Below are 72,089 nucleotides of genomic sequence, written 5' to 3'. Positions count from 1 at the left end.
AAAAAGGTACCCATATACAAGAATGCCAACACTTCTAGGAGACATATTTCTTCTGAACCTGAAATATCAAGCTGGTATATTTAAGGCTGTGACATCTAAAAACTAGTGAATAAAGTAAAAAATTTTCCTCTTCCAAGATTACATTTTTGTGTGTGTGCAGCAATATGTATACTTAGTACCATTCTGTTGATTCTGCCCTTGGAAATATTATATGGATTCTGGGAACTAAGTAAACTCTGGTTGATTTTTTAAAAATATATTTTTTATTGATTTCAGAGAGGAAGGGAGAGGGAGAGTGAGATAGAAACATCAATGTTGAGAGAGAATCATTGATCAGCTACCTCCTGCACGCCCTACACTGGAGATTGAGCCTGCAACCTGGGCATGTGCTCTGACCGGGAATTGAACCGTGACCTCCTAGTTCAGTGATGGCGAACCTTTTGAGCTCGGCGTGTCTGCATTTTGAAAAACCCTAACTTAACTCTGGTGCCATGTCACATATAGAAATTTTCTGATATTTGCAACCATAGTAAAACAAAGACTTATATTTTTGATATTTATTTTATATATTTAAATGCCATTTAACAAAGAAAAATCAAGCAAAAAAATGAGTTGTCATAGGTTCGCCATCACTGTCCTAGTTCATAGGTCGATGCTCAGCTGCTGAGCCACACCAGCCGGGCAACTCTGGTTGGTTTTAAATTTTGAAGACTGGATTTTTGGAATTGAATTTTAAATTTGGGTTAGATATGGGCTGCTTATGTGAAATGGATACATTCTGATTCTCTAACATTTCCAGATCACTGGTGATACATAAGTAGAGGAAATGGGGACAATTCTTGAAAGACTTTCCTTTATATATTTACTAGAGGCCTGGTGCCCAAAAATTTGTGCACTGGAGGGGGGGGAGTCCCTCAGCCCAGCTTGCCCCCTATCACATACTGGGAGCCCTAGGGGATGTCCTACTACCTGCTCCCTGCTCCCCTTGGGGAGCAGGCCTAAGCCACAGTCTGGCCTCCCTTCGTAGGAGTCGACCGGGCTGATCAGGGGAAGTCACCAGCCCCATCACCGCACTGTTGCAGCCACTGCCAGTCACCACAGCCACCAAGGTGTTTTCATCAACATGGACTCTAGTCCCTTTACCATGAAAAAATGACAATTTTCTTTAGGCATTTTCAAGAAGTGTCTTTCATAGGATATGACCTGCCTTTCTTCCTTCTTTTATCTCTCTCTCTCTCTCTCTCTCTCTCTCTCTCTCTCTCTCTCTCTCTTTCTCCTCACCTGAGGATATGTTTCCATTGATTTTTAGAGAATGTGGAAAGGGAAAGACAGAGAGAAACATCCAAGTGAGAGGAACACTTTGATTGGTTGCCTCCTGCATGAGCCCTGACCTGGGCCCGGGCCAGGGAGGAGCCTGCAACCTAAGTACATGCCCTTGGTCAGAATTGAACCCAGAATCTGCGTTGGGCAGGCCAAGGCATTATCCACTGAGCCAAACCGGCTAGGGCAGGATATGACATTTCTTAGCCCTTAAGCAGCGGACCTGTTTTTTTCTCCAGGAGTGTGGTGAAAAACCCCTAGATCACCTATTTGGACTCTTATTACCCAAGTTACTAAGAATATTACCAGTGGCATACAGGGAGCTTAACCAATCAGCAGTCAGAAAAGGTGTTTCCTCTGTAGTTCATACCAATTGCCGGTTTGGCACCTGCCCAGGTCTAACGCTTCTGGCGAGTCATTAGCCCTGGGCCGGGGCACCCCCAGCTCCCTGCCGCCGCCGCCATCAACGACCGACCCAGGCCTAAAGCCTCTGGCCGAGGCTTTAGGCCTGGGCCAGGGCACCCCCAGCTCCCCGCCGCCGCCATCAACAATCGCTGGCTGGCTCCTCCCCGGCCCAAGCCTAAACCACTGGCCGAGGCTTTAGGCCTGGGCCAGGGCACCCCCAGCTCCCAGCCGCTGCCGCCATCAACCATCGCTGGCTCAACGATCGCTGGCTGGCTCCTCCCTGACCCAGGCCTAAAGCCTCAGTCTGTGGCTTGGCACCTACGTATGCAAATTAACCGCCATCTTGGTTGACAGTTAATTTGCATATCACCCTGATTAGCCAATGGGAAGCGTGTCGGAGGTACGGTTAATTACCCTGTTTGTCTTTTATTAGATTAAATGCTAGAGCAGTTCTGTCTCCAAGTGAAGAGTATATGTTCATCTACTGTAAACCTTGCAAATTAACATACTTATAACTGGTGTATCAAATCACTCAATAGTTACCAGTGATCAGTCAAATAAATATGACTAAAATTTCAAAGTGACCCTACATTTTCTAGGAAGTTTAAGAACATATATTAAAAGGTAACTCAGTATAACCATGGATTCTATTACACAGAAGTGAAAGCAAAGTTTATGGCTAGTGTCTCTTTATCATTTCTACTAATAATATGGTTATTGGTATTTTAAATTTCATCCCTGTGGTCACATCATAGCTTTGCAAAGGTCTGAATCCAATCATCACTTTTTTTTTCATCACATTTTGAATTAAGTTTAGCACCACATTAGCTTGGGAAATAAACATCTAAACCTGGTTATAGCCTTTATGCAGGTCAGCAGGTATCAGCATGTGAACTGGTATCAGCATGTTCTACTGCTTTCTGAGTCCAAATTAGATTTCCTTCTGCTCTGCTCTGTATCCTCAATGATCATTGGCATTGACAAGTTACTTACGAATAGATCTTCATATTTTGGTTAAGAGAATATTACCCACTTTTCTAGCTGACAGTATCCCAAATGAAAACTAATTTTTTTAGCCAAGATTAGTCATAGTGCTAAGATTAGAAGCTGTAAATTTATTAAATATTTTGTCATTATAGATTAGGGAATAATCTAAGTTCAGAAACACCACTACATAAACTTTTAATAATTTTGCATTTTCTTTTGAAAAGAATGAAGCTGTTATAATCATTCCATATACATCCTATCTAATAAAAGCGTAATATGCAAATTGACCATCACTCCAACACACAAGATGGCCGCCCCCATGTGGTCAAAGATGGTGGCCACAAGCCATGTGTTGGGGGGGACCAGCTCTGCAGGGGAGGGCAGTTGGGGGAGACCAGCCCTGCAGGGGAGGGAAGTTAGGCTGGCCAGCAGGGGAGGGCAGTTGCGGGCGATTAGGCCTGAAAGGGAGGACAGTTGGGGGCAATCAGGCCTGCAGGGGAGGGCAGTTGGGGGAGACCAGCCCTGCAGGGGAGGGCAGTTGCGGCAGTTAGGCCTAAAAGGGAGGACAGTTGGGGTCAATCAGGCCTGCAGGGGAGGCCGTTGGGGGATACCAGCTCTGCAGGGGAGGGCAGTTGGGGGGGACCAGCTCTGCAGGGGAGGGCAGTTGGGGGAGACCAGCCCTGCAGGTGAAGGCAGTTGGGGGAGACCAGCCCTGCAGGGGATGGCAGTTGGGGGAGACCAACTCTGTAGGGGAGGGCAGTTGGGGGAGACCAGCTCTGCAGAGGAGGGCAGTTGGGGGGGGGGACCAGCTCTGCAGGGGAGGGCAGTTGGGGGGGACCAGCTCTGCAGGGGAGGGCAGTTGGGGGAGACCAGCCCTTCAGGGGAGGGCAGTTGGGGGAGACCAGCCCTTCAGGGGAGGGCAGTTGGGGGAGACCAGCTCTGCAGGGGAGGGCAGTTGGGGGGGCCCAGGCCTACAGGGGAGGGCAGTTGGGGGAGACCAGCCCTGCAGGGGAGGACAGTTGGGGGGGACCAGGCCTTCAGGGGAGAGCAGTTGGCAGGGACCAGGCCAGCAGGGGAGGGAAGTTAGGGACAACAAGGCTGGCAAGGGAGGGAAGTTAGGGATGACTGGGCCAGCAGGGGAGGGCAGTTGGGGGCAACCAGCCAGCAGGGGAGCAGTTAGGCATTGATCAGGATGGCAGGGGAGTGGTTACGGGGTGATCAGGTTGGCAAGCAGAAGCGGTTAGGGGCAATCAGGCAGGCAGGCAGGCGAGCGATTGGGAGCCAGCAGTCCTGGATTATGAGAGGGGTCCCAGATTGAAGAGGGTGCAGGCTGGGCTGAGGGACACACACACCCCTCATGCACGAATTTTGTGCACTGGGCCTCTAGTGTACTATAAAAAGATTCCATGTTTTTACATAGCACATTAGCAATTGACAACTTAACTCTCTTCCCACTATATTGTGAGCACTTTCTCCCAAAACATCTCCAATAGGCAAATAAAATTTCATAATACAGTTATGCAATAATTAACTTTTCTTAATTTGTTAGATGTTTACGTTTTTCCCAATTTTTAACAATATAAGTAATGTTAAATAGAACAGCCCAGCCAATTCCTTTCATCTTTCTACTTTAAACAGTTTCTTTATCAGAAAGACAAACTTAATTTTATATTTTTAACTAAAAGTTATTATGTATTTATTTGGAAGAATATGAACTTACTGTATCATTTGTAAAAGCAGGTCTAATGGGAACTCTTTAATTTAGCTATTATACGTCAATTTACAAAATCTGTTTTAATAGCTTTAATACGCTGTCTATAGGTGAAGCTCAGAGTAGACAGGAAATCTGATAAATATGAGAGAGGCACAAAGTTGGTAACACATTCTGCCAAAAGTTTAATCTCCTCTTGCTTCTTTGGGCCATATTTATATAGAATATTATAGACTGATGATGTGAGCAGTGCTTTATCCAGTTCCCTCAAGCTCATTTCACTGTTAATATTCATATCTCTACTAGAGAATAGGGAATAAAAAATGGTGGATTATTCAACAGTTTGTTTTCTGCCCCTGTAATGTTGGTTCCTTAGGTAAGTAAAAAGTAGTATCTAAAATTAAATTTCTTGAAATATCTACATATTTCATTAAATTTCTCTGTAATTTAACATTGCTCAGTGAAAAGCATGCACATAATCAAACCACATTTAAAAAATAAATATCAGTTTCTCTACTTCTTTTGAATTAAAACAGAAGATACAGCTTTGTTCAAGGTGCCTGCTGGTGCTTAGTGTGTGTTCACAGTGGGTAAGAGCACAAGGTGCCTGGTTAGTGTGTGTTTACGGTGGGTGAGAGATTGGACTACTCCTGTTGAACTGCAGAGCTGAGACCCTAGATCCCAAGGGAAGAGGCTCTTCTGATGTGGGTAGTGGAGTGGATTTCCTTCCAAGGACTACTTTGCTTTTCAGAAAAGCTTGATGAAGGTCAGTGAGATTGAATATCAAATTAAAATATTGAGAGGAGTAGTGAAGCCATCGACATATATATGACTAAAAACTGAGTGGACACAATAAAACTCATGTCAAAATGGAAGGAGGCTTTACTTGGGGTGACGAATACACAATACAATATACAGGTGATGTATTATAGAATTGAAACCCATATAATTTTATTAACCAATATCACCCCAATACATTTAATAGAATTTTTTAAATAACGTTTTTTTTTTTTTTTTTTTTTTTTTTAAATATATTTTATTGATTTTTTACAGAGAGGAAGGGAGAGAGATAGTTAGAAACATCGATGAGAGAGAAACATCGATCAGCTGCCTCCTGCACATCTCCTACCGGGGATGTGCCCGCAACCCAGGCACATGCCCCTGACCGGAATCAAACCTGGGACCCTTCAGTCCGCAGGCCGACGCTCTATCCACTGAGCCAAACCGGTTTTGGCAATAACGTTTTTTAAAATTGCAAATATGCCTTTGTTTTTCTGTGGACGTTATTAATAAGAAGGTGCAGGAACTCCTTTCAGGCTGGTCCTTTGAAACATCTCACAGTAGGAACATATTGAATTAAGCCATCTCAATATCCTCTGCCTGTTCCAAACTGTGAATGTATGAATAGGTTACAAAAAAAGTTATAAAATGCTTTTAGCGCCCAGCCAGCATGGCTCAGTAGTTGAGCGTCAATCTATGAACCAGGAGGTCATGGTTGGATTATTAAACACAGCTTTATGGTGACATATAACATAGGTTCAGAGTATTGATCATGTTCAACAAGCACTATGACACATTTAAAGTTAAAGTGGTATGCTGATTGTTGTTGTTGTGGGGATTTTTGGTGGTTGTTAACTAATACATTATTGATCTGTTCCAATGAATTGAAAATAAACAAAAGCCAGAATGCTTATTGTGTGTCTTAGTTTATACAGGTTCTCATTTTCATTTTGCTTCTATATTTTACTTGAAAGAGAACTCTCTAATTATAATAATTTTTAGATCATAGATAGAAAAGCAAAATATATATTTTCTTACTACTTAACACACTTTTTGCTCATAATCCATCATAAAAATACTGATATTTTTATAATTAATTATTGTGTTTTTCTTCTTCCATAACTAATATAAGAATATTATTTTAACTTTTATTATTAGCAACTGGTTAATAAAATAACTCTGTGATATAATAAAAGAGATTAGTAAATTTATCATTGCAAAATAATTGTAATTGCTGAAGTGGCATATTTAATCCTGTTTATCTAATCTTCATTTTGTTTAGAGGTACTTTGTATATACAGGATGACACATATTTACATGAGGAAGATTGTAGTTCCTGTTGTGTCTGCTTATACATCAGATCATGATACTGTAGGTAAATGCAGGTTTTCTTCTATGTAAATAAGTGAGACTAGGGGTCTTTTTACTAATCCATATTTACATGCACTATCTGGATTTTTATTGGTGGACAAGGAATCTACAGTTACTAGTTGTAGTACTTTATGGAAATGTACATTGAAAAGTTAAAAATACCATATAAACAGAGGAAAATATTATTATAGGTGAGTTAACTCTTTATTATCATTAGGTTGCCCTCATATTATAAACATATGATCATAATTTAAATGCATTATTAAGCTTATTAGTCCAATACAACAAAATACTGAAATAATCTTTGGTATTAAAAGAGAGCTACTTAGCTGAGCAAATATTCATGAAGCTGCGTGGATGCCTTGTGCCACACAGCTCTGTCTATGTCTATGAAGAGTCATCAACGTTGAGGGAGAAATTCCAGAAAACTAGCTTATGGTAAAACAAAATATAACTCTCCAGGCTGAGTTGAATTTACCAGGAAGCTAATCGAGCACAAGCTTCAGAGCCTTTTACTACCCAAGGCCATTTACTTCCAAGTAAATGGCCTCGTAAGTGGCCCTAGCAATGCTTGTGAGTGTATACTTTTGTGACATTTGTAAAAATAAAATATCTGAAAGCAGCTAAGACTGTTCTCTCTTCACTTTGCCTTCTTTATACTTTCCTTGTGGCAAGTGAGGTTGAAGTGATTGCAGAAAATTTTTTAAATAATATATATTTTTAATATATATTTATTGATTTCAGAGAGGAAGGGAGAGGGAGAGAGAGATGGAAACATCAATGATAAGAGAGAATCATTGATTGACTGCTTCCTGCATGCCCCGCACTGGGGATGGAGCCCACAACCCGGGCATATGCCCTGATTGGGAATTGGACCATGACCTCCTGGTTCATAAGTTGATGCTCAACCACTGAGCCAGGCATAACTGCAGGAATTTTTGAGATCCATCTAAAGGAAGTTGAGTTGGGATACAATGAGACTGAATTTCATATGATGCAGTTATGTGGTTCACAGTTTCTTGAATGGATAGCTACATCATTGCTATCTTTCGCTCTGCAGGAATGGCTTTCTATCATTCATCATGCCAAGTCAATGGTGTCATGTCACAAAGGTGTTAATTTAAGCACTTGAATAAATGGCATATTACTCTACAAAAATGTCCAACAACAATCTGACACTAGAAGTGTAGAAATGGAGAAAAAAAAATGGTCTTGAAATCTATATGTTCAAAACTAAAACTTGACAAAATAGCCCTATTGGTGAGTAGTCTCTGCATGTGGGCTCCTCCTCCAGAGAACTTCTTAAAGCGCAGAGTAACCTTTCCCAGCCCAACAAGCAGGATCTAGCATTCCTTCCTGCAGGTTTCCACAGTATGTGTTACTGTACTCTGGTTTGAAAATCTTACATGTCTTCCTGATTAGACTCCTGACTTCATTTTATGTTTCCTATTCTGTTTTCCTCTGTCCCAATTCTTTCCCTTAAAAATATTGACATTAATTTGTTTTATTACTACCCAAACAATATATGTGTGCTCTACTAGTTTGAGGTCTATAAAAAATTAAAATTACCTTCCCTACTCCAATCCCAACACCTTAAGATATCAATTATAACAATTTGATAAGTATCCCGACAGATATTTTTTAAGCTAATACAGACACAAACATTTTCATTTACAACAATTAAGATATATCCATATCTATATATACAGATTACTGTGAAGGTCATCTCTAATATCAACATAGTAGATCCAATTCATTCCATTGCAGAATATTCCATAGCATGGCTTTCCCATAATACTTTCAAATATTCTATGAAAATTACATGAGATAAGAGATATAGATATACTTGCAATTACATGGAGCAAAGCAAGTTCTCAGTAATTTTAGCATAAAGAACAACATTTCAGAATTTTACCTCTAAAGTGTCTCTAAATCTGTTTCCTTTTGGGCATTCCTACTATGATACTCAATTTAACTGGGGAAGTAGGCAGTCTTCATACATGGTGGCTGGCTAGTATTCCAAGAGAACTACATAAAAGCCCCCACGGCCTTTTCTGACCTAGTTTGGAAGTCACATAGAGATCATAAAGATTGCCTGGACAGCATGGCTCAGTGGCTGAGCATCAACCTTATGAACCAGGAGGTCATGGTTCAATTCCCAGTCAGGGCACATGTCCGGGTTGCAGGCTCCATCCTCAGTGTGGGGCGTGCAGGAGGCAGCTGATCAATAATTCTCTCTCATCATTGACGTTTCTATCTCTCTCTCCCTCTCCCTTCCTCTCTAAAATCAATAAAAAATATTTTTAAAAAAGATCATAAAGATTTAAATTCTCATGTATTAAAAATAAAGGTATCATATGAGCTCTTTTAGTGGAATGTGATGAGAAATAGCTCAGACATTTCTATTGTAGAAATGTCTATAGGTCCTTTTATTAAAATAATGCCAGTTATGATTTTGATTTTTACTCATGCCTTACTCTATAGTAGTGGTGGTTTTAAAATGTAGACTAAAATTCTTTGACTCTTCCCACTAGAATTGGAGTTTGTGCCCATCTCTAGAATCTGGGCAGGCTAATGATTGATTCTACCAATAGAATATAGTAAAAGTAATGTTGTGTGTAATAAGCCAATAAAATAAGGGGGCAATAAATAACATTATTCTAGGTCAATTTAAATCTTATTTTGTTACTTAAAAGTGCTTTCCTTTGCTGTTTGTGAAACAAAGATATTAACTAAAAATAAAGCAAAATTTAAAAGATTGAAGATAGATGAACATGCTTATCATTTCTATCTAAAGAATGAACAGATTAAAATTACTTGTTGAAACGATGGCATGTTTGTGGGGCCTATTGACTAAACTGAATTTTTAAAAATTCCTTTTTCTGCCCTAGCCAGTTTTGCTCAGTGGATAGAGCATCATCCTATGGACCAAAGGGTCCCAGGTTTGATTCTGGTCAAGGGCACATACTTTGGTTGCAGGCTTCTCTCCTGCCTGGGCCCTGGTCAAGGAGCCTGCAGGAGGCAACCAATTGATGTGTTTCTTTCACATGGGTGTTTCTCTCTGTCTTTCCTTCTCTTCCACTCTCTCTAAAAATCAATGGAAAAATATCCTCAGATGAGGATTAACAACAACAAAAAGAAATAATTTTTTTCTTTAAAAAAAATATATTTTATTGATTTTTTTTAAAATAGAGAGTAAGGAAGAGGGATAGAGAGTTAGAAACATCAATGAGAAACATTGATCAGCTGCCTCCTGCACACCCCCCACTGGGGATGTGCCCACATCCAAGGTACATGCCCTTGACCGGAATTGAACCTGGGACCCTTCAGTGCACAGGCTGACGCACTGAGCCAAACCAGTTAGGGCTTCTTTTTCTTTTTAAAATTAAATTTATTGGGTTGCATTGGTTAACAACATTGTGTAAGTTTCTGGAATATGTTTAAATGAATGAGGGATTGCTGAGCTACAAGTAATATAATAAACAAATGTGATTTATAGCATGTCAAAATTGAAAGTATGGTAGAATAAGCCATATGGCATAAAATGAATCAGAGTAGATCGTGTGAGGTCAGATACCAGGTCTGTAAGTTAACATGCTTTATCTTTTTATGAAGTATTTACAGGTGTGTACTGACACCTGCACACACAAACATAAACTTATTTTCTTTTTACTTCATTCCATCTAATTGAAATGTTCCTGGACTTCACTGTATTTTTTTCTTCAGGAATAATTTACTTTTATTTTATGGTTTAAGCAATAATAATGCAATCATGTCATTAAAAAATAAAATTATGACTATTCAAATTGTAAATGCAAACCAGTGAAAGATGATATTACTGCATTAAGTATTTCATAAGACAATGATTGTCAATGTTAACTCACTAACATATCATAAACAAGAGTCTAATGCTGGCCTGACCGGTGTGGTTCAGTAGTTGAGCATCGACCTATGAATCAGGAGGTCACAGTTAGATTCTAGTCAGGGCAGATGCCCGGGTTGTGGGAACAAACCCCAGTGTGGGGCATGCAGAAGGCAGACGATCAATGATTCTCTCTCATCTTTGATGTTTCTATCTCTCTCTCTTCATCTCCCTTCTTCTTTGAAATCAATATATATGTGTGTGTGTGTGTGTGTGTGTGTGTGTGTGTGTGTTTAAAAAGTAACAATACACTACTTACTTGTGTGACTTGATTGAACAAAAATTTAATTCCACAAATTATTAACAGGTAGCTTTGCCAGCAACAATGTTATTGAATTAATTCGAAACAGCGCCTGACTGTTGGTAAAACAATTCTGTGGAATATGCCTCAATAAAGAGTAGCATCTTGCTTTTGGTGATGGGATCAGGTCTTGGGACTATGGAGAAAAGAATGATCCTCAGGGGCTGAGTGAGATAATTGCACTGAACATGACATTTAGCTGGATTACACATAAAGACCTAACTCAAACATTTTGCTTTCAACTATAACTATACACTACAGTAGGATGCCCTAAAGCACTCAAATACATGGTCAAGGAGAGATCAATAATAATGCTTTCATCACCAGTCAAATCCAAAAGACAGCCTGGACCACAAAAATGCATTGACTTCAGTGAAAGGAGTATAAGATTAGGGAAATGGGCTACTGATACTACAAGCTCCTCCTTTTTCATTGCACTGAAAATATACCTGTACCTGTACTTATCCATAACATATAAACTACACTATATCATCTGTATCTATCTATCTATCTATCTATCTATCTATCTATCTAATGTTTTCTTTTTGTGAAACTATTAAGAATATTCTTAACTTCTATCTATAGCTATATGGAGTAAATATGCTTTGACATTTAAAGGTTGAGTTTCAAAACATAAATGAATGAATAAGTTGGTTTGGCTCAGTGGCTAGAGTGTCGGCCTGTGGACTGAAGGGCCCAGGGTTCCAATCAAGGGCACGTACCTCAGTTGCAGGCTTGATCCTGACCCCTGGTAAGGGCTCAGGTGGGAGGCAGCCAATTGATATGTCTCTCTCACATCCATGTTTCTCTCTCTGTGTCTCTCCCCTTCCCTTCCACTTTCACTAAAAAAAAAAAAATTAAAAAAATGGAAAAATATCCTTGGATGAGGCTTAACAACAACAACTAACTAACTAACTAACTAACTAAATAAATAAATAAAACTCATTTGAATCTTTTATTTACTTTTTTTCTCTAGTTGTTCTGGCTAGAGCTACCAGTAAAATGGTGAATAGCAGTTGTGAAAGTAGACATTTTGTATTGTTCCTGGTCTCAGGGAAAAAGTTTTTCACCATTGAGAATAATGTTAGCTGTGGGTTTTTAAAAAATACTCTCTATTGTGCTGGTGGGAATAAATTATTGCTTTTCAGTTATAACAATAAAATTAACAATAAGAATACTTTGGAGCTCCAGTTTGTATATGATTTCTACAAAGACAAAAGGACCATTGCTAAGGGTAAATTGTAAAATATCTGTATGGCAGTACTTTAAGAGAAAGGACTATCAAAAGCTGATATCAATGTGGTTATCCATAAAGAGTAGAATACTGAATAGATATTGGACACACACTGTGGAATATTTGGTATTTTTACATATTTTTAAAATAATAAGTTAGGTCTATACATATCGACCTAGAGGAATGTAAACTATCTATTTTAGAGTGGAAAATATTTTAAGTAAATTAATACAACATAAACTAATTTTTGTAAAAACAAAACCACCCCCAATGTGTGTGTGTGTGTGTGTGTGTGTGTGCTTTCTATGAGTGCAAATGTGGAAAAGGATACAGCCTGTGGTAATAATTAGCTACCTAAAAAGTAAGAGGGTAGAAAGCACATGGTAATTTCTGTTACTAAATTAAACATTATCTTGTATTATGGTACAAATCCTTCAGAAGATTTAATTAATACTTTATTAAAAATTAATTGATAAATATTTCAGAAGACTGATGAAAAAGTGATACAAACTTGTGGAATAGCTGGAGAAAGGTTCTTTGTCAAGGGGAAAAAAACAAAAATGTGGAGGCCAGCATGACAGACAGCCACTACACAGAACAGACTGGGAGCAGTGAGACAAGGAGGCTTTGTAGGTGACTGGAGATACTAACTTATCCAGACAGAAAAGCACTCACTTCAAGGAGCTCCCAGTTTAACAGGTTGTGTTCTATTCCCCTGAGTGTTTCTGGGAAATGACAACTTATGTAGTTTTTTTCAGGTAAAGCCTCAAATATCAATTCGAATGTATCATTTTAACCTTTGTGATTAATTATAGCTATGTACAGACCATTTCCCCCCTAATTTTAGAGTATTGCTACCACCTGGGGGTAATAATAGAGTATTACATACAGTTTGCACCAGTGAATTATGGAGTAGTGAATGCCAGACGTAGCTTGAGTTTCATACAGTTTAGATCAGTTCGATTCAGTTCAAATATTTATTATCAATATTAAGCACTGAATTAGGCACTGGACATTTAGAGGTAAATAAGCAAGGCTTTGATCTTTTAATTAGCCTCTCAAGGTTTAAGTTGAGAACCTGAAGAATGAATAAAATACCTTTGGGAGAAAGATGACAAAGACAGTCACAAAGACACATGGGTACACTCCAACTAGCCTCTTCTAGATTTGGAAAAGGAAGAGAGAGAGGTAGGGCAGAATCTTTAACAGAGTGGCTCAGGGCAGATCTATGCAGAAAGACCAGGTCACCCCAAAGGAAGTTTCCAAATGGCTGTGAAGGGGCAGCAAGCTGAGAGAGCCTAAGGATCCATGATGACCAAGGCAACATCTGCTGCAGGGGAAAAGCAGAAGAGCAGCACCCCGCCCCCCAAGAGCCTCGCCACCATGTAGGACCCCTATCACCTTGATCATACCAAGGCATTGTATCCATAGAAAACAAGCACTCGCCTGGCTTCCCCAACCCCCTACGTCAAACACACACATCTTAACAACCACTCTGTTATAATGATGGTAAGTTTCCTCATTCAGCCTTACCACACACACCATCATTCAATGACTTATTAGAAATTTGGTGAGAATAATATATTGACTCTTCAGTTGCTGCTGTTTATTTTTACTGAATTCTGTGGACTGTTCAAAATTTAGTTATGTGTATTATTTCAGAATTTGCCATTTATTTGTTCTGTATTTTACTCAATTTGGGATGTATGTTTTGTAGGTTGATATTCAGGAATGAGGTTATTTGTGAGTTAGGTTTTTTCAATGTTGTGCATTTTTAATGTCAGTTTATAAAAGTAAGTAAACCAAAAGTCTACAGCGACAATATGAGTACAAAGTGATTTCTGTCATAGCACCTCGGTCAAGAGGAAGATACTGGCAGCAGTCCTCAAACCCCTCACCCCTGGCAAAGCTGGAAAGCTTGACCACAGATACGATTTTGGTGTACGGGTATGAGTCACCCATGTGGCTGCTTCCTAATTCCTTTTTCTTTCTCCTTTTAAAATAACATCATTTCCATTCACTAAATATACCCTCTTTGTGTACAGTTCTGAGAGTTTTCATAACCACCTACCTCTTTAAGCAAGATAAAGAACAGATATCTCCCCTCAAATGTACCTCCTTGTCCATTTGAAATCAACAACTGTCTCACATGCAGCCCCCGGCAACTACTTCTCTTCTCTCTGACCAGATAGTATTGCCTTGCAATAATGTCATATAAATGGAATCATACAACATGTAGCCTTTAAGTGTATCTACTTTCACAAAGCATAGTGCAACTGAGATTAATTCTTATAAAAATGGCACATTTAATCCTTATAAAAATGGCACATTTACAGCTCAAGGATGGCCTGTTCAGCAACATTTGTTTGCCAAACACAGCCTGCCAATGTCACTTATTGACAAGAAATATATCATATTTAACACTGAGGAGAGACATATAAAGTTTATTAAAACAGCTTGACAATTACTATGTAGGTATAACTGAAGATTAATGGGTGCAACGATGAAGGGGCCTAGAGAGCAATGAATGTGACACTCTGGAGACGTCTTACTTTTCTTGGCATGGAATTTATAAGTCCTTTATCACTGGATGTATTGCAGCTGAATTGCAAAGAGGATCTTTCCAATAAGAAATAGTGGGAAGAGCAGTTTAGGCAAAGGAAACAGCGTGAACAAGGATATGTGGTACATGTTGATGTCATGGTTGCAATACAATGAAATTACAGAAAGGAGTATGAATCGATCTCAATTTCCTAATCCCAAAACACAATGTCTTTCTCATCTGACATTCTGTAGTCCAGATGAAATGCCACCAAGGTGTGTCATGCTAAGCAAGTGTAACTGGAATAGATTATACTGTGACTTGAAAAACAATGCTAGACAGTCTTGAGAATATGAGTAATTAACTGAGCATTTTACTGACCTGATAGGTAGTTAAATACAATTGGTAATGATCGCGTATCAACTTTGGTTTTGTTTTTTAAATATTTGAGGGAAAAACATTAGAGGACAAAGCAGTGTTTTGTTTTGTTTTTTAAGTAGGTTGTTTGGTGCCCTAATGTACGGAAGCCAGATCTCTGCTGGGGTTGCAGAAGCAACTCTATCTTTTAAAACCAATACTGGGCCTTATTCCTAACTCTCTTATGAACCTGCTGAATAACACTGTCCACTCAGACCCTTGACCTACCCTTCCTTATCAGCATAATTCATACTTATACTGTATTTTTAAAAAATATATTTTTATTGATTTCAGAGAGGAAGGGAGGAGAGAGAGATAGAAACATCAATGATGAGAGAGAATCATTAATCAGCTGCCTCCTGCAAGCCCTCTACGGGGATGAGCTCACAACTGGGGCATGTGCCCTGACCAGGAATCCAACCGTGACTTCCTGGTTCGTGGGTCAACTCTCAGCCTCTGAGCTACACCGGCCAGGAATACTTCTACAGTATTCAATTTATTCTGGCAAGTACTTTCAAGTGCCATCAATGCCTCAGTCACGGAGCCATCCTCTACAGATAACATGTTGATCCACACAATCAGATGAGGATATAAGAACTTCATGGGCACATGGAGCTATGAGAATGCCAATGCAAGAAACAGGGCAGGCGGGAGCGTGCGTGCTGGCACGACTCCCAGACCTGCACATTTCTGTCACAGGGAGGAGCAGCACACAAGCCAACAACACTATCCCTGTGACGGAAATGCGCAGGGCATGTACCTTGGTTGCAGCCACATCCCCAGTAGGAGGTGTGCAGGAGGCAGCTGATCGATGTTTCTCTCTCATCGATATTTCTAACTCTCTATCCCTCTCCCTTCCTCTCTGTAAAAAAAATAAAATAAAATAAATCAATAAAACATATTAAAAAACAATTAGAAGATTATAATTACGCTGTGCCGCCAATTTGATACTTACTGTTGTTTTTATAGATTATCACTAGGAATAAGTCATGCTGATTCATTAAATAAGCTGACCACTGTTTAAATAATCAGGTTTAAAGAGGACCTTAAAAAGATCTTTCTGCCAAGAACTTCCAGGAATCTTCATGTTTTATATCCTGCTATATACTTGATTTTAAGAAATGAAAACTGAATATAGTGATTTGCTTTTTGAAACCTTTCTTCATTTAATTCAGATATTGTCCTCTATCATCTACAAAATCCTTTCATTACAGTGTATTAGTGGCACATGCCTATTTCATTACTGCCTGAAGTTGAAATTGCCACTCATAGAAGCAATTGTGGCTCTAAAAATAACAGGAAATTCAGAAGCAAGACTGGGGATTTGCTTTAGTAGTTAAAGGGGAAGAAAGAGGCCTTTTCAAAGTATATTGGAAGTCTCTCATTAAAACCAAAGTTCAACACGACATAATTTACAATAAGCCATGTTTCCTAACATGTTCATCTTTTGATCTCCTTTTGCAGTGAATTATAGTAATCTGTTTGCTTCTTTTGAAGTGTAGTTTCTTTTTCATCCAGATCAAGTGTCACAATTTTAAGGGTAAAACTGAGATACATAATGTTTCACTGTCACCTAACAGGTAGGCTCCCTTTTATGACTTGGTTGCACATAAATTGTCAGTTACACATGCGGAGGGCTACAGTCTCATCCCATCCCTCCTTTCAAACTACCATAAGTGCTCACATTGTTGTTCTTTTCTTGATTGAAAACTTATGGAACTAGACAATTCTGATTTGTTACATTTGTGTAATAATTTTTAAAGATATTTATTCTGTAGATCCAGAGAGATAAAAATGCATAGTCATGCTTACCAAATGATAGCCCATCAGTCCTGTATTTTCTTTTTCTTTTTTTTTTTTATAGATTTCAGAGAGGAAGGTAGAGGGACAGAGAGATAGAAACATCAATGATGAGAGAGAATCACTAATCAGCTGCCTCCCGCATGCCCCCCACTGGGGGTGAAGCCCACAACCAGTGGCCCTTCAGTCCGCAGGCCGACGCCCTAGCCACTAAGCCAAACCAGCTAGGGCAGTCCTGTATTTTCTTAATACCACATATCAAAACTTTCATTACAGTGTAAAATTTAATAATAGCTCCATTTATCAAGTGAATACTATATGCCAGAATGGGCTAAATGCTTTCCATTCACTATGCCTTTTAATCCTCACCACAACCCTATGTGGATGCATTTACCTTCTTGTGTTACAAAGAACGCTTAGACATAATGGTGACCAGAACTGGGATTTCTAGAACAGATCTGCCCAACCACAAAGTCTGCATTCTTAATTGCTACATGATCAGCCCAGCTCTCTTCCCAAATCAAAGACAATATGTTAGTGAAAAGTTTATTTCACTGGTGGATAGGGCTCCAGAACTTCCACTCCCACTTTAGTCAAAGCCTTTATACATACTATTTTCTTTGAATAAATTATCTTTAATAAGCTTAAAAACCATTGATCTAGATGATTTCTTCAGCTCTAAATTATGTTTATTCAGATATAACTAGAGTATCTCTTTTACTATTTTTATTATTATGCAGGTAAGACAACACTGAAATTTTAAGGTAGGTTTAAAATGTTTCAATAAAACGAAAGATCATATATTTAAACATTAAGGAAGAAAGAAATTCACTATGTGCAAGGCAAGTAAATAATAATAAATGCCACCTTTTAATTATCTGTGAGGGATCTACAAACTATATAGAGGCATACAGGAATATATGTTGCTTAATAGTGGAGGTTGGAATGGAAAGAGACTGTAAGTTGCCATGAGAGGTTTATCTTTACAGTGATGAAAATGTTCTAAAATTAAGTTATGGTAATGTTTTTACAGATCTATAAATATGCAACTATTCATTGAATTATACACTATAGACAGGTAAATTTTGTTATATAAATCATATAGGCTATTTTTAAAAATGGGTGTGCATCTAGTAAAATTCAGACTTATTTCAAATTGGATTAGGGTAGGTGTTTGAGACAGTTGAACAAAAACTAAATTTACTGATATCTATTAGATTATTTTGTAAATCTAACTATTCATGTCTTAAATGATAACATTACTGCTCCAATAGTATCAAACATTCCTACTACAGTTATAGAATTTAACTAATTATATATTACAAGGTATAATTACAAGGTGAGGCTCAAAATGATTTATGGTTTAGAAAAGGATGGTAACATAAATAATATAAACAAAAATAGGAATGTCACAGAACTTTACCACCTGCTACAATGTTTTATTGAAGGCTTTTAGAAGAATTTAAATAACATTCAGGTATAATCATGACTCTTACTAGCCAGCCATTTCAATTATAAAGGTATTTTATAATATATATTTAAGATGCAAACAGTATTGCTTATGTCTATGGATGGAAGTTGAAAGGGAAAATATACACTTTTTCCAACTCCATTTAAAGGAATTTTAGTAATCCAATCTCATTTTAAATCACATTGTGAAAAATATTAAGTTGAAACAATTTATTAAAATACCTATTTTTAAAGTTGCTTTTACTATATAAAAATGACAAACAAAATCTGTGAAAAGTAACTTCTTAGCCTTCTGTAAAATATTCTGAGTTATAAGGGGAAAATAGCTTAGCTGAGAAAGCTTATGTCACTATGTTGTAATCTATGTAGTTTTGCATGGCTGATTGATACTAATTAGTTTGTCAACCTCTATGATTATGAATTTATGTCCAAAAGTAAATTTAATCAGGGATTAAGCCTTTCTACTCAACCAAACATTTCCAAGGAGTCTCTTTGGAATCAATGATGTTGAGATCTGTTTATATAAAGGTCTTGCTTTCTAGCTGATGGGTGAAAGATTAAAAAAAAATTTCCTATTGTGGCAAAATATACATAAGATGAATTTACCAATGTCCTTCCCCCCAGCCCTTGGCAACTACCATTCTATTTTCTGTCTATGAACTTGACTGCTCTAAGTACTTCATTTAAGTAGAGTCACACAGTATTTGTCTTTGTGTGTCTGGCTTATTTCACTTAGCATGTCTTCAAGGTGTATTCACATTTGTAGTTTGTACCAGAATTTCCTTCCCTTTGAAAGCTGAATAATATCCCATTGTATGTATATACCACCTTTTGTTGGGTTTCTTCCACATTTTAGCTATTGTGAATAATGTGGCTATGAACGGGGGTATAGAAAGATTCATTCTCATAACCAGCATTCATGCCAGACATGCAGTACTCCTCTCCAAGCTTATCCATATTATTTTCTAAAAGCAATAAACATTATATAATTCCCAGTTAACTCCTCTTTAACAAAAAGGGATGTTCTGTTGTTGACAATGAAATGTCTGTTTCATTTAGTGTTTCTGTCTGGGAGCAATGCCTTCCCCAATATAAACTCAGGGCCAGAGCCAAGACATTCATTTTTGAAGCAAAAGTATTGAGCCTCGCATCATCCTCTTTCCCGATACTATTTCTATGAATCCCCTCAAAAAGATGTATAGGGAGAGAGCAAGACTCTCATCTAGTAAAACATACACAGGCCAAGGAATTCAGATGTTAATAGACGTGTGTTTTTCAGTAGGAGCACTCTAAATTATACTGCATACTGTAATAGAATAATGCTGAAAAGGGTACATACCTTCTCTGCATGTAAAAGATCCACCCAAGTTTTGTGCATCATGAATAATTTTTTCCCCAAGATGGGTTAATGCTTCTATTTTTGGAAACAGGTGTTAAAATTTTAAATGGCAATTTCTCTTTCAAATTAAATAATTATAAGTGATTTTTAAAGTAACTCATTTATGTATTTTGGGCACCTCCTGTCTTTAGCACCATGCCTACTCCAAGCCTCAAGCCTCCAAATCTATAGGTGGAACTCTGTCCTGAACCCTGCCACCCAAAGTGTCCAGGACTACCTCTGTTGACCCCTCAGACTCTGAGGGCAAAGTTCCAAGAGTGAATAAGGGGGCACTAGAAGGAGACTGCCGAAGAAAAACTAGGAGAGTGAGGTTTATTTAATAACATAATGCAGAATCCGTGGGGGGGAGGGGTTGTTTTTTTGTTTAAGGTAGGGGCTCCCTCTGTGGAGACCACCACACATCTGAAGACAACCTCAAATTGGAGACCATCCCCAGTGCAACCTTGGGAGTCATGTGACCATGTGCTAAGCAGTGGTTCTCAACCTTCTGGTCCTTTAAATACAGTTCCTCATGTTGTGACCCAACCATAAAATTATTTTTGTTGCTACTTCATAACTGTAATGTTGCTACTGTTATGAATCGTACTGTAAATATCTGATATGCAGGATGGTCTTAGGAGACTCCTGTGAAAGGTTCGACTGCCAAAGGGGTCGCGACCCACAGGTTGAGAACCGCTGTACGGATCCTGAGTCACTGGTCACCACTGGCCCAAGGGAGCTCTGGGCATCATTGCTCAGTAAATACATGATGACTGACACCATGTGTTTGGAAAATATCTAAATATCTCCCTTCCTAACCTGGCACAGAGGTAAAGGAAGAGAAGGACTACTGTCGCAACACTCCCTACTGGCTCCTGCTATCCTTCATCTCTGAGGCAACTTCTGAGAATGTTCGCCGTTGGGGAGCAAACAGCAAACAAGCAACCCGGATGAACAGATTAAAAATCCATCTGCAAGTACGACGGGGCACTGCCCCTTTCAACAGAACCTTGCAAGGCTTCTTTTATTGCAGGTCCCTCTGAGCAGTTTCTAGGATTACCACGTTTTCCTAAAGCATTTGTTCCAACAGCCAGACCCAAGGTGCCAAGCTATATCCCGGGAGCTTGTGCCTGGGGAGTGTACTGCCTGCTGCGGGCACCTGAGACCTCACCGCCAGGACCGCGGGGCGTGCCGCTGACTCCGGGGACAGGTTGGGCGTGGCTTCTGGGCTGGTGGGGGCTTGGAGGGAGGAGTCACCACCAGGCTCGCGCCACAGTCCCTGGAAAGGACGGCTGCACCCCAAAAGCGAGGACAAGCAGGGACCCTGAAGGCCGAGGAGACACAGACTAAGCAAGACCTGCGGTGGCCCCATCCTCCCCGCACCCGCAGCGGGGGTTCTGAGAAGCTTTTGTCCCTACCCGTGGCAGCAGCGATGCCTGGTGGAGTTTGGGTGCTGGCGCTGGCGCTGGCGCTGGCGCTGATGCTCCTGGACCTGGGGAATGGTCAGCAAGGTAGGGCGCTGGCGGATGGGAGTGCAGGGCGCCACCTGGACCTTTGGGGAGGGGGCTTTCCCGGTGGCACGTAGGAAATCCTGTGCACATTGAAGGCTGTATCGGTATTTGTCCCTCGCCGACTTCCGCTCTGTCCATCTACGGTCTTCAGTCATTTACAGCCTTGGTGTTCTTCAGTAATCCTTGGGAGGTTGTTGTCTCCTCTTCTGCTTTAAGAGCCTCGGCTCTGTTTTCGTTCCTTTGTTTGTTTCCTGCTGATATCTTGCTCCGTATGGTCCCTTGAATTTAACGTAAGAAACTTTCCCCAGACATGTCAGGTATCCTAGCAGCATTGGATGCGAATTCTCAGAAGAGAGTTTAGCTCTAAACTGCACGACTTCTACCCCATCCCACAGCCGGAAATAATTAGTAGATGAATACCTTATTCCTACCAAAAATCAATAACCAGTTTAGTGATGGTATTTCTGTATAGTGTTAGAATCCGTTTTGCTACTGTACCAGTAAAAGAGATCTCTATGGAGAGAATAGCGCCCCTCCCACTTCTTTATCCACGACAAAGAACAGTTTAAAATACAGTGACGTTACCACCGAAGACCAAAGTCCAAAGACTGAAGCGCTTTCCGGCTGGAGCTGAAACATCGAAGACCTCTGGGAGGAGCGGGGCAGAGCAGACCCTTGCTACTGTTGCCTGAATAAATTCTCCCTCCTCACCACACCCCAAACTGGGGCTTCCTGCTGGCGTCGGAATTGGCGCCAACCTTCCCAACAGCCGTGCTCTGAAGCCAGGAGCAGATCTGACACAGTCCTGAAACCAACTCCTCTGTCCATGAACAATGCCTGTGCTGGAGTTGTCTTCCTGGCGGCACCTAAGGATGTGGGGAGCTGTGGGTTGTGACTAATCGACTGAACGTTACAGCACCCTGTTTGTTGATGATTATTATTATTATTATCCCTGAAGTTCAGAGAGGTTAAGTGTCACTTTTAAGGTCAGACAGCCTTTGAATGGGAAAGCCTGGGGTGAAGCCCCAATTGTCAAAGGCTGGTGTCCAACTCCCTCTGGATAAGCCTGTTTTTCAGCCTCAGATAAGCCCTCACTGTTTGCAGATGCAAAGGCAGGAAGGAGTTATTGGTGATATACTTGTCTGGGCAAACAGCCATCATCCCCTCATCCCTTCATTCTTGGGTAGAGATGCAATAAGAGGATAAGTGTCTAGAATTAACAATCGTATTCCCTTATGGGAATACTGAGTGTGTGATTCAGAATTGTGGTAAGAGAGCAAAATAGATTTAGCAAACCAATACCTCTCTGTTTGACATTGCTTTCCAAACTTTTGTGTTGTTGCAGAAACCATAATCCTATTTTGAAAGCCAGAAGCTTAACAATTTTTTATTTATCCTTGAATTTGGAGCTTCAGGGTAGTTTTTCTCTTTCCCACGTCTTTGGGGGAAGTTGTAAGACTTTTAAAAATTCACAAATATTTGAAATTAACATAGGGCAATCAATATACCAATGGTTTTATAATTACAATCTCAGATATTATAAAGTTCCTCTCTTCTGGTATTAAGCATATTCATCTCTTAAAGAATTTATTTATTTTCTTAACATATTTGCCTATTATGAATCTTTTAAAAAATGCTAGTCTGGCCATTGTATTAAACCAGAAAACAATATAATACAAGTTATCTTGTATTTACAAACAAAACTTGAAAACCAAGTGCATATTGTATTATTATGTATCTATTATTTATAACTTGACACATTCTCCCAAAGTATTTGAAATCCAAGTATTGCAGATTCTATTATATAATACTTAGCTGCTTTAAATTATCTTAGGAAGAAGGCAGCCCTGACCGGTTTGGCCCAGTGGATAGAGCGTCGGGCTGTGGACTGAAAGGTTCCGGGGATCGATTCCAGTCAAGGGCATGTACCTTGGTTGCAGGCTCACTCCCCAGTAGAGGGTGTGCAGGAGGCAGCTGACGATGTGTCTCTCTCATCGATGTTTCTAACTCTCTATCCCTCTCGCTTCCTCTCTGTAAAAAAATCAATAAAAATATATTTTAAAAAAGGAAGAAGGCAGAACAAATAGAAATGTAAATTTTAATTTTATATGTACTCTTGTTTTGAGGGAAATGTTATATTAGGAGTTTGCTTGAAAGTTCTACACATCATTCATGTTATGAAATTGACAGTTAGATGAGATGTGCTTATAAACCTGTTCTTTTAGTACTTGAGGAGCTAAGCCCTCAAACTCTCACATGGGAGCCTAAACAATCCTCATAATTTAGTTAACTATATCTTACATTCTAATGTTAAAGTTGTAATGAGGTTTTTAAGAGTATGGCTTGTTTATTGCAAGTAAAATTTAAAAATTTTCTACACATATTTTGAACAGTTTAAAAGACAGAAGGAGATTTGGCAGGGAGGAGGGGTGGATTGTGACATATCCAATCTATATCCTATCTAATAATAGACAAACATGGTAATTAACTGTACCTCCGAATGCTTCCCATTGGCTAATCAGGGCGATATGCAAATTAACTGCCAACCAAGATGGCGGCTGGCAGCCAGGCACCTGAAGAGAACAGGAGGCTTGCTTGCTCCAGTGATGGAGGAAGCCAAGGTTCCCCGCCTGCCGCTGCCGGCCTCTGAGCTGCAGTCTAAGCAACTATGTTGCAATTATAAAAGCTAAACAATCCCCAGAAACCTGCTTTCAGCCAGCCGGGCCTCAGAGCTGGAGTTGCAACAGTGTTTCAATTATAGAAGCTAAACAAAGCCCAGATACCTGCTTTCAGCAGCCGAGGTCTCAGAGCTGGAGCTGAACCTCAGAGCTAAAGCTGGCTCTCAGCTCCAGTGACAGCCATAGAAGGTAAATAAATCCCAGAATAAAAAAAAAAAAAAAGGAGAGGTTGGGAGATTCAGTCACCAGCCAGCCTGAAAACAGCCCTCAGCCCCTCACCCAGACTGGCCAGGCACCCCAGTGGGGACCCCCACCCTGAAGGGGGTGTGATCAGCTGCAAACAGCCATCATCCCCTCATCCAGGCTGACCAGGCACCCAAGCGGGACCCCCACCCTGATCCAGGACACCATTCAGGGCAAACCAGCCGGCCCCCACCCGTGTACCAGGCCTCTATCCTATACAGTAAAAGGGTAATATGCCTCCCTGCACCGGGATCAGCGGAGACACGAGGCCTCCCGGCACTGGGATCAGCGGATCAGCAAGGCCTCCCAGCACCGGGATCAGTGGAGCAGCGAGGCCTCCCAGCACCGGGATCAGTGGAACAGCGAGGCCTCCCAGCACCGGGATCAGCGGAGCAGCGAGGCCTCCTGGCCCCTGGAGCAGCGTGACGGGGGCAGCGCCCAAACCCCCTGATCGCCCTGTGGCTCTGTGTGTGACAGGGGGCGGGGCCACAACCTCCCTATCCACCCTGCTCTGTTCGTGACAGGGGAAGGCGCCGAACCCCCTGATCGGCCCTGCTCTGTGTGTGACTGGGTGCGGCGCCCTAACCCCCCATGGGCCCTGATCTGTCAGGGCCAGCCTGACAGGGTTGAGCCGGGCTGAGGCAGGGAGGTGGGAATTGAGAAAAGAAAGAAAGACAGGAAAGCGGGGTCAGGAGGACCCCAGTTCTCTCGATGAACTGAAGCAACTTTATTAGCCACACAATACTATTTATACATAATACACTGAATAGGAGGTCTATCAAGAGGAATGTATTCTTTGTTCCTCTTAATCTCTAAGGGAAGGACACAGCAGAAGGACAAGTTCTCAGTACCGCATATCTCAGTAAATAATTACAGACTTCTTGGTAAGCCATGAAAGCTGTACTCATTCTACAAATGTTGCTCTCATTCTATTGATAAACGCCATCCAAACAAGTCTGGGAAAACTGTGTGGGTAAGGATCCCAGCCTTGCTAGCCCCTACAGGTGCAAGGACCTTGCCAGCTTACATCTGGCCCCCAACACTGCTCTGTGTGTGATGGGGTGGAGCCACAACCTCCCCATCGGCCCTGCCCTGAGTGTGACAGTGGGGAGTGCCCCAACCCCCTGATCGGCCCTGCTCTGTGCATGACAGGGGGGAGCTCCCCAACCCCCTGATCGGCCCTGCTCTGTGTGTGACAGGGTACAGAGCCCCAACCCCCCTGATGGGCCCTGCTCTGTGCGTGACAGGGGGCAGCGCCCCAACTCCCCAATCAGCCCTGCTCTGAGCCCGACCAGGGGCTGTGGGGCAGGCACCTAGGGATTGGGCCTACCCTCTGCCACCCGGGAGCAGGCCTAAGCCAGCAGGTTGTTATCTCCCGAGGGGTCCCAGACTGTGAGAGGGCACAAGTGGGGCTGAGGGACCCCCGCCCCCCGCCGCCAGTGCGCACATTTTTGTGCACCGGGCCTGTAGTATATATATAAAAGCCTAATATGCCAATTGTCCCTCCAACCGTTCAAACATTCGACCAGTCACTATGATGCGCACTGACCACCCAGGGGCAGATGCTCGGACCAGTAGGTTAGCTTGCTGCTGGGGTCCGGCCGATCGGGACTGGGCGAGACAAGGCCAGACACACCCTGGAGCCCTGTTGTGGTCCCTTCCTAGCCCCAATCATGCACAGGTGGGGTCCCTCAGCCTGGCCAGTGCCCTCTCGTAATCTGGGACCCCTCGGGGGATGTCAGAGAGCCAGTTTCAGCCTGATCCCCACAGGCCAGGCCGAGGGACCCCACCAGTGCACAAATTCATGCACCGGGCTCTCTAGTTTAAAATATGAGCTATTCCTAATTATGTAAATTAAGAAGTTTCCTAAATATTAAATAAAAATAACTATAAATTCCTGTTTAAATACTATGCATTTTTTAGTGTTATTGGTGTCATACTGTCATTCCTATATCCATCACATCTTTAACTTTGCATTAGAAAAATAATTCTTCAAAACTGCAAAATCAGAGGACATGTGGGAACTACAGAAGCACTTAGGAAGGAGAAATACTACACAAAATAAAGATGGAGGTATTGACTTTTTCCCCAACACAAAATTCTATTGCAAGGAGATCAGAGAAAATATTTCAGTAATTCATACAAACCTCGCCAGTAATCTCTGTTTAAACATTTTCCTTAGTTTCTAACCAGGTGCAATATTCTGGTATTGACAAGATCTTAGAGCTATTTCAAAGTTACATATACAGCATATCCCCTGACTTCTATCCACACACACTTTATAAAATATCTAAAGCCACAAGAGCCTTTGAGGCCAAAATTTTCTTGGGAAATTTAAAACTGGTAGAGCAAGAGACAAAAAGAAGAGGAACTTTTGGACTCATTTCTAAAATATTTTACTAAAAAAATTATTTAGGGAGAAATTTTATCTTGCAAAACAGTGCCTTTCATACAGTTTAATTGTTATAACTACAAGCAATAAAAATAAAAAAAAGAAAATTATAATAATTTTTATAAGCTATACTTGTGAGATTTATTTGCAAGTTAATATCTCTAGTTTTTGTGCTCATTAATTTAAGTTCAGAAATTAATTTTGCTTTATGAACACTTCTATAGCATGAAGTTATATAATAAATGTTTGAGAGTTTTATTCAGTTAGATCTTTTTTTTCACAGTGAATACTTTAATAATGACTGAATTTTTCTTTCAAATTTCTATTTCATAGATTTTGTCTTTATTATATTGTTTTCCTTCAACAAATATAATATTTAATGCTTAGAGATTTTCTACCTACAGTGTCAACAAGGTACTCTAGTATCCAAATAAGGAAAATTTCTGTGTTTCTTATTATTTGGGAATCAGGAGCCTCAAAGAAGAGTTGTATTTCTCAAATTATTCTGTTTCTGCTGCCTCCTCTATGCTGGAAAGAGGAGCTTTATGTTCTTGGTGGGTTTGAGAGAAAAAGTATCTTCTGGGTCACCTGCTGCTCAGAAAATACAGAACTCTCCCTTTCTCCCTGGTCTTTTCTTGTTCCTCCCTCAAAACTGTTCCTGTCTATCCTTTCCTGCGCTTAGTAATAAAAAATGGACTTCAATAGTCAACTATTAATTGAACTATTTTAACGAAGAGCACACTTACATAAAGACACTTACCTTTCCATCCTAGCTCAGGAGTGCTCTCCTAGGGGACACCGGTTACTACAGAGCCCTCACAGAAGTGTCCATTTTGACTCATTGCTCCTCCAGCAGTCAGCCCCTCAAGACCTGATATGTGACCATTCCCTTGCTGCTGGATGGTATCGATTTGTCATCTTTGACAGACCTGCTGAGATGCCAACCAAATGTGTCGAGGTATTCCAACTCACTAAGAACTGTATGTGCTTGTTCTTATGTATATTTTTTCATGGGAGGAATGAATCTTATTGCAACCCATTTATTTCCCATGCTGAATTATTTTAATTTTGTGTCCAGATTGAATTAATCTGAAGTGTTCCATGTTCCTTATTATATTATGTAATGAAGATAGTAATAGTTTATGCTATGCTCATGCAGTCCACCAAGTGATTTTACCTACAGCATCTTATATAATTTTTACAGCAATTCTAGAATGCAGTCAATCATTATTATTTGCATCATACAGTGCAGGACACATATATTCTTAGACATAACACTCCTAGAGTCACCCAGCTAGCAGGTCAGCCAGCCACGTTTTGATCACAAGTCGTCACTCTCCAGTACTCATGTACTTAAACGCAAGTAACCCAAAACCTGCTTCTGTTCCTGTCAGTCTTAAATAGAAGGCTCATTCTCCTTATTGTTACTCACATCTTGTGAATTATGAAGAAACAAGAATTATTTTCCCTTTTAAGAATGTAACTAATGTGAGAAAAACTCAGGAAAGATATTTAAATTTTAAGTTGTGACATTGTAGCTGTCTTATTTTCTCCTTTTGGTTTATTTGCTTGCCACATTTGTGACATTTCACCTGCAATAAACTAAAAAATAAATCAGAATTTGAAAGTAAAATTTGAGGAAATTCATTACATCCTTAAGTATTTGTGTTCTTTTGGTTCTACATTTTAAATTAACTATAACTGATTCCAGAACCTCACACAAAGGTGAAGGTGAACTAGCTCTTTTCCTGGATATCAGCTGTGCCCCACAAAAAAATGTTCCCTGTTCCATTCTTTCATACATTCTCCAACCTAGTTCCTGGACCATTCTGCTGGAGAACAGATAGAATTTACTTTTTGTCTACAAGATAATAAAAATCTGTGTAAATAAATTTCTATTTATAATGTTTTAAGTAACTCATGTGCATTAAAAAACTCAGAAAATAAAGGACAGGGAAAAAAATAATAAATAAAATATTGCATGCCTTTAAGTAAGAATTTAAAAAAAAGGACAGGTAATAGAATAACATTAATTGGTAATCCACCTACATATTCTATCATTAACATTTTGCTATTATTCCTTCTTATTTATATTGTTTTGTAAAGTTCATGCTATATGTTCAGTTACCTAACATGATTATTTTCCAGTTACAGCTACAGCATTTGCATTTTCCTATTACTAAAATTATATCATTTGAAAATAATATGTCATATGTACACTATATTTATTTAAACCATTATCATATGTGTGTTCTTTCAGGCTTTTGCTATAATTAGTAATTATTCAATTAGCAAATGTGCATATAAATCATTGTTTGATTTTAGTCTTTTTGAGTTTTTTAAATAGTTAAATTGTTTTTTTAAAAATATAATGCTAATTTTTAATTCCAGTAGCAATAGATAAAAATATTTTTCTAGTATTAAGTATTCTCATGTATTCATTAGACATATGTATTTATTCTTCAAATTATGTTTGTGTATTTTTCCCATCTGTGATTTTAGGATCTTTAAATGGATATTATATGGCTAAAATAAAATAAGAAATATAGTAATGTAATAATAAATAAATAATATAACAGACTAAATATAATGCTATTAACAAGTAATTTTCTCTTTAACTCATTTGTCTTATATTTATTAAATTATTATTTAATATAATTATCAAAATTTTCCTTTATGAGTTTTTCTTTGTTTTTAAGCATGGAAAAATAATTATATTAACAATTATTGAGACATCGCTGTGTGAAAGTTGTGCTATATACATTTTTTAATTTACACTTCACAGCAGTATGAGGTGGGTACTATAATTCACCTAATATAAAAGCAAAGATGTTTAGTGCCCACGGTCATTTTTTCCCAAGTCATATAGTTTCAGATTTTTCCTGGGTTAGTTTTCTATTTAATTTTATTTTCCATCTGAAACTCGTTTTGATAGCTGGCTTTAAGTATGGCACTAACTTCATTTTTTTCCAAATTGCCAAACAATTGTTTTCACTAGATTTCAAACAATCCCTTCCTTCTCCCCTGATTTTTTGATGCCTCCTCAACTATACATTAACTTCTTACATATACTATTTCCAGCAATTTTTCAAGAAATCTCCAATGTCAGTTCATCTTTGTGCTATGTGTTAAGATGACTTCAGACTGACTTATATTGTCTTAGGTTATCTGACACTGAATTTCTCTTGTTCATAATACAAATGTAGCAAATGGAATAAAGGTATTTAAGTAGAATAAAATTATATTAATTACGAGGAATCTACCTTTAAGTGTACTATTCCATAAAGTTACTTTTTCTTTTATACTACAGGTACAAGTCATTTGATTTTTTAAAATATAATTGATAATTAATATTTTAAAGGTTGTTTAGAAGAAAATGTAAAATTGCTTTATCTGCCACATATAAAAATAAATTGAATTTTCAACTTTTGTTTTCTCTGATGCAAAAGATGAACCACTGTGGAACACAGGCTCCTGTCTGGCTGTCTCTGCGAGACTCAGAAACAATGCCTGCACCGGAGGAGCTCAAGCAGCTGACCGCTTGTGCCACGTGGCAGTTTTTGCTGAGCGCTACTGAAGACTGCTGCCTTTTCCAAATCCCAGTGTCTGTAAGAAACTGTGGACAATTTTTTGTGTACTTACTACGACCCACTCAGGGGTGTATGGGATATTGTGCAGAAGGTAAGAATACATGGGTAATACACATAAACTGCTAATCATGGCACTGTGTATGCTGGTGTGTTTATGCCATTCTCCAGATGGGTTGTATAGAGCTAATGCAATGCTCAAGAGATTTGATCCACTATGATTGCTCCAGTGAAGCTAAATTTCTAGTTTAAACTGGCCAGATTTGTTTAGGATTCTTTGCCAAGATCTTAAAATACTCAAAAATGTTTGTCGATATGGAAGCATCAAAGATTAACATACAATAACAAGCAATAACAAAGGTTAACATACGATAACAATATTCTTCCTCAAAAGCCACAACCGTAGTCTAATCAAGAGCAAATTCATATGTAGAAGATTGAAAATGCTGGAACATACTGTTATAAACCAGTGTTATCAAACTAGGCAAACACTTGCAAATAATAATAATAATTATATGAATAACACCTATGAACATTTTCATCCTGTGGTTGTTGGACTTTTCAAACTAGGAAACCCCAAATGACACAGGTACAGCAAAACAGTGGCAAAGAATATTCATACAATTACAAATTGCAATTAATAGTATGGATGAAAAGAGTAAATTTTTCTATAATTGAGAATACTTGAGGTGAGAAAAAAAATGAAACTTATAATGAGGTGTCACCAGAGAAAGCCTCTTCTGAGAATAGGGCAGTAATACTGAGAGTTTGAGGATAAACAACCCAATTTAAAGTCAGATTGGATTAAAAAAAAATAAGGCCCAACTACAGACTGCCCAGACAAACCCGGAAAACCAAGGGTCATTTTCTAATGATAAGAGGGTCAATTCAACAACAGGACATAACAATTATAAAGTCTTATGTACCTAATAACAGAGAATCAAAATACATGAAGCAAAACATAGAAAAGACTAGACAAATCTACAGTTAATGTTGGAGATCAACACCCATCTGATAATTAATTGAATATATAGAAACAAAAACAGCAAAAAAGGAGACTAAAAAAACTGTCAGCCAACATGATCTACATGACATTTAGAGAAAATTTTACAAAAAACAGAGCATCAATATTCTTTGTAAGTGCACATGAAACATTTACCAAGATAGATCACATCTCGACCCCAATTTTAAAAAGTTAGACTATCACAAAAGTTTGAATTTAATTTAAAGAAAACCCACTAAACATCTATATTGGAAAATAAGAAAGGTCATAAATAGAAAAAAAAAACTCAGCTTATACACATGAAGGAACTAGAAGAAGCACAAATAAGACCCTGAGTAAGCAAAAGGAAATAATGATCAGAGTGAAAACCAATGAAGCAGAATACACAAAACAGAAAATTAAAGAAAATCAAAAGGTGGTTCTTGGAGAAATTCAATAAAATTAGTATTTTAGCCAAACTGATCAGTGAAAAAAAAAGATCAATATCAGGAATAAAAGAGAGATACAACTACAGATTCTACAGATATTACAATGAAAAAGAATATAGTGAAGAACTATACATTGCCAATACATTTGACAATATAAATAAATAAAACAAATTTCTTGAAATACACAGGAAAGCAAAACTCACTAAAAAAATAATTAGATAACCTATTAAAGAAATTGTTTTTCTAATTAAAATCTATCCCACTAAAAGACTAAAACTAAAGCAAACAACAACCACAAAGCCCCACCACCCCACCAAGCTTACATAGATGGCTTGGGAAATCTTCTAAACCAGTGGTTTTCAATCTTCCTAATGCCGCAACCCTTTTATACAGTTCCTCATGTTGTAGTGACCCCCCAACTATAAAATTATTTTCGTTGCTACTTCATAACTGTAATTTTGCTACTGTTATGGATCATAATGTAAATATCTCATATGCAGGATGTATTTTCATTGTTACAAATTGAACATAATTAAAGCATAGTGATTAATCACAAAAACAATATGTAATTATATATGTGCTTTCCGATGGTCTTAGGCAACCCCTGTGAAAGGGTCGTTCGACCCCCAAAGGGGTCGCAACCCACAGGTTGAGAACTGCTGTTAAACATTTAAGAAGGAAATAATACCATTTTTATACACTTCTTTCAGAGAAATAAAGAGAAATGACTACTAAACCATTGTCAAGTTAGCATTATTCTGAAACTAAAACCAAATATAGGCATTTCAGGAAAAGAAAAGTATGGAATAATATCCCTAAGAATATAAATGCAAATTACTTAATCATCTATTTCAAAAATTCAATCCTGAAAGAAAAAGGTCAACCTACAGAATCATTTATAATTCTTTATACTAGCAATAAACAATCAGAAATGTCATGTAAATATCCTATAAAATAAAGAGGTGATATGCAAATTGACCATCACTCCAACACACAAGATGGCCACCCCTATGTGGACACAAGATGGCCATCAGGGAAGGGCAGCTGGGGGCAACCAGGCCTGCAGGGGAGGGCAGTTAGGGGTGACCAGGCTGGTATGGGAGGGCAGTTAGGGGTAATCGGGCAGGCAGGGGAGCAGTTAGGCATTGATCAGGCTGGCAGGGAGTGCTTAGGGGGTGATCAGGCTGGCAGGCAGATGAGCGGTTGGGAGCCAGCAGTCCTGGATTGTGAGAGGGATGTCCGACGTGGGATCAGGCCTAAACGGGCAGTCGGACATCCCTCAAGGCGTCCCAGATTGGAGAGGGTGCAGGTTGGGCTGAGGGACAACCCCCCACCCCCCGCACAAATTTCATGCACCGGGCCTCTAGTCAATAATATTACTGAACACAGCGTGTCGCCCCAAAAATGTATACAAACTTTGAATAATCATGACTTCCAATGGGTTAAATCTGAAAAGAAAGAAACATCAATTAATCTATCAGCTGTTAAAGTGTATATACGTTTTTGGGACACCCTGTATATGAAATACTTAGCATTGAATATAGAAAAATATGTACAAGAACTGTAAAGTTAAAATTATAAAATTCTGCTAACAGAAATTATAGAAGTCCTAAAATAATGGAGCAATGAACCATGTTCATGAAATGAAAAGAGTCAATGTTCAGATGTCAATTCTCTTCAAAATGATTTATAGTTCCAAAACAGTCCTAATCAATATACCAGCAAGATTTTTGTGTGGGAATTGACAAGTTCATACTAAAATTTATATGGATATAGAAAGTAGCCATAATCCCCAAACTACTTTGACAAGAAAAAAGTTGGATAATTTACACTATCTGATTGAGACTTATTCTAAAGTTACAGGAATCTACAGAGTGTTATGTTTGCATCAAGATACACAAATAGACCAATGGAAAAGAAGAGAGCGTCCAGCCCTGGCCGGTTTGGCTCAGTGGATAGAGCATCAGTCTGCTGACCAAAGGGTCCTGTGTTCCATTTCAGTCAAGGGCACATACCTCAGTTGCAGGCTTCTCCTTGGCCCTGGCCCTGGTCAGGGCGCCTTCAGGAGGCAACCAATTGGTGCTTTTTTCTAACATTGATATTTTTCTCTGTTTTTCCCTCTCTCTTCCACTTTCTCTAAAATCAATGGAAAAATATCCTCGGGTGAAGATTAAAATAAAATAAAATAAAATAATAAAATAAATAAAATTTATTACTTAATGCAGACTAAAATTTAGAAAACAAGATATAAAAGTTATAATTGTTTTAAAATATAACCCCAAATTATCTCCATTTGATCTCATCCTGAAAAGAGAAAAAATTTATTATGAAAAATTAAAACAAATAAGTTTTAGTCTGTATTAAAACATACTTCTCTGAAGATTTGTCATTTCATATACATTATATATAAATATATTTATATCTTTATGCTCAATTGGATAAATATAAAAACTCAACCTCTTGCAGCTATTTCTGATGCAAAATTAAACCCATGCGGCCCTGATGAAATCAAAATTGAAGGTGACTGTGTTCGTAAGTATCAGCTTTTATTTTTAATAATTTATTTATAAACTAATAATTTCAACAGGCTTTTAGGTTTTGTGATTTACTTTGGATGTTGATTTATGCTAATATTTGACAACACCTCAGTCTAGTGGATATAAAAATCATTTTATCATGCCTTTAAGATAGCAGTGGAGTTAGCAAAGGTGCAGAGCGGGGCATGTTCATGCCCTGCAAATTGTGTATATATTGGTAGAGTAATTTTTTTTTTTAAAATATATTTTATTGATTTTTTACAGAGAGGAAGGGAGAGAGATAGAGAGTTAGAAACATCAATGAGAGAGAAACATCGATCAGCTGCCTCCTGTACATCTCCTACTGGGGATGTGCCTGCAACCCAGGTACATGCCCTTGACCGGAATCGAACCCGGGACCTTTCAGTCCGCAGGCCGACGCTCTATCCACTGAGCCAAACCGGTTTCGGCCTGGTAGAGTAATTTTATGAGAAAAACTGGCAATTTATCTCAACAATCATAAACATCTTCATGCATTTGTACCTAGCAATTTGACTTCCAAAAATCTAGTTTAGAGAAATATTCAAAGAATTGTGCAGGTACAATTTTTATAAAACCATTTTTCTAATAATATGAAACAATTGCAACTATCCAATAACTGCAGGTTGGTTATATATTTTTGATATATCCATAATGATAAAATATTCTATAAACAACATGAAAATTCATGAATATATTTTTTGACATTAGTATTCATGGTATATTGAAACTAAGAAATTAGATTATGCATCAAAATCTCATTTTTTTCTTCTAGTGATGATTGCATTTGTACCAAATAAGTATTAAAAGATAAACAACAAAAGTGTTAATGGTTGTCATAATTTTTCTTCCCTTTTAAATCTGTAATTTTCATTTTCTAACTTAGTTAAAATTTTTAAGTTATTTCAAATATTAAGAAACCTCTTGCTATAATATTCCTTAAGATAAATCACTCTAAATAGATTGACTAATAAAATGTATGACATCTTCCTAAAAAAAGTGCAGAAATAAAAGTTATTGAAACATTAGCCTTTTCCTGGAACCTGTTGGCCAAATGTGATAATGAATGTGAGATTGTTGACATATAATTAATTAACGAAGATTTTTTTATGGTGAAATAAGCCATAATGATATAAAACAAATTAGATTATACAATATTCATGTACCACGCCTAAAAAGTAATATGATTTATCCTCAAATAAAACTAATATAATAATCCTCAATAAATGTTCTGAGTTGCTTTTCTATAACCTCTTCCAGTTATAAATGGATTTTCCAGTCCCCCTTTCTAGCATTCTTTAAACAAGCTAGTATTTTTTCTGAAAGTCTCAGTGTAATTAGACCCTGTGATTTAAGTTCTTAAAAGAATAAAACAATCCTATCTAATATAATCTAATAATAGACAAACATGGTAATTAACCGTAACTTCGCTACCCTTCCCATTGGCTAATCAGGGCGATATGCAAATTAACTGCCAACTAAGATGGTGGTTAACTGCCAACAAAGATGGCGGCTAATTTGCATACGTAGACACAATGATGGGAGGCGAAAGGAAAAGGATGGAAGAAGCCGTCTGCCGGTGTCAGAACCCAGGTGGCAGCCAAGAGCCAGAGAACTGAGCCGCCTTTGCCGGCCCTCGGCCAGTAATCGGAGAGGGGATGTCCGCCTCTTCCCTGCCCCGCCGGGCTTCTCAGATCACCGATCACCAGTGATCAGAGAACACCCAGAGGCAGGACCAGAGGCCAGGCTGCATCCCTGCCTGGGGACGCGATCCGGTCCCGGGGCGATGCAGCCAGGCCCCAGAAGGAGACCCAGGGGCCGGGGCACGCGATCTGGTGCCCGGGCAGTGGCTCATCCCCAGCCCCAGAAGGAGACCCAGGGGCCTCCCAAGTGGAGAATCTCCATGGTCAGACTGCGAGGTGTCGGGACAGGAATAAAAATGGAGGTGACTCAGATGCCTGGCCAGCGGCTTTAGACCAGCAAGCAGGGCCTTTCAGCGGGGACTCCGGGTGGGGGTGGGGCGAGGAAAGCAAGTGGGGAAATAGAGAACTACAACTCCTAGGAGGCTTAGCTGCCGGGGCCTGTGTGCCTGACCATGAAATCGGATAGGGCAATTTGTTTTGCACTTTAAGAGGCTTGCAAGGTTGGAAGTTCTGCGGGAGCCAGGGAGAAATGGAGCTGGAGCAGAGGGGTCCATGACAGCCGTGGGCTTTGAGGAGTTCTCAGCACCTCCCTGCTCGGAGCTGGGCCTGCCTCCGCTGTTCGGTGGTCATATCCTGGAGAGCGAGCTTGAGACCGAAGTGGAGTTTGTGTCTCGGGGTCTGGGCAGCTCCAGCCTCCAGGAGTGAAAAGAAGTGGAGGAGGCAGCCCAAGGCCAGCGGCCGTGGTGCCAAGGGGAACTCAATCGCAGGAATTACCAGGTGCTGGGTCGGTGCTGCAGGGAGATCGAGCAGGTGAACAAGCTGGTCCTGAACAGGCACCATCAGATATAGAGGATAACACAGAGACTCCAGCAGGAGTGGAGGTTCCTCATGAGGGTGCTGGACTCCTATGGTGACGACTACTGGGCCAGCCAGTTCACCATCTTACTGGAGGACGAGGGCAGCCAGGGCACAGATGCCCCCACCCCAGGCAATGCTGAGAACGAGCCTCTGGAGAAAGAGGGGCTGTCCCCGCCCAGGAGGACACCAGCGCCTGCAGAAGCCAGCAGCCTGGGGCCCAGCGGTTGGAAGAGGCGGCGAGTGCCACGGGAAGGGTACCAGGCGGGAGTCCCGCTGACTCCGGAGCTGGCCCCCATGCAGGTAAAGGTGGAGGAAGACTTTGGCTTCAAAGTGGTCGAGGCTCTGGACTCAAGTTGGGTTTCTCGGGAGCCAGACAAGCTGCTGCCCTACTCCACCCTAGCCAGCTCCCCCTTTGACTGACCCCCCAATAAACAGACCCCATGCTCTCCTTGGCAAAAAAAAAAGCTTATAGAGGCATGCTTATAGCATCAAATAGTATAAGTATAGATGTAACAGGACAATAAAAAGAGAACCTGGCTATGATGATCACCTGAACGCTGCCTCTGTGTCATTCTTTCTTTTCCAACTCTGTCCACACCTTTGGGAACCTCTGGACCTGCTGGGGCTGGACCCCAACATTCCTCTTCTTATAAGGACTTCAGTGAGATGGGCTAAGAGTCACATTGGAACTGCCTCAATTTAATGTAATCCCCTCTTTAAAGATCTCATCTCCATATACAGGTACATTCTGAGGTTCTGGGGATTAGGATTTTAACATACATTTTGTTGATTACCCAAATCAGCCCTTAACAACCAGCATGTTTCAGAAAGTAGATTCCTACAGGGTTATTTACCAAACATTCAGAAGTATTTTTAAAAGAGCTAAGCCCCTCGCCCACTGCTCGGGCCCCGGGCGAAGAGCAAAGGCCTGGGTTCCAGGCGCAGGAGGAAAACTAGTGCCAGCAGCCAGGGGAAGGGGCCCCCAAGGGGCCCCAGATTGCGAGAGGGCACAGGCCGGGCTGATGGACCGACCCAAGTGCACAAATTTTTGTGCACCAGGCCTATAGTATTTCTAATAATAGTAACTTTAACCATAAAGTATAACTGTTTGGCTATCCTGCATAATAGGTTTGGATTATCTTTATCGTAAGCATATATTGTAGTAAAATCATTTTTCTTTCTTAAGTAAGCAATAAATTTAAGGTACTTATTATGCTATTCAGAATGTTTATGCAATTAACTGAAAAATATAGCTATACAAAATCATACACAATTTGGGCAAGTAACATTTGCTTTAAAGTAAGTCAAAAAGCCCTAGCTGGTTTGGCTCAGTGGAAAGAGTGTTGACCTGTGGACTGGAGAATCTGGGTTTGATTCTGATCAAGGGCACGTACCTCAGTTGCAGGCTCCTCTCCAGCCCAGCCTGGCCAGGGCTTGTGCAGGAGGCAATCAATTGATGTGTTTCTTTCACATCAATATTTCTCTCTGTCTTTCCCTCTCTCTAAAAATCAATGGAACAATATCCTCAGGTGAGGATTAAAAATAGTAATAAGTCAAAAGTTAAGAGATAGCCCAGCCAGTGTAGCTCAATGGTTAAGCTTCAACCTATGAACCAGAAGGTCACATTTGGATTCCTGGTCAGAGCACATGCCCAGGTTGGGGGCTTGACCCCCAAGAGGGGATGTGCAGGACGCAGCCGATCAAAGATTCTCATTATTGATATTTCTCTCTCTCTCCTTCCCTCTCCAAAACTTCTCTGAAATCAATAAAAATATATTTTTTTAAAAGTTAGATAAAGCTTTATGATAAAATAGAAACTAAGTTAACATATTTAACATATACTAACATTAGCATTAACAAGGCATTAATAATTGTGCTTTTCTTTTTTATTGAATTTATTGGGGTGACATTGGTTAATAAAATTATATAGGTTTCAAGGGTACAATTCTATAACATCATCTGTATATTGTATTGTGTGTTCACTACCCCAAGTGAAGTCTCCTTTCATCACCATTTATCCCCCCTTTACCTTCTCCTACCTGCCCCCAACTCACTTTCCCTCTGGTAATCACCACTGTTGTCTGTCTATGAATTGTGCTTTTCAATCAGAAATAAGTTACATGTCATTTTGAAATGTTTAAGTTTCTTTTAACAATTTTTTTTTACCTATATTGTTGTGAGCAATAATCAACTCACCCAGATAGTTAATGCTATTTAAAATATTGAGTCAAAAGATTTAATTTTGCCAGCTCAGTGTGGCACAGTGATTGAGCATCGACCTATGAACCAGGAGGTCACAGTAAGAGCACATGCCCGTGTTGAGGGCTTGGTCCCCAGTAGAGGGTGTGCAGGAGGCAGCCAGTCAATGATTTTCTCTCATTATTGATGTTTCTATCTCTCTCTCCCTCTCCCTTTCTCTAAAATCAATAAAAACATATTTTTTAAAAAATTAATTTTCATGAATTACTTTTCTCATTTTTCATTTATTTCTAATAATTCCTGTAGATAGTCTTTCTCTGTTTAAAAATAAATTCAACTTCTTCCTAGTTTATTTAAGAAGAAATTTTTACTCAGATACATTTTAAAATATGAATATATAGTAATTAGTCATCTATTATTTCCTTCAAGTTTTAATATGATGATTTGGCCTAATGTTTAAAATGTTTGAAAAAATATTTATTATTTATATTTATTATTGGAGTTTTGTAATTTGATATCTAACAAAATAACACTTTAAAATATTTGAAAATACTTATGTTTCCCCACCCCCCACCTCACCTTTAGGTTAAGTTTCTCAGAATTTCTCTAAATGTACATTACAGAACTAAAAATTAACATTTTAATTATAAAAAATTACCATGTATACCATGGAAAAATATCTCTACATTTTAGGACATCTAAAAAATCTTACTATTAAAATTTATCACTCAGATATTTTTCTCTTTTCAAAAACAACAAAACAAACTTAAAAATTTATTTAGAAACATTTTATTATTTTTTATTTTAAAAAAATCTTTATTGTTGAAAGTATTACATATGTCCCCCTCCCTCCTTTTTTAGGAACATTTTAGATTCCCAGATTTAATTTTGCAAATGTCCAGAGATAAAAATCTCTCTGAGTTCCTGGAGGAATCTTCAAACATTTTTTTTTTAAATAATTAAATCTTTATAGTTCAGATTATTACAGTTGTTTCTTTCCCCCCCCCCCCCCCATAGCTCCCCTCTACCCGATTCCCACCCCGCCCTCTGCCCTCACCCGGCCCCCCATCCTCATCCATAGGTGCACATTTTTGTCCAGTCTCTTCCCACATCACCCCCAACCCTTTACCCCCCAAGAATAGTTAGTCCACTCCCTTTCTATGCCCCTGATTCTATTATAATCACCAGTTTATTCTGTTCATCAGATTATTCACTTGATTCTTAGATTCACTTGTCGATAGATGTTTATCTGTTGTTCATAATTTGTATCTTTACCTTTTTCTTCTTCTTCCTCTTCTTAAAGGATACCTTTCAGCATTTCATATAATACTGGTTTGGTGGTAATGAACTCCTTTAGCTTTTCCTTATCTGTGAAGCTCTTTATCTGATCTTCAATTCTGAATGATAGCTTTGCTGGATAAAGTAATCTTGGTTCTAGGTTCTTGGCATTCATCACTTTGAATATTTCTTGCCACTCCCTTCTGGCCTGTAAAGTTTCTGTTGAGAAATCAGCTGACAGTTGTATGGGTACTCCCTTATAGATAATTGACTTGTCTTTCTCTTGCTGCTTTTAAGATTCTCTCTTTGTCTTTTGCCCTTGGCATTTTAATTATGATGTGTCTTGGTGTGGTCCTCTTTGGATTCCTTTTGTTTGGGGTTCTCTGCGCTTCCAGGACTTGTAAGTCTATTTCTTTCACCAGGTAGGGGAAGTTTTCTGTCATTATTTCTTCAAATAGGTTTTCAGTATCTTGCTCTCTCTCTTCTTCTGGCACCCCTATAATTCAGATGTTGGTACGCTTGAAGCTGTCCCAGAGGCTCCTTACACTATCTTCGTATTTTTGGATTCTTTTTTCATTTTGCTTTTCCGGTTGGGAGTTTTTTGCTTCTTCATATTTGAAATCGTAGACTTGATTCTTGTGATCCTCTAGTCTGCTGTTGGAACTCTGCATAATATCCTTTATTTCAGTCAGTGTATGCTTAATTTCTAGTTGGTCCTTTTTCATACCCTCGCTGGTCTCACTAGATTTCTTGAGGATCTCACTACATTTATCGGTGGTCTCACCCATCTTTTTGAGGCTCTCACTAAATTTGTTGGCGGTTTCTAGAAAGTTCTTGAAAAACCTTAAAAGTGTGGTTTTGAACTCTATATCCAATAGTTTGCTTTCCTCCATTTCTGTCATTTGTGTCCTGTTTCTTTGTCTCCGCATTTTGGCTGCTTCCCTGTGTCGATAAGAGTGGCTTTCTGTGCTAAGTGTCCTATCGGGCCCAGTGGCTCAGCCTCCCCAATTACCTGAGGTAGACACTCTTCGTGCACCCCCTTGTGGGCTTCATGCACAGTCTTGTTGTAGTTAAGCCTTGATTGTTGTAGGTAACACTGGGAGGGATTGACCTCCAGGCCAATTGGCTGTGAGAATCAGCTGTTTCTGCAGTGGGAGAACATCTGTGCTAGAGACACCCCGCCGGGACAAGACTTGCTTCAGTGGGGCTTTGGTGCTCACTGAGTCTGCCCCCTGAGTGTGTCCTCTATGGATCCGAGGAGCTGCAATCTGGATGGTCCCACTCTGACCACCAGGCACATTCGCTGCTTGATCTCTAGGGAGGTGCTAATCTATCCTCTGCCTGAGGCTACCCAGCAGAAGCCAGCTGTGAAGCAATGCAAGTTGCCCTGGGGCCTTGGGCCAGCTGCAGTTTGTTAAGTAATTTTCAGATTGCAAAGGGCCGGGCCTTTCATATGCAAAAGCCTCCATGCATGGCTTGGGCGGGGTGGGGTCCCAGGGGATCAACAGGGCAGGCGGAGTGAGCAGTTATGGCTGCTCTCAGTCCGGCCCTCAGAGGCCCCGCTCCCGGCAATCGCAATCGCTGAGAGCACCTCCGAGAGAAAGAAAGCTGCCCTCGAGTTCCGACCGATGCCAGACAGTCCCGTTTCTCCCGTATGAGTCTGGATCCTCAGAGACTCACTGGAACTGGAGCTCAGAGCTTGAGACTCCCTCCCGATTGAAAAAGACAACCGTGTCCTCAGCCGCCAGCCCTCTCCACATGCACCTCTGCATCTTTGTATTTTACTTCCACACCGCACCTCCTCTGAGTCTCAGTGTGCTTTTCTCTTTCCTTCTAGTTGTAGAATTTCCACTCAGCCAGCCTTCCTGTGGTTCTGGGTGATGTCCGTTCCATCTTTTAGTTGTATTTTTGAAGTGGTTGTGCGAGGCAGCAATCTCCGGTGTTTACCTATGCCGCCATCTTGGTTTCTCCTGGAATCTCTCTTCAAACATTTTTAACCCCAAACATTTTCATAGAAAAATGAAAACAATAAGACTATTTTTCAACATTGGTATATTTCACTAAGATAGTATAATCTCTCTAATAAGGAACAGCTCTTTCAACCCAGAGTAATGGCAAGTTGAGTTATAAGAGTAAATTATAAGAGTAAAATTGTAAGTCATTTGATTTTACATTATAATGACCAGTTTTCTTTGTAACAAAAAACTGTTAATGTATGTGGTACACAATGGAATACTACACTGCAGTAAAAAAGAAGGCATTCTTACCATTTGCAACAGCATGGATGGAACTGGAGAACATTATGCTAAGCAAAATAAGCCAGTCAGAGAAAGATAAATATCACATGATCTCACTAATTTGTGAAATATAATGAACAACATAAACTGATGAATAAAAATAGATCCAGAGACAGAGAAGTATCGATTAGACCATCAAACCTCAGAGGGAAGGTAGGGGAGGGTGGGGGTAAGGGGAGAGATCAACCAAAGGACTTGCATGCATGCATATAAGCCTAACCAATGGACACAGACACCAGGGGGGTGAGGGTATGAGTGGGGGGGGGGGGCATGGGAGGATAAGGATACATATATAATACCTTAATCAATAAAGAAAAAAAGCAAATAGAAAATATTTTAAAAATTATAATGTAGAACACCTTGTTTTGTTTGTTCCATCTTTTAGAAAAGGTAATAGCTGAAAAGAAGGTAAATTACCTTTTTTGCTCAAGAGCTTGACTTTTCTAGCTAGACATATTCAATATACATTAATATAAGCTTGATAAGCTGATGAAGTTCTCTATCAATATATATGTGATTAGGGATCAAAATAAGAATGTGCTATTTTGCTGATTGCTAGAGAATATTTTTCTAAATGTATTTTATTTCCCTTAATATAAAACCCTGAGTTACAGTCTTTGTGAGCTTTCCCCATAAGCCAGTCTCTCTTTTTCAAGATGTCCAACTACAAATTATGCATTTTCTCCCACCAGGTCAGCTGTCTGCCTCATTGCCACCACCACCGCCAGGAAGACCCCAGATTGTGGTGGAGCTGATTGAGTCCAGGGTTTTCTGTAGGTGTGCTTTTGATGTTTCCCCTACGGACAACTCCGTGGGATTTATTATAGCTTGGTCTAGGCTTTCTTCTCAAGATGTCAAAGAGGAACTGAAGCAAGAGACCACAGTTCAGGCATTCTCTCATTTAGAACTGGACGGCATAAACCTCAGACTTGGCGATAGGGTATGTTCAAAAGTAATTGGGTTTTCTTTACTTTGCATGAATGTATTAACTTGCAAAACTGGATTTTTTAGATCCTATCCTAAAAATAGTGTTTGTCCCCATAATATAAAGCACGAATGTTTTTCTTTTTCTTTTTTCCTTGGTAATTGTGCCAAATCCAGGGATAATTGGATGAGTCAGCAATCTTAGTAACTATGAGTATCTGAATCTAGCAATTTCCTGATTATTATCAATGAACCCTTGTAACTTAATGTCTCTTTCTTAAATTGATTACTTTTATTCTAGAAATATTTTCATTTTTTCAATGATTATATCACTTATTATCCACTTTTAAATATATATTAAATACAAATTCTACAATAATTTGTTGAGGCTTGAATATTTTATAAAGATAAAATTATTTCTCAATGTTAAGCAAGTTTAAAAAAATATTTTTATTGTTGATAATATTACAGATATCTTCCACTCCCCCCCCTTTCTCCCCTCCTCCCAGCCTCTACCCACCCCCTAGGTCATCACTACCCTATTGCTCATGTCCATGGCTAAGCAAGTTTTTAAATTATTATCTCTTATGTGCTAGCAAAAATGGAAATTAAGTACTTAAATATAATAATTTACACATATTTTCTCCATAATGTTATTACTAAATGATTATTTGTTAACTATATTTATAGATATTCTGTACGGCTTCTATCTTTTTCTTGGAGAAACCACAAGTAAAAAGTTTAGCTACCGAAAGTCAAGAATTTTTTGCAGGCATTAAGGTACGTAGCAGTGGGGATGGATCAGAAAGATTATCCCTCTGGAACTGTGTTTTCCACACAGTGATTTGGGGATGCTGGTTATAGGACCTCATCACAGTCTGATGTCGGGACCCAAGATTCTGTATTTTTGAAAAATAACCCCAATGATTCTAATGAAGAGCAAATTCTGAGGGCCTCTATTAATGAACTAAAGTTGGAATATACTTACTTTTTTTCTAGAAATAGCTCAAATTAAAATAAAGCACAAGTTCTATTCTCATAATTTATTCCATTTTGTAAGTAAAAGTTAGAATATCAATATTTAGTTAGCATGCATTTTGGAAGGCAGGTGCCAGGATCAAGTGACCAGAGCCTCTGGCTAGAGTAGAATTGGCCCAGAAATCTAGACTTTATTAACTGCAAAATTTGCACCATCTAAACAGTCAGTGTCTATGGTCACTACTGTTAGCACTGGGGTTCAAGAACTGATGAGCTACTCCAGCAGATGACAGGGACTCCAGATTGGTAGAAGGAGTGGGCAGTACCAAGAGGTCTAGGCAGGCAAGTGCTGCGCACCTTCTGAGGAGTCGGCCATAGTACTGGAGTTTGATCTGGACTCATCTCTAGTTCAAGAACAAGATGGATAAGTGATAGATTGTAAGAATAGGATTCAGAACCAGTTCAAAGCCTTTTCTTGAATAAAGACCATTTGTACACAACAGGGACCAGGGAAAAGAGTGAGAAGAGTGAGCTACCTTGTCAGAGTAGCATAGTCACAGTGGGAGGGGAAGTGGAGCTCAGACCTTGGGAACACAACCTTTGGATCTACATTGGTGAGAACTCAGTAGACGATGGGGAACAGCAGTCAGCTCTCAGGCACTGTTTCTAGGCTAACAGAGGGAGTATTCTGTACTAAGAACCATCTGTTATGAAAACTAGACAAGAACCGAGAATGCATAAAAACTTCCTGCCTCAAAAAACGATTCACCTATGAACTAGGATAGATTTCAGTACTCAGCAACTCCAACCATGGAAAGCAGGAGCTGAGAAATAAGCTGAAGGTTGAGATATTTCAGGTGACAATGATGTTTTGATTTATGAGTTAAAACTACTTAGATTTCTAATCTATATTAGGGATAATATTTATGACTAAGGATAAACTGACTCTTCCATTAGTGTGTCAGTAAACATTAGCAAGCAAATGGGAGGATATAGGAATCTTTGTCTCCTCCATTCTCCAGTGCCCATCACAGAACCAGAATCACTATGGCAGGCTCCAAACTGACTACGATGTGTCGGAGAACTAAATACCCAAACTCAGAGCAGTACGGCAACTCCATGGAATTTTCTGTGTTGCTGATGTTTTTAAGGGTTTGGTTTTCATTGATCTTGTGTAATTAAAAAATTCCAGTGCTTAAGTTATTACTACCTGTTACTTTAGAAAAAATACCTTTCAAAATTATTGTATCATAGAACTAAATCCTATTTTTATATGACTGCTTTACATATTTTCTTGTGCCAGTTACAACCTGAATTGAGCACTATATCAGAAGATGGAAAAGAATACCAGTTGAGGATAGAGAGCACAATTCCTGTCGTTTGTCCTGAATTCAGTGAGCTTGATCAGGAATGTAAAATCTCATTAAAACTGAAAACTGTTGATCAAGGTAATATAGTAAATCCATTCAATTTTATTATTAGATTTCAAGTAATAACTAATGCTGTTTTCCTCTACAAAAAGTCACTGAAGTGTGCTCATAATTCATTGCGTTACAAAAATCCACAACGTATTTTTTCTTTGTAACATAGGTAAAGACCTAGGTTTAAATTTGGTACTGTCTTCCTGTCACGTGGACCTTCGCCAGATGTCGTCCTGTGCTAATGGAACCTGTAGCCATGCTCTTGCTTACTACACTGCTGTGACTGATTTTTCCCACGATGGAAATAGAGTTACAGACATTATAGTGGAACCTATAGTTAACGAGGATTTCCTGTGGAACAGCTACACTCCAGACAGCATCCAGGTTGACAAATCACAAATATACCTTCAAAAATAAAGCTTTAAAAATGATATATATATTTTATCACCACACCTTGAAAACTTTTCATTTCAAAATTTTTAAATGTTATTTTAATTTTAAAATACTGTTTTCAACAATATGATAAAAATAACTAATTTTTTTCAGATTGCTAAGCAATTTATTATATATCACTAAATAACATTAATGATATTATTTACTGAAAATATTTTTGCTTTTAAGGTCAGAGTAAAGGATGTCCCAACTGCTTACTGCTATTCATTTACTGACCCACATATAATTACATTTGATGGCAGGTAATTTCCTTAATTGTTTTTAATAGTTTGTGTTCCTTTGAATTTTTTAAAATCATAATATTTTATGATTTCTTAGTCCTATTCACTGAAAGATTAAAAAGGAAAGTATAGCCCTAGCCAGTTTTGCTCGGTGGATAGAGCATCAGCCTGCAGACCAAAAGGTTCAATTCTGGTCAAGGGCACATACTTGGTCCTTGGTTGCAGGCTCCTCCCCAGCCCAGGCTCTGTGTAGGGGGCAACCAATTGATGCGCTTCTCTCACATGGATATTTCTCTCTCTCTTTCCCTCTCTTCCATTCTCCCTAAAAAAAAAAAAATCAATGGAAAATATCCTTGGGTGAGTATTAACAAAAAAAAATTTTTTTTAAAAGGAAGGCATGCATGGACATCACTGGCTTATTTCAAAATACCAATTTACATGTGTGGGGTGGTTTTTCTTTAAAATCTAGTTCTTAGTAAATATATGAATTAGCTGTGAGACTGAATTTGTAAAAATGAAGATTCTTACAACTTCAAACAATCATTTTATCTTGACTATTTTTAATAATGATTAATTTTTTTGCTCTAGACATATATACTGTATTGCATTTCTAGGTGATACTGAAATAATCTTTAAGGTTTAAGGCAAGATGATTATTTTAAAATCTCACTTCTAATTCATGGCAAGGATACTCAGGGAAAAAAATCTATTGTAGTAATCATGAATACCTGGATATTGCCTCTGGATCTTAAAGTAAAATAGACAAAATGACCAAAAAAAGTAAGGTATCCCGCTACTAATATCTGCATAGAAGGATTTAAATTCAGTTATACTGTTCTGGGGAATTCATCTAATCTAATAAAAGAGAAACATGCAAATTGACTGCACCTTTGCTATGCCCCAAGCCACACCCACCAGCCAATCAGAGCGACTATATGCAAATTAACCCAACCAAGATGGCGGCCGGCAGCCACAGAGCTGGAGCAAGCAGGAGGCTTGGTTGCCCCGGCGATGGAGGAGGCCAAGCTTCCCGCCTTCCCTGGCTGGCTGTGGCCTCCACTAAAGGCAACAAAGTTTCAATTATAGAAGATAAATAAATCCCAGATACCTGCTTCGAGCCAGCCTCCACTGGGAGCTTGGGTGGCTGGGGGACATGGTCAGCCTGCAAACAGTCATCAGCCCCTCACCCAGGCTGGCCAGGCACCCCAGCGGGGAGCCCCACCCTGAAGGGGCTGTGGCCAGCCTGCAAACAGCCATCAGCCCCTCACCCAGGCTGGCCACACCCTCAAGGGGTGAACGTCCCTGCTTAGGGGGCTTGACCAGCTTACAAACAGCCATCAGCCCTTCACCCTGGCTGGCCAGGCACCCTGCAAGACCCCCACCCTGATCCAGGACACCCTTCAGGGCAAACCAGCCAGCCCCCTCCCATACACCAGGCATATAATAAAAGGGTAATATGCAAGTTGACCCTAACAGCAGAAAGACTGGGAATGACTGGTCACTATGACACACACTGACCACCAGGAGGCAGATGCTCAATGCAGGAGCTGCCCCCTGGTGGTCAGTGCACTCACACAGGGGGAGCTCTGCTCAGCCACAAGCCAGGCTGACGGCTGCCAGCACAGCAGTGATGGCGGGAGCCTCTCCCACCTCCTCGGCAGTGCTAAGGATGTCCGACTGTAGCTTAGGCCTGCTCCTTGCTGGCAAGTGGACATCCCCCGAGGGCTCCTGGGCTGCCAGAGGGATGTCTGACTGCCAGCTTAGGCCCAATCCCCCGGGGAGTGGGCCTAAGCCAGCAGGTGGACATCCCTTGAGGGGTCCAAGACTGTGAGAGGGCACAGACTGGGCTGAAGGACCCCACCCCCTGAGTGCACAAATTTTTGTGCACCGGGCCTCTAGTGTTTTTAATAAGTCCCTAAAAAATGATATGAACATTTCATTGTTGTCAAAATTTTCTTCATGATGCAAGGTAATTTATTCTTTTTAAAAAGTATAAGGTTATTATTGTTAGTAAAATTATTCAATATTAGTGCATAGATGCAGATCCCCTCCGATAATGAATGAAACTCCAAAAGTTCAAACCAGTATACAAAGTTGTAGAAACCAATCCCACAGGCAAGAATCCTTTATGGTTATAATAAAAAACAGAAGTTTTAAATGGAAGAACCTCAGGAAAGAGTAGTGGTGACTAATTTTATCCACTATAATCCAACAAGATTAATTGTGCAATAACTAAGTGACAAACCATGTTCTACGTGCTGGGGGCGAGTGTGGGTATGACAGTGATAAGACAGATAGACATACTCTACCTTATCTTTGTATAGGTGAAGAGAGATATACACAGTTAATATATAAAATATATAGTATATCTGAGAAAGATAGGCATTAGGAAGAAAACTAAGCAGGGATGGAAAGAAAAGGCTGGAAGCAGGGGTTGACAGAGCATTGCAAGGGGAGAAGATCAGTGAGAGAGATTTAGGTGTTTATCACTACTTGTCTCCTTCAATGCTCTACAAAAAAAAAATGCTCACGATAAATAAACCTATTAAAAATGTAGATTTTTCATTTTTGCAGCAAAGTGTATTGAATGTATATAAATACTAAATTGAGCACACATTTTTGGTTTATAACATACTGTTGTGATATTTTATACCAATTCTTAATGCAATTGGCTTTTGTTAATGTTAGGATATATGATAATTTCAAGACTGGAACGTTTGTGCTTTATAAGAGTATGTCACGTGATTTTGAAGTCCATGTACGTCAATGGGACTGTGGAAGCATTCACTATACTGTGTCATGTAACTGCGGGTTTGTTGCCAAAGAAGAAGGTGATGTAGTTACTTTCGATATGTGCGGTGGTCAGCTACATGAATCGCAGCCATATTTATTTCTAAAGAGCCAACATGAAACCAGCAATATCAAGATAAGTGAATCTTATTTAGGAAGAAAAGTCACAGTATGTATGATTATTAAAAGTATTTTTTTCTTTTTTCTACAGAATTTTGATTTATTCTGAATCTATTTGCATCTCTATTAATTTAAAAACTATCATTTTCAACATTAGGGTTTTGTGGGGTTTTTTTCACTAAAATACATTTAGAGTAACACTGATCTTATAAGGAATAAAATTTTTTTCATGTACCACACACAAATAGACAAAGCAATAGTTAAAACTGTCAAACTGAACTTCCTTATTTAAAATTTCCTTATAACTTCATGGATGATTCATAGAAATATTTTCGGCAATGCCTAATAAGTGGTACATTAGCCATAGATAAAATATATAATTAAGAATAAATATTTGGGGATAGCTAGTCAACTTTTGAAATGAATACAGATGGTCCTGCCTCAGAAATAGGCTGGTAGACATGGAAGAGATTAGAAAATCAAGAAACATCAAAGATTACATAGTCATTAATATGCATCACTAATGTATGATCAGCACACCAATTAAAGTGAGCAAATGATATAAACGTGAAATTCATAAAAGAAATAAAATTGATAAATATGTCCAAAAGTACAAATAACCAATAAAAATGTAAAAACTTCAATTTCACTAGTAATCAAAGAAATGCCGCTCCTATATTTCTCATACAATATTGGCAAGATTTCCAGAACCCATGCATGTCATTTTTCAAGAAATTTTACCTCTGAAAACTTACAATAAAATAATTAAGGATGTGCAGAACCCCACATAATATCCCTCCTTTTGAGAGGGAAAAGTTACAATTAATCAATGATGAATAAAAGAGTTTAACCAAAACCCCAAATATAGCAATGTCACATAATAGACCACTTTATAGTCATGAAAATTTTGGAATAGATGTGTATTTATTGACAGGAAAAGAAATTAATAAAATATAGGAAAGGTTTTCAAAGAATATGCACTGACACCCTAACATTAGCCACCTCAGATTGAGTAGCAATATGAAATTGGCTTGCTTTTAAAATAACACCATTTTTTCTAAAAAGAAAAACTGAAATTTTTAAATCTAAAAAATACACGGGACCAGGATAGACACAGTCAAGAAACAGGGTGGCATCAACAAAACAGATGGAAAATTTTAAATCTAATAAAAATAAAATAAACGGGGTAGTAAAGTTGGAGGAACAGACATATGTGATGTATTTTCAGTGGATTTTAGAAGAGAGAAATTCTCTACATGTACATCCAAGTCCCTGATCTGGGAGGGTGAGACTTCTATGATCACAGGTGACATAGGCTATTAGGATGATTCAACAAACCCCTTCTCTCATTCCAACTCCCCTAGCAACGTTCTGGTTATAATTTGGCTTCTGATTCTATTTGCCTTCTGGAGTTACATTTACATGTATAAAGCAATTACTCATCAGTCTAAGTCTAGATCAAATAATTACTATCAGAGACAGTACTTGGTAAACATTATACTCAACATTAATAGCTGTTTTAATTGCACAAAATGTCTCACTCTAGTTTAAATTATTTTTAAAGAGTTTAAACAAGATATCTCAATAAAAGGATCAATGTGGAAATCAAATTTCAAATCAGCAAAAGGCAAAACCCCATTATTTTGACATATAGCATTAAAAGGAAAGGTGTAGTCTAAGGAAAATCAATATTTTATTTTCCTTTTATATTGAGAGAATAAATGAATTTATTTTTTACATAATAGTTTTTTCATAATCTGCATTGAATATTATTTATTATTTTTTATGTTTATTGTTTAAAGTATTACAGATGTCCTCCTTTTTAAATATTGCATATTATTTTAAATGACTTCTTTCTATTTTTCAGATCTGGTTTTCTTCTGGAGCATTTATCCGTGCTGATCTTAGTGAACGGGGCATGAGTCTAACAATCAGAGCCCCTAGTGCAGATTACAAAAACACTTTGGGACTTTGTGGCACCTTTGATGAAAACCCTGAAAATGATTTCCATGACAAAAATGGGATCAAAATTGATCAAACTTTTAATAATTGTTTTGCTTTTATTAATGAATGGAGGTAAGAAAGTAAATTAATATTTGACTTAAAATGAGTGATGACTCAATACACTACTTTTTTTGCAAGACCTTCCTGGGGAGGGGGGGGAGGTGTTTTTGTTCAAATTACTTTTCTGTTTTCCATCTGGAAGGATTTTGCCAGGAAAAAGCATGTTCGACACAATGCCAATATCTCTGCCATCGCCTGGAAAACTATCCTATTGTAGCTGCTCCTTGGACACCACTTCACTCTACCCGTCTTCTAATCATCTGGTCCGTGTTTCTCAAGCAGACATTGCTTCCGACTGCAAAGTCCTCACAGGTGTCAAATTCTCTTCCTTGATACCAGAAGTGGATGTCACTTCTAAATATATTAATCCAGAAGCTCTTGCCAGAGAGATCAACAAGCATACCTCTCGAGAAGAAAATAATTCAAATTTCTTTCCTCAAGACAGAAAGCACGTGAACCTATCCAAACTGGATTTAAATTTACAAAAATATCCTAAGAATGAGAAACAAGATGTTCCAAAAACTTTGGACAATGGGATACACACACAGGACCAGGATAGACACAGTCAAGAAAAATGGTGGCATAGACAAAACAGATGGAAACGGCAAAACATTTATGAGTTTCTTCCTTTGCTTGCTTTCCAAAGTCTCAGCCAGAAGGATGTAAAAGAGCTTATTTATTTTTTCCCTGAGGACCATACTGAGGATGTCCAGCAAGAGTTTGTCCCCACGTGGCCTACACCCTCTGGCCTCACAGAACATAGCACGTTGGAACTGTGTCAGTGGACTCTAGCCAACTCCAGCATAGGAAGGCGCTGTCTCGCCTTTCTTGGCAAGAGACTAGACAGTGTTATAGATATGTGCGTTAAGGATGTTCTCCTAAAAGATGATCTTAGCTGGGCAGGAGCAGGGGTGGCCCTTTTAAAAAATGAATGTGAAAGGAGAATTTTGGAAGAGGGTAAATATAACACAGAAGAATATGGCAAATCAATTGAAGACATTCTCTTAGTATTAAAATGCCCCAATTTGTGCAGCGGCAATGGGCAGTGTATGTAATGGGGATGCATGTGTTCCCCAGGCTTTGGTTCCTATGACTGCAGTGACTCACGTGGTAAGTAAATACTCTTCAACTGCAATACTGTGAATGTAATTTAATTCTGAAAATGTCTTTGTTCTTTTTACCTTCAGTATTTTATCAGGGTTGTACAGATAATATAGGGTGGAAAACAAATTATATTAACTAATCCTATATGATAAAAGGCTAATGCAAATTGTCCCCTTGACCAGAAGTTCGACCTGGAATTCAACTGGGAGTTCAACCAGGGGGCTGGGCCTGCCAGCCAACTGCCCACTGTCCCTTCCCCCGGCTGGCCTGACCCGATCTGTACATGAATTCGTGCACCGGGCCTCTAGTACATTAGTGTTTTTCCAACAGTGTTGCATCTTATTCAGAGTAAAAGCTGAAGCACAGCCCTAGCTGGTTTGGCTCAGTGGATAGTGTAGCTTGTGGACCAAAGGGTCCCGGGTTTGATTCCATTCAAGGGCACATGCCTGGATTGCAGGATCGATTCCCAGAGTGGGGTGTGCTTCTCTCTCATCATTGATGTTTTTATCTCTCTCTCACTCTCCTTTCCTCTCTGAAATCAATTAAAAATATATATATTTTAAAAAGCTGAAGCACATATAATAGCTTGTAAGGCACAACATGATCTTGCACACAATATCTGTCAAAACTTACCCCCTGCTATTATCGCCCTCATTCATTCCATTCCACCTACTTTATTCTCGTGTTCCTTGCAAATGCATGGCTCTATTGACCTCGGGAACTTGGCACACAGCTGATCCCTCTACTGGCAGAGAATAAGTTTTTCTAGAACTCAAATTTAGTTTTCTTAAGACTATGTTTATATTTTGCTAATTATACTAATTTGCTTAATTTTTTCTCTAACTTATCTACATGGAACTATTTTCTCCCAATATATTAGAGAAAGAAGTTTTTAAAGTCTATTTGATTCCATTAACAGGTAAACCAATAACTCCTGATTTTCCTCCTATCACCACCATTCTTCCCTTTTTCAACTGCAGGTGTTTCTAGCTCAGTAAATGCAAACTTCGTCCCTCTCACTGCTCACATTAAAAATCTGTAGTCATCTTGCACGGCCAGTGTGGCTCTATGGTTGAGCGTCAACCCTTAAACCAGGAGGTCATGGTTTGATTCTCAGTCAAAGGCACACGCCCTGGCAGCGGCTCATGCAGGAGGCAACCAATCGATGTGTTTCTCTCACATCGGTATTTCTGTCTTTTCCTCTCTTCCACTCCCCCCACCCCCCAAAAATAGGTTTCCAGTTGTTAAGTATATAAAACACAGTTTATTTTTGTATCATTAATTATTGTATTATTTTCCATACAAACAACTGTAAACCTACATTTGCTCCACTCAGTATATAGCATATATACTCTGATTTAATGGGTTTAAGTATAATAGCAGGGAATATGACGGGTAATCACATAGTTCAGTATGGTGTTCTGTGTCTTTTGATAGAAGTGCTTAGAATAGTAGGAATCATGTCTACCTGGAGGGATAATAAAAAGCTTTCAAAAGGTAGTGTCACTACAGCTAAATTTGATCCAGAAAGAGGAAGGCATTTGAGGTAGAGGAAAGAGCAGGAGCAAAGGTACAGAGGCGTCACACACACAAACATCACAGCACACCTTGGACACTGTGAGTAATTTGGTATGCCTGAAGTCTAGTGGGAGGAGGGCTGCTGCAGGGGTTGAAGCTAGAGAGGTAGCCAGTGCCCAGACCACTGGAACACTATGAGAAACAGGATAAGGTTTACATTTGAAAAAGGCTGTTTCAGAGCAGTATGGAGGATGGACCACTTGCAGGTAAAGAACTGTGCATGTCTGAAGATGGGAAGAAGGGTTAAACCAATATCGCAAATATATACAGGAAAGACATGAAGATATTCTGACCTAAGGTGAGGAGATAACAAATGAAAGAGACACTAAAGAAGCAAATTGATAATACTTGGTCAATGATTGAAATGAGGTGTGGGTTTTAAATTTTATCATGGTTTTTCAGTATTATTAAGTTGCTATGATTTCTGTTAACATTTCCTTTGACTAACTTATTCAAAATGTTTTAATGTATCAAATTACATTTTTAACATTGTTTTATATTATTTTCTTCATTAGTATCTTAATGTAATTATGTAATATAATAACATTGATAGAGAGACAGGTCTATTTAATCCCAATGCAGTAATATATAACCACAGAGCTACATTTGATTTGTTATTTCATTTAAATTTTTATGCATATTTATAAATAATATTTACTATAGAATTATGCCACTCTGATCAAATGTTTATAAACTTTTCATCTCTTTCTGTGCATTGCAACAATTTGGAAAATATTCTTTCCTTGATTACTTTGTAAATGTTTTCCCAATAGATCACCTGTCCTGAATCATTTTGGGAGGTGATTTTAGATTATTTTGTTTCTTTCATGGTAATTATTATTTCAACTATATTCCATCACTTCTTGGGTCAATTTAGTCATTTATATTTTATTTAAAAATCATTATTTCATCAAGATTTCAAATTTTTATTTAAAATCACATGTAGTATTCTTGTATAATTTAAAATTATCCTCATATATGTAGCTTTTTCTCTTTTCTTATGTTCAGTTGTTTAGTTGTATCTTCCTACTGTTTTTATCTGGACAGAACTTGATAAAGGTTATCTATTTGTTGTTTTTTTTCATATAATTATTTAGATTTGCTTCTCTGTTACCTGTTCTGTTCATAACTCCTGTTTGACTTTTTGTTGATTTGTAATAATACTTTACATGTTCTTAAAATTACCTTCTTTATCTCAGTAGCTTGCTTTTATCTATGTTGTCTTTTTATGCAGAAATATTAAAATTTTATGTAGTCAAATACAGGTATTTTTTATTACAGTTTTTATTTATAGCTTCCATTTCCAAAGATCTCCTAACTTCTATGTTATGCATATAATCTCTTCAATTTTCTTATACTGTATCTATTCATTATTTTATATTTTACATTTAGTTCTCAGTCCATCTGGAATTTATGTTGTGAGTTAGAGGCCCTATATATTTTTCCTCCAGATAAATAAGCAGTTATGTGTTATCATTTATTAAAATAAGCCATATTTTCACACAAATTTAATACCATGTTTTTATATTAAATTCAAATATACATTGAGATATATTTCTGAGCTTTCTATTATGTTTTTATTACCTAATGGTCTTTTTGTATGCCAATAATGCATTATTTTGATTAGTGTGGCTTTATAATACACTTTAATATTGCTAAGGTCAATAGCCCCTCACAATTCTATTTTGTAATTTTTCAATATTTCTGATGCCTACTTTAACATGAACCCTAAGATTTTATTATATTAAATTTCAAAAGAAAACAATACATTTTATTAATGTGCATTTGCTAAAATATACTCCTCCCTTCATGTCTTCTGCTATATTTTTCATAATCCGAAATTAATTCCAATTCTTCTCTACTTCTTTCTTCAATTCAAAACCAGAAACACTCCTAAGAAGATGACTCATATGAAGCGGTGTGGGGTGGGAAGGAGCAGTCCTTCAGGGCACAAAGACAGGACAAGAGGACACTAATTTGTCTCAGATTTTTTATCAGTTGACCTGAGGATGGATCCAGGGTCCTCTTGTTCTTTGTACTGTGATAACTACTTTGTTCTTATTTTTGTTTTGGGCTATATTTGGTACACTCTTGTTTCTCTGTTAGTCTGAAACCCTATGATTTCTGTGTTTTATGAAGTCCTCAAAATTACCGTAATATTTCATTGCCCTTGTTTCTGTTTATCAATTATATTAGGATTATTTTTTATTGTTGCTTATGGTTTGTTTTCTTATGTCTTCTTCTGGTTTTGATTTGATTTATCCCTTTTTTCATATTATAAGGGATTTGAGAAGTGCTGTGCCTGAAGACACTGCAAAAATCAACCCTAAATCAACATTAGAAAGGATAAAAGAGAAACATGTCTAGTCACTGCTTAAAATTACCCGTATTCTAAAATACTAGATTTTTCATACCAAAGAAACTTTTTAAAAGAGTTATTGGATAAGGAAAATAAAGTACCTTGGAAGAGAGAAAAAATGACAACCCACCCTTACAAAGAACACACACAAAACTGTTTAATTCCTACTTGAACAATCAATAAAGATGAGGGTATAAAATCCTGTTTTATCACATTGATAAAATGACTAGAGCCACAGTTCTTTCTTTGCCTTTCATACAAAATAGCATTTATAGCCGAAACCGGTTTGGCTCAGTGGATAGAGCATCGGCCTGGGGACTGAAGGGTCCCAGGTTCGATTCCGGTCAAGGGCATTTACCTGGGTTGCGGGCACATCCCCAGTGGGAGATGTGCAGGAGGCAGCTGATCGATGTTTCTCTCTCATCGATGTTTCTAACTATCTCTCTCCCTTCCTCTCTGTAAAAAATCAATAAAATATATTTTTTAAAAAAATAGCATTTATATAATTATCAATTGATTTTCTATAAGCATTCATTTTCTTTCCTTACCTTTCCAGGCAAAATAAGTTGTCCACTCCTCTATGCTCTTATAGGTTCCATAGCTGTCACTTTTATAGTAATGATCACAGATCATTAAAATGAGTTGCTCACATGCCTATATCCTTACAACACCGAGTTTCTCAGGGATGGAACTGGGCTTTCTTTTGCTTTGAGCCTACTATGTATTAGGTGGTAATAAATGTTTGTTGACTATTTCTAACTCTTAATAAAACTATTAGTTATTGTCCTCTAATTGTTACACTGTGTAGTCAAATAGATTATGTCTATTGAAAGCAGGAGTTGTGGGCTGACTCCTCATTACTGCATGGCTCCTCGTACAGTGTTATACACGCAATAGATATTGAATGAATTACTTAATATTTGATATTGTGGGTAGAGCAGAACCTTAATAAATATTATTGACTAACATTTATTTTCCCTCCCGGTTATTTAGATATAAATTCTCAGTCGCCATCAACAGAGCATTTACTAACTGGTGCAAGTTTTACCCACAGTCCGGTTACTACCAAAACCAGCAACATCTCCTACTTCTCATTAAAATCAGTTACAACTCGAATGAATAATTCAAAGGCAATTTCTCATCAGATATCAGGTTTTAAACATGCGGCTCATGCTCTGAATACAAATCTCAGTCTGGGGGAGCTAGAAGTTCCTATGGACAATCGTAGTTCTATACGCATTAACCCCAACTGCTCCCATGATAAAGTAAAGGACATTAGCCAGGGCACCGTCCAAACAGAGACAGGAGAATATAATTATCAAGTTATCATGTCTGCCCAAGGTTACACACAGCACACGGATGGGTTTGCAGCATCCATTAGTAGAGCCATCACTATTTTGCCAGAAAAGCCTGAGTCAACCAAAATACCAACTTGTGCAGAATTGCCTTGCTTTTTGGGTGTTTCCTGTGTGCCAACCACCGATGGTCACTTCCGATGTGGACGCTGCCCCCTTGGATATTATGGAGATGGTATCAATTGTAAAGGTAGTATGAAAACTCTTCAAAGAAAACTATCTAGTTCACATTAGTTAAGATATGCTATTTATTAATCTCTATTTACTCCATTTAGTTCAATAATTGCTATTTATTTTACTTATTTATCTGTCTATAGTCTTTTTCATATTTCAAAAAATTAACATGGGCATTTCTGAGTTATTTTTAAATAATGTTAATATTAAAGAATTATAACTATATAATATAAATGTATTTATTGAGTATCTACTGTGGTCCATGGTCTATGGAAACATTCTTTATCAATTTTCTCATATAATCCACAAGGATCCCACAAATTGGGTGTTATTTTCTCATTATACAGATGAGAAAGCAGAACCTTAGAGGGCTAACTGGTTTTCCTGGAATTAAGCAGCTAAAAAGATAAAATAAGAATGGGAATAACATTGTGGTCTGGGTTCTTTTCAGCTCTCAGTATGCATTTAGCCCTTTAACTTACTACTTCTGACATATTTGCTTATTTGCATAAATGAGGTTTCTCTGTAATTCCTCCGGCTCTTGAGAATAAAGCAAATTGGGCATCACATTAATTTGGGGGGGGGGAGGCATTTACTTCTTTTCAAAATTATCAGCATTGTTTTCTCTGATGCAAATCAAATTTTTGGCTTTGACAACATAAAAGCTATTTTTTTTTGTTATTGTTTTGATTTGAGACCTACTTACACAATAGCAATGTTGGAGTATTCCTTTGTTCTCAGCATTCCCTGGAGGAACTCTTATTTTTTCTGTAGGAATAATGACAATAATAATAATCTTCAATATTTAATGTTTATAATATAGAATTTATTATTATTGAAAAATAAAACAAAACAACCTCATGCATTGCAGTTTCCTCAGAAGTGTTAAATGCCTAATAATTAGAATATATCAGGTAGTTATAGAAGCCTAAGGAATACAAACCTGTAAGCTTATGATGTGTTCCTGGCATCTTGCTCTTTGAAATTCTAATTATCCTTGCCATTCACCAACATTTACCTGATTAGTACCTGACATTTCATCGCCCTCTGGAAAAGATTGTAATATAATTTCATAGATAAATGTAGTGGTTATTGTTTCAAGTTAGTCAAATTTCAGAAAATTTTACTTTTATGACTAAGTCTATAAGCAACATGTACAGACTGTATCAACAACTCAGCCTTTTACCCTTCATTTTTGCAGCCATTTGTAGACACCCATGTGGAAAAGGGAGGGAGTGTGTTGCCCCAAACATATGCAAATGTAAACCTGGTTACACTGGTTCTAACTGCCAAACTGGTAGGTATGGTACTCATTAGTTTGCATAATTAATTTAATTGATAATTGATATTTCTAACCAAGAGCCTTATTTTATACAGCTATATGTCTTCCTGATTGCAAAAACCATGGAAAATGTATTAGACCTAACATTTGTGAATGTACCCCAGGACATGGTGGAGCAAATTGTGAAGAAGGTAATAATTCAAATTAAAAATTGAATAATAAAACAAATTTTTAAGGATAGTTTTTCTGTATACATATTAATATATATTCATTAATGCTGGTGAGGGAGTCAAAGTTTTTAATGTTTATTTAAAATAATTTATTTGAAGATTTAAAAAAATTAAATTTCTAAAATCAGAAAACTAAAGAGCAATAGCTTACTTGTCCTTGGTAAAATTATCTTCAGGAATAATTTTTTTGAGATTTAGTTATAAGTTATCAGAGCCCTACAATTATTTTACCTTCAAACAAAGGACATCTGATTATTGAAGGACTTGTCAAACATAGTTTCAAAGAATTGTGAAATACCAAATAATTAGAAGATATCAGGTAGTAAGAATAAATTTAAAAAGTGACTTTTAGAAACATGTCTATACAGACCAGCCAGCATGGCTCAGTGGTTGAGCATCGACTTATGAACTAGGAGGTCACGGTTCGATTCTCTGCCAGGGCATGTGCCCAGGTTGTGGGCAAAATCCCGAGTGTGGGGCATGTAGGAGGCAGCCAATAAATGATTCTCTCTCATCACTGATGTTTCTATCTCTCTCTCCCTCTTCCTTCCTCTCTGAAATCAATACAAATATATTTTAAAAAATAAAGAAATAAAAGCATGTCTATAGCCATATAATTTTATTGTCTTAATGGAAATCTTAAGTAGAGAGTTTAGAAAATGATATTCCTAAAGTGGATAATATTTTAAAAAACAAATTTGTTATTTTAAAATTAATATATGTTGATAGATGGTAATGTAATTATTAATAAAACTAGAGGCCCGGTGCATGAAAATTCATGCACTGGAGGGGGGGGGGGGTCCCTCAGCCCTGCCTGCCCCCTCTCACAGTCCAGGAGCCCTCAGGGGTGGGAGGCAACCCAGCGATCAGGGGAAGGCAACACCCCATCACACCTCTGCTGCTGCCCCTGCCGGCAGTGCAAGCCTTGGTTGGCCCTGGTTACCTGAGCCTCGGGTGGCCCTGGGTGGTTAGGCAACTGCCATCTGAGGCTTGCCTGTGCCTTAGGCTGGCCCTGGGTGGCTGGGGGTTGAGGGGACTGGGGGACTCGAGGCAGGCATGTAGAGTGGCCGGGCCCGCAAGGCGGACCCGCCTTGCTACACGCCTGCCTCCCCGGTGGGGCTGAGGGGACTGGGTGCCGCCATCTTGTGGCTGTGGGCGCCGCCATCTTTGAGGGTGGGGCAGTCAATTAGCATATTCCCTCCTTATTGGCTGTGGATACCTCCATCTTTGCGATGGCGTGAGGATCAATTAGCATAATCCCTCTTTATTAGATAGGATAGAGCCATATTAAATGCTTTCATAACAAGGTACAAATTAACAAATTAAACTAAATCTAGAATAAACCAACAGAAACAGTCAATATCAATAGCATATGAAAATAATTATGGAAATATAAAAGTGTTCTACTTGTAAGCTAGAATGCATATGTCTAAGTATCACTTTCCAGAAGAAAGCTAAGATCATATATAATCTTATCAGTTAATCATAAGTTTTTTAAACCAAGACATGCTAATGATTTGTGGGTGTTTTTAGAGCCCGAACTCATAGTGAATCCTACAGAACCAAATTTCATAGTAAAAGATATCTGAGCTTATTATAATTTGCTCTTACAAAAAGCTTTTATTGTGGCTGTATTTTATAAACAAAAACTGATTTTAAAATTTAATAACATAATCTGTGTCTGCAGAATATTGTAGCCCACCTTGTCAACATGGTGGCACCTGCTTGGCTGGAAACCTCTGCACCTGTCCGTATGGTTTTGTGGGACCAAGGTGCAAAACAAGTACGCAAAGCTCTTGTGGACTCATATAATGAAATTGCTCCTTTGACTAGCTGATGGCTTTAATGCTAATTGATATAAACCCAACCCCAAGGAAAAACCACACATCAGTGATTTATTATGACAGTTACCATTCAGCATACTACTGAGAGTGCTGCGTGCCAAAACTAAAATAAAAGTTTCTTCTTATAAGCAACTCTTTTTTTGGCCTTATTCATGACCATTTCTCCATTTTTTTTTTTTTTTTAGATGACAGGAATTCAGTTTGTTGAATTACATATAAATGTATCTCATTTAATTTATGCCTGTGATTACTTTCATTAGTAACTAATAATTTTTCCAAATGGCCATTTCTTCTTTACCATTCAGCTCAATGGTTTCCTACTTCCCATCTCTATCAGCAAAATAAGTAAAATAAAAATGACTTGATGTGAGAAATGGAGACCCTGTAAAGCCAATGGAAAAATTATTTTTATCTTTCTTTCTGATCTTATTCATTAAAGATGTAATAGGCAGTTATGAGCTAACCAGGTAATAATCAATAATATGACCAATTCCAAGCCCAATCTACCTTTCTTTTATTTGTGTCCTATGATCTTAGTGGTTTGTAACAAGCACTGTGAAAATGGAGGTGAATGCCTTACACCAGATGTTTGCCAGTGCAAGCCTGGCTGGTATGGCCCCACCTGCAGTACAGGTAAAATAAAAAATATTTTCAATAAATATCAGTTAAAAGAAAACTTAAATGCATCAATATCCTAAAGACTTGCACCCCAAATCATAAAACTAATCTGACAAGATTGGTATGAAGTTTTTATTTCAGACATATTTTTAAAAACCTATCTTTCATCTTCTTTTTCTTCTTATATTAAACCATAGATGGTATAACAGCTTTACTGTCATCCAACCTGACCAATATTTTTTTTTATTTTTGCTTCTATATTTTCTTCATCCACTTGCCTCATGGTGGAGAGACATATCTGTGTTGCATCTTCTAGACCTCAAGTTGTTGTGGGATTTCTTTAAAATCACAGACATTCTATTTCATTAAACATTCAAGCAATTTTGAGTTAAATGGGCACCATCAAATGAATTCATTTATCACAAAATCAGGCTTACTTCTTGAAAGCAGTGTTTACAATGATCTATGTTTAATCTAATACATTGTATTCTAATGACTTTTTTCAACATAGATTTAATTCAACATTTGTAGCTTGCCAACTATGTGTGAAGCATAATGCAAAGGGAAACAAAGATCAATCTGATTTTGCCCTGCTTTTAAGGAGCATATCATTAGTGAAGGAGAACAGGATTGCATTATTAAAAAGACTCTGATACAAGTCGAGTTATAATAAATTATGTAATTAATGTACAGTTTCTTGGAAGCAGAGAAGAGGAAAATTAATTTTGGCAAGTCATTTTGGAGGGAAAAGGGTTTCACTCATATGTGGGGTATAAAACAAAAAGCAACAAATGAACAAACAAAATAAACAAACTTGCAAATACAGACAACAGAATGGTGGTTACCAGAGGGGAAGGAGGTTGGGGAAGAATGAAGAAGTAAAGGGTGTCAAGTATATGGTGATGGGAGGAGACTAAACTTTGGGTGGTGAGCACACAATGCAGTATTCAGATGTTGTATTATAAATTATACACTTGAAATTTGTTATTAACCAGTGTAACCCAATAAATGAATTTTTAAAAAGAAAAATGTAATTGGGGGTACCTTTTAAAATGAAGCAAAGCTAAAGAAGCAAAAACGAAGATTGTTTTTTAGTGTGCTAAGACTTGAGTGCAGTGTTCCTTATGAATTGGGAAGGAGACTTAAAGAGGTCCACATGGCCACTTGTACTCATGCGATTACAGACCATCCTATTTGAGCTTTTGAATTGCCTTCTCCTAACTTCTAGTCACCCTTTCAGCTTAACAAGGGCATTCTGAATTCTAACCATAGTCTTAGCTTGGTATTATTTGTAAGCTTGATGGACAGACTTTCAAAGCTATTATCCAGTTATTTTATTCCTCTTGTATTTGGCAAATTCTAACTAATTATAAGTTATGGGTTTTATTTGCAGTAAAAATAAAAAATATTTCATTATGCACCATTTTGCACTTCCATGAAGGTTTCATTTTTTTTAAAAAATAATAAAACGTTTACGGTCTCTCTCCTTCCTGCTGTTCATTAGCTTTGTGTGACCCTGTTTGCCTCAATGGTGGTTCCTGTAATAAGCCAAACACTTGCCGCTGTCCAAATGGATTCTTTGGCGCACAGTGTCAGAATGGTAATTATTCTTTCTTTATAAATAAAAAGACTAAGGGGAAGTTAGACATAAACAGAGATCTGAGTAAATATAAGAGACAAGTTCCAAAGGAAAGATGCTATTTTTTTTTCTCTATTTCTTATGATGTTGCAAGTTTGGCCATCAAAGGATCACTTCATAGAAACATATCAGAGTTATGATGAATAACGATTATATTTATTCAGCATATGTTAGGCTCACAACTATGGCAGTTGTCTGTGCAGTTTTATAGAACCAAGGTGTAAAACAAATAAGGAAAGTTTTCTCACAGTCTAGTATTATAATGAAATGGTATCATTTTTGTTGCCTTGACAGCAAAAACGTTTGACTTGTGCTCAATTTAATGTTCACTTTTATCTCATGATCTCTCTTGACTTCAGTTTTATTAAACATTTATGAAGAGCCAGATATGCACAGCACTATGCAAGGTGATATGTGAACATAAAAATGCATCATTTCCCCTTTATGGCCTGTTATTTTAATACTTTCCCTCATAATGTTAATGCTATGGGTTTTTCAGAATAATGGGCATGCCTGAAGTTGTCAGTGTAGACATGAATTAATGTCAATAAATGAAATTTAAAATGCATCTTCTGATCTTCATATTTTTTTAGCTAATGCAAAGTGTAGGGTAGATTTTTTTAGTAAAAGCATGTCAGAACATGTCATAACTTAATTCCTAAAATGTATACTTTTTTTGTCCTGTTACACTTTGATTTTATTCCAATTTTTTATTTGGATGTTGGCTAGAAGTATTAGGTGGCAATTGAGGCAGAGAAAAAAAACCATAATTTTAATACTATATATGTGCACAGTGGAAACGAGTTCTTATAATTCAAATTTCCTATAAGAAACTAAATAGAAAAAGAGAAGAAAGTAAAGACAGAGATAAGACAAATCTTGAAAATTAGGAGACTATGTTTAAGCCCATGTTTATGAGTTATAGATAAAATGTTAAGTGGAGAATATTAGAAAGGAAACGAAAAGCTTACATCTCTTATACTATTAGAAGTAGATATAAAATATAATTTTAAAGTTCTCTAAAAATTTTTAAGTTTATTTTATTTTCTAAAATTTTTTTTTAAATATATTTTTATTGATTTCAGAGAGGAAGGGAGAGGGAGAGAAATATAGAAACATCAATGATGAGAGATATCATTGATCAATTGCCTCCTGCAGGTCCCTTACTGGGGATCGAGCCCAAAACCTAGGCATGTGCCCTGACCGGGAATAGAACCATTACCTCCTGGGTCATTGGTAGCTCAATCACTGAACCACACTGGCCAGGCAATTCTCTAAAATTTATATGCATGCCCTAGCTGCTTTGGCTCAGTGGATAGAGCGTCAGCCTGCGGACTGAAAGGTCCCAGGTTCAATTCCAGTCAAGGGTACATGCCCAGGTTGTCTCTTGATCTCCAGTAGAGGGCGTGCAGGAGGCAGCCAATCAATGATTCTCTCTCATCATTCATGTTTCTCTCTCTCCCTCTCCTTTCCTCTCTGAAATCAGTAAAAAATATTTTAAATAAAATTTATATGCCAACAGTTAACTAGGAGAGTATTTCTCCATAATAAAAAATAGCAACAGCCCTCGCCATTATTTGACATTCATTTTTAAAACACAAACTAAAATTTATTTATTTATCATTTAGGAAAAATTAAATTTAAAATTGCCTATGTATTATTATTTTTAAAATAACCACATTTAATTGTCATAGCTAGAAGAAACATGGAGCAATATGATAATCCTTTCATAAAAGATGATATTAGATTCTGAGCTTCATAGAACAGATATATATATATGTGTATATATATATATATATATACACATATATATATATGTGTGTATATATATGATACTACAGTATGTTCAAGATTACCCAATAAATATTCCTAACAAAGCCAAGGATTTACTGTTTAAAAGATTTTTACCAAACAGTCATAGAAAAGTCACATATAAAGCTCTGCACTCATTAACTCGGTAGGTATTTAAAAGTTAAAGTATTTTCCAAATATTATGTGACAGATTATTTAGATTTTTCTGATTTCCACAGGAACAGATACATTCTTACACAGAGCTAGGTTTTGACATATTTTCTTGGTTTTGGTCAAATCATTTCATTCTTTACTTAAAGTGTGGTAAAACATAAGATAAGGTTCATACTATGTGCACTATAATACCAAAGACTCCATTTGTTATGACCAATTCCCCAATACATTGCAAACTGTGCTAACCCACTAGCAGCTTATAGCTCCAAGAATTGCATTTTGATTTAGAAGGGGTGATTTTAGTACTTGCAGTTGTGATCTTTTATTTTAATAGCACATCTCTCTGCCTTATGGCCCCACAGATAACAAGCACACGATACAATATGTAATATATAGTAATTGAATGTGTAATATTCACAGATTGCTGCCATGTGTTCTTTTAGCTATCTGTCACCCTCCCTGTAAGAATGGTGGCCATTGCGTGAGAAATAATGTGTGCACCTGTCGTGAAGGATACACTGGTAGGAGATGCCAAAAAAGTAAGACACCACTACATGTATTTGCCAACTACAGGTAAATAAAACACGTTAAATAGCTAAACTATTGCTATTTAAGACCTGACATTTCATCTTTTTACCTTAAGGTATCTGTGATCCCATATGCATGAATGGAGGAAAATGTGTGGGACCAAACATTTGCTCTTGTCCTTCTGGTTGGAGAGGCAAACACTGCAACACACGTAAGAGGAATACTCAGTGCTAACACCTCCATTATCTTGTGAATATGAATTCAAATTTAAGACAACATTTTCCTTGTTTTTATTTTTGCTTTGTTTCTATTTTAAGTGATATCTTTTTTAAAAAATAGAAATCTGAGTAAAATGCCAAATCCTTTCAACTTGTTCTTTCGATTTAGCAGAGGAAGCAGATATATTGTATTTTCCAGTCTGTCCACTGCAATTGCCAGGATAAAAAGCCAGTCTTTAAGTCCTGGTCTTCTAGTTTTAAAGAGGAGTCAGGAGAAGGTTTTAAAAAATTACTAATTCCATGGTCCCATCTCAGACCGACCAATTTAGAACCTCCCAAGGTGTGGTGCCACTGCCTTCAAACCTGGTTAGTTTTTTAAATGACAGCAGCTCTCCTCATTCAAATATTTTTTTTCCTTTTTATAAATTATTACTTAAAATGAGCGGCTATGATAATATATTGGTCAAAGAGAAAAATGGGAAGCAATATGATGTCTAATAATTGGAGGAAAGTTAAATCACTATGCACTTTACCAATGGAACATTATACAACCATTAAAATCAAGAATAAGTAGTGACATTGGAAATATTCTGGATAAAATGTTAAGGGACAAGATCCTTTCATCACTGACTTTTAACTGTCATTTTATTTCTCTGATGAACATTTTTGTGTTTTATGATAGGATTTGTTTAGTAAATCATATTTTTGACTTGTGTATGTTTCTATTTGCAGCTATCTGCGTTCAGAAATGTAAAAATGGTGGTGAATGTATTGCTCCCAGTATATGCCATTGTCCTGCCACCTGGGAAGGAATGCAGTGTCAAATACGTAAGCCTACAGCATTCATTTTCTACGATAGATTCTGAATCTCAATCTGTTATATTGATTAGCCAGAGAGCAGGAAAGAACCAAACAGCCATCTTGGGTTTCCCATAGCCCCTACTATTTGTTTAATTTACAACCATTGTTTATCATACAATATACCCTAGAAGTTTTCATCACTAATTTTATGATGCTTCCCATGCAATTTCAAATATTTTGAGGTATTCCAGGGGTCCTTCTGAAATACCACCAAGTTATTCCTACATATATTGAGATTTTAAACCCTTAAACTCAATTTCTAGCAAGTCTCTGAGACCCGAGAATTGAGAGCTTCTTCTCTCGAGGGACTGCACCCGGGGGCCCAGCGGCCATCACCATGCCACAAAATGAGTATATCGAATTACCTTGGAAGCTCTATGGATATCGTTTGGATTACCGTGAGAAAAAGAGAAAGAAGGCAGGCCGAGAGGTTCATGAACATTCAAAGAAGGCAAAAAAAGATGATTGGTCTGAAGGCTAAGCTCTACCATAAACAGCACCATGCTGAGAAAACACAAATGAAAAAAACTACCAAGATGCATGAAAAACGAAACACCAAATAAAAGAATGATGAAAAGACTCCACAAGGAGCAGTACCTGCATACCTACTGGATAGAGAAAGATAGTCGCGAGCCAAAGTACTTTCCAGTATGATTAAACAAAAACGAAAAGAGAAAGTGGGAAAATGGGAAGTCCCTCTGCCCAAAGTTCATGCCCAGGGAGAAACAGGTATTAAACGTTATTCGAACAGGAAAGAGAAAGACAAAAGCATGGAAGAGGATGGTTACTAAAGTCTGCTTTGTTGGAGAGGGCTTTACTCGAAAACCACCTAAATACGAGATTCATTAGGCCAATGGACGTACGTTTCAAGAAGGTCCACGTAACACAACCTGAACGGAAAGCTACCTTTTGCCTGCCAATACTTGGTGTAAAGAAGAATCCCTTCTCCCCACTTTATACAACTTGGGGTGTTATAACCAAAGGTGCTGTCATCGAGGTGAACGTGAATGAGGTGGGCCTTGTGACACAAGGAGGCAAGGTTATTTGGGGAAAATATTCCCAGGTTACTAACAGTCCTGAAAATGATGGGTGCATAAATGCAGTCTTCCTGGTTTGACAGCAGTTTCATACAAGTAACTCTTTGTAATTGTTGAAGAGTATGCACCAATCAGCTCCTTTACTGTGCTGTTCCTGAGTGCTAGCAAACAGCTTACATGTCTGCAGTCATCAAGAGAATTATTCATTCTACCGTAAAGAACATTAAAATGGGCCAGTTTTACAAATTGGTCTTTATTTTGGGGTCTGTTTATCACTTAGATCAGTGGTTTTCAACCTTCCTAATGCCGAGACCCTTTAATACAGTTCCTCATGTTGTGGTGACCCCAACCATAAAATTATTTTCGTTGCTACTTCATAACTGTAATTTTGCTACTGTTATGGATCATAATGTAAATATCTGATATGTAGGATGTATTTTCATTGTTACAAATTGAACATAATTAAAGTATAGTGATTCATCACAAAAACAATATGTAATTATATATGTGTTTTCTGATGGTCTTAGGCGACCCCTGTGAAAGGGTCGTTCGACACTCTACCACTGACCTGCACTGGCCGGGCGGGACGGACATTTTTAATTCCTCAGAGAACTGGGTTGACACCTCAATGACATCCTAGTTGAGGTATTTAACTAAATCTTGTTTTTGAAGCTTGGAGAGGCCAATACATTTTCCATTCATTCTGCCTAACATTATAGCCAGCTTTTTCTAATGCGCACAGTAAAGTTAATTTAGAACTATCAAAGGGTCCCCATTTCAGCCACGTTAGTGGTTTTCTTAGTGTTGTTATTAGTTTTTAAAAATATATGTATTTTTTATTTTAGAGAGAAAGGGAAAGGGAGAGAGAGAGAGAGAGAAACATCAATGACGAGAGAGAATCACTGATGGGCTGCCTCCTGCACGCCCCACACCGGGGATTGAGCCGGGCCCTCCTGGCTCAGAGGTCAGTGCCCAGCCACTGAGCCACACCGTCAGGGCTGCGGAGAGGCGGACCGTGGCGTGTCCTCTTAGCCGCTGGGGCATGATTTCCCGGGATCACTGTGAGACCTGCAGGTCTAACGAAAGTCTAGGGAAACCAGCCCGACATGCCTGTCTCCGCACAAGCCAAACGCAGTGGGCCTCCTGCAGCCCTGCCTTACGCCCAGGGCAGCTTTTCCGCAGGCAATGCCTCAAAAACCCTGATTCCCCTCCGAGTCCCGGGCGAGGGCCGGGCAGAGCTCACCGGCCGCCCGGGGCCACCAGGCTTCCCGAGGCGGCCCCTTCCCGAGCCTCCCCGGGTGCACCCGGCCCGGGCCGCTTGGGGGGCCGGCCGCGTCCTCACTGCCCGCCCCTCCGGATGCAGCGGGGTGAAGTCTGAGTACCGGCCCCTCGGCCATGGGGGCTGGGGGAGCAAGTGTCCTCTCTCCGGGGCAAGAGGGAGCTGGGTCTCAGGGGCCCAGCACGACGTTCGTTTAGCCGCGGTAAGCAATCCAACGAAAAAGCCGAAATTGAACGCGGCACCTCTTTTTTTCTTTCCCCGGTTATCTCAACCCTTACCCACCTTGAGGGTTTCCGAAGAGCAGCTTAAATAAAGTCATGGCCGGCTACTGAGAGCAGGAGGCCGACAATCCTGAGAGAAACTCGCGGGTTGGCGGGATGGGAGGCAGAAGGCCTGTGGGCTTCGTCCGGTCCTGACGCACAACGCGCGCTGCGTGCCGGCCCGTGACGTAAGGACGTCCAGACCCGCAGAGAATTTTGATGAGCTTATTGGAGCCCAACTGATGACATGTGCAGGGGAGGAGCGTGGCAATATGTCAAATGCTCCTCCATTATGTGTCTCTTTTAAAAATCCCCTTCCTCGAAATGCTTTGTTTCCAACTGTCCAGAAACTATCTAAGTATTGATGACATTTTTAAAAAATATGTTTTTATTGATTTCAGCAGAGGAAGGAGATGGAGTGAGAGATAGAAACATCACTGATGAGAGAGAATCATTGATCGGCTGCCTCCTGCACGGGATCAAGCCCACAACCCAGGCATGTGCCTTGACTGGGAATCGAACCGTGACCTCCTGGTTCACAGGTCAAGGCTCAACCACTGAGCCATGCCAGCCCGGCTTGATGACATTATTTAACAAGATGTCCTATTGCCTTTTTCAGGAAAATTGTTCCATAAGTATTCAAATCCGTGATATCTGTGACGTGAACAGCTCTTCCTTAGCTGTGCGCCTTGTGCATTACACATTCTGCCCAACCATTCACGCCAGTCCTGATGCAAACAACCTGTAAATGCTGCATTTATACCAAAGGGAGTATTATCTTGAATTATACCATTTTGCAGTATGAGCTATTGAAGCAGATACCTCTCTCATGAAAAATAAGTGTAGTGATTATAAATTTATATTATGTTTATTTTCACTCAATATTATTTAAAAGCATGTCCATGTCCTTAAAAACAAACTCTCGATATATTAAGTTCTATAATACTAACACTACAATTCACTTGACCTTACCCCCTTACGTGAAACATTTATTTAGAAGTTATTACTATTATAAGAATTTTCTCAGAAGCCATGATGGTGGCAAACTCCCGTACTCGCAGCCTCCCACAACCACATCAAAATTACAACTAAAATACAGAACAACCATCATACAGAAGAAAAGAAGAAAGCACACTGACACTGGTAGGAGGTGCAGAGGTGTGGAACAGACTGGTCCAGCACCACGTGTGCCGCTTTTTTAATCAGGAGAGAGGTCATCTCTGCGGAGGCCACCCAGAGGAGCAAGGGGTCCCAGCCCCACACCAGATGCCCAGCCCAGGGTCCCAGAGCTGGGAAAAAAAGTCCCTGTAACCTCGTCTGTAAAAACCAATGCAGATTGGGGCTCAGTGACTCAGAGACCCAGCTGTTCATCTTAAAAGGCCAGCGCACAAACTGAACTTACAAGGTCCCGCTTCCTCTGAGCTCCAACGCCAGGGCGAAGCTCTGGGGGACACAGACACATACAAGGAGGAACTAGATTGTCTGGCATCGGGGCAGGAACTTGGAGGCAGCTTTCTCCCAGATGGAGGTGCTTGCAGGGATCATGTTTCCTATGCTGGGACCTCCCTGGTCAGTCGCAGGGCTGACTGGCAGCCATTTCTGTTTGCTCCACCCTGGTGATTCCCTGAGAACCCATTTCATCCCATTTACAACCCCACCCAAGCTGTGAGCAGCAGCTTTTGCATATAAATGGCCTCTCCTTGCTTAGGGTAAAATCTGTCAAACAAGCTGCAGGAAGTCAGAGAGCTCCAAACCTATCAATAGAAGGCCCAAGACCCAGCACCAGCACCAGCCTGCTTTGCTTCACAGCTGGGCCTCTTCTGGGCACTTCCAAACCCAATACAAAGAGGAGGAATCTGCAGATCTCTCTGTAGCTCCTGCTGGGTGGCCTCCGGGCAGTAGCTGCCTTTACTCCTCCCTGGAGACCCAAGAGCCAGTGTACCCAGTGGTCAGTGTCAGACCATATCAGATGACAACTCTACACATCCATAAACAACACACTCAAGGGGCAGACTCAGTGAGCACCAAAGCTCCACTGAAGCAAGTCCTGCTCCATAGGGGTATCTCCTGCACAGCAGCTCTCCCACTGTAGTAGCAGCAGGTCCTCACAGCCAATTGGCCTGGAGGTCAATTCCTCCCAGTGACACCAACAGCAATCAAGTTTCAACTACAACAAGACTGTGCACACAGCCCATAAAGGGGTGCACCTAGAGCAGTGATGGTGAACCTATGACACTCATTTTTTTGGTTGATTTTTCTTTGTTAAATGGCATTTAAATATATAAAATAAATATCAAGAATATAAGTCTTTGTTTTACTATGGTTGCAAATATCAAAAAATTTCTATATGTGACATGGCACCAGAGTTAAGTTAGGGTTTTTCAAAATGCTGACACGCCGAGCTCAAAAGGTTCACCATCACTGACCTAGACTGTCTACCTCAGATGATTGAGGAAGCTGAGCCACTGCGCCCTATA

At 38.7% G+C, this 72,089-nt stretch overlaps 1 protein-coding gene and 1 pseudogene across 1 annotated transcript; both read left to right on the top strand.

Moving 5' to 3' along the window:
- Nucleotides 1-21,070: 21,070 nt before the first annotated feature.
- Nucleotides 21,071-67,041, top strand: VWDE (von Willebrand factor D and EGF domains). Its single transcript, XM_070423536.1, is given in 21 exon segments — nt 21,071-21,149; nt 27,236-27,420; nt 29,912-30,143; nt 33,947-34,012; nt 43,003-43,250; nt 43,925-44,014; nt 45,516-45,660; nt 45,803-46,017; nt 46,255-46,328; nt 48,996-49,266; nt 51,085-51,293; nt 51,424-52,391; nt 57,316-57,867; nt 59,053-59,148; nt 59,229-59,324; nt 61,051-61,146; nt 61,745-61,840; nt 63,330-63,425; nt 65,873-65,968; nt 66,073-66,168; nt 66,908-67,041. Coding segments are annotated over 21 exon segments (4,140 nt in total).
- A 332-nt stretch (nt 67,042-67,373) lies between these two features.
- LOC139016967 (ribosome biogenesis protein NSA2 homolog pseudogene) lies at nt 67,374-68,157 on the top strand (annotated as a pseudogene).
- The last annotated feature ends 3,932 nt before the right edge of the window (nt 68,158-72,089 follow it).

Source organism: Myotis yumanensis, unplaced genomic scaffold (assembly GCF_028538775.1).
Source record: "Myotis yumanensis isolate MYYU_CA2020_CCGP unplaced genomic scaffold, mMyoYum1.0.hap1 SCAF_9, whole genome shotgun sequence".
NCBI lineage: Eukaryota > Metazoa > Chordata > Mammalia > Chiroptera > Vespertilionidae > Myotis > Myotis yumanensis.
Note: the sequence above shows the minus strand (reverse complement) of the source record. Positions and strands in the feature narration are given on the sequence as shown.